This window comes from Glycine max, chromosome 11, assembly GCF_000004515.6.
Source record: "Glycine max cultivar Williams 82 chromosome 11, Glycine_max_v4.0, whole genome shotgun sequence".
Classification (NCBI taxonomy): domain Eukaryota; kingdom Viridiplantae; phylum Streptophyta; class Magnoliopsida; order Fabales; family Fabaceae; genus Glycine; species Glycine max.
This window is the reverse complement of record NC_038247.2, coordinates 20,557,547-20,629,635: the sequence shown is the minus strand read 5'-3', so window position 1 is coordinate 20,629,635 and position 72,089 is coordinate 20,557,547. Positions and strand designations below refer to the sequence as shown.

Here is a 72,089-nt window from a genome sequence, read left to right as displayed (position 1 = left end):
ACCATACCAGACAATAAGTTCTTACGAATACCAGGTACAAATAAGACATTATCCAAATACAAACTTTTTCCGGAAGTAAAAACTAAATTCACACAACCTAATCCTAGGATTGGTTCAGTTGCAACATTGCCCATCTTCACAATAGAGCCATCATCGATTGGTCTAAATTCCTTGAACCAATGACGATCTTTGCACACATGGCTTGTTGCTCCCGAATCAAACCACCAAGCAACGTCATCATCCTGCACATAGAATGCATCAGATATTAGTGATACATAATTTGAATTCGTATTCGAATTAAAATTATTCACTACAATCTGACCTTGTTGCTTTTCAGGATCATTAGACCCACTTGGACCAGCCTTGTTCTTTCCTTTGAACACCCGGCAATCCCTCTTTAAATGACTAGGTTTCCCAAACTTCCAACATGACAATTTTGTCTGTTTGTTTGGACCTTTGTTCTTATTTCCTTGAAATTTCCGTTTGTTACCTTTAGCATTGTAATTTTGATTAACTGTTCCACTTTCCTCTACCATATTAACGAAAGAGGAACCTGCTACGTTTTTATCATTGACTTTGTCAATTTCCTGAGCCCTCAGCGACTCCTCAATCATGAAATGACTACCGAGTTGAACCAGAGTCAACTCTTCCTTCTTATGTTTCGAGGTATGCTTGAAGTCTTTCCAAGAAGAAAACAGTTTATCAATTATAGATGAAACTGCAATGGATTCATCCATTTTCAAATCATGTTGAGTAAATTGACCCAAAATCCGCAGCAGTTCATTATATTGTTCCATAACAGGCCTCGAATCAATCATTTTGTAATTAAAGAAATTACTAACTAAGAATTTGTTACTTGAGGCATCTTCTGCCATATACTTGGATTCAAGAGAGTCCCATAATTCCTTAGCAGACTCAACATTTTGATAAATATCAAAGAGAGAGTCAGACATACCGTTCAGAATGTGTCCACGACAAATGTAATCGTCGTTCTCCCATTTCGAACGCTTCCTTGTTTGATCCAGAGTTTCGTCTTCCATATACACCGGCATCGGTGTACTCAGCACATACACCACATTCAATGTTGTCAAGAGAAAATGCATCTTCTTCTGCCATCTTCTGAAATCCTGCCCTTCAAACTCGTCCAACTTCGCAAACTTGCTTGTCATCTTCGAGCTATCGTTCGTCATCTCGAAAAATTTTGATTCAATCTTTTGTTGGTTAATTTGAAAATGATACTGGATAAATCTGAAGTCGTGTATAACACTTTCAGATTGAATCAAATTTTGGGGTTCAACCAAAATTGTTCAATCGGATAAAATCAAAAGATTATAATTCAAGAGTTTTGTTTTGGTCTTGTATGTTTTGTCACCCTTTATGCTTTCTGAACCAGAATGATTATTTATGATCAAAGAACAGGTGGTTTTTGGTGGTTGATGAAAGTTTTTTTTTTAAAAAACTGCCGTTGATGGAAGTTTTAGTAACTTCCATGTAACTTCCAACCGTTGATGAAAGTTTTAGTAACTTCCATGTAACTTCCAAAATTTGCCTAAACCGAACATCTCGTTATTACATTAAAACAAGCATGCACTCTTATTTTAACATAATAAAGAGATCAATTACACTAAAATGTCCAACAGTTCATACAAAATCCAATATTTAAAAAATGTCAGCCAATTGATTACTTGTTCATAACTTTTGTTTGTCTAAGTAGAAAAGTAGAAAGCATCTTATAGAAGAATAAGGCTTCACTCCTCACTAGAATATGAAGTTAGATGGCATGGATTTTTGGGTGGGTTAAGTACATCTCAGCCTCTTTGGTATAAAGGAAAGTGTGGTTGTTGGTCAATGAGAAGTTCATTAGTGGGATAAGGAGTTCATTCTTTAGCCGTAACATACTCTATGGTATTAATACTAATAATCATAAGGATTCAAATTTGACTTAAGTGAAAAGGGATAATTGAACTTTATCCCCTAATGTTTTTGCCTAAATCAATTTTAGTGCACAAACTATAAAATCCTGATTGTAAACAATAGAAAACAGCAAATTAGAAAAAGCCTTTATTTTATACCACGGGTATTTTTTGGCCAAAATGACAAAAGACCTCTTCATTGTCATCTATAATTAAAATACTGATCAAAGTGTTTGCTTATGAAAATTAAGATGTAAAGTAGTAGAAGAGTTTAAACTTGGTGTACTAAAATATATGGACATACATTATAGGTAAAATGTACCACAAGTGCCCTTTAATTCAAATTTTCATAACAGAAAAACAAAACCCTGTTTTCATTTCCTTGGTTTTCTATGGCATGACAGTTGGGGGAAAATGAAAAGTTTGCTTACCACATTCCCACATGATGAATGCATTGAAATAAGAGCTCTTTCTACTACATACAAATGGACAGGCTTGTCTTTTGGTAGAGTTGAAGTGAAGCTCAAACCAAAATCAATAAGAACCTAAACAAAATACACTTGACTTCTGTAACACAAATTGATAACATTTCGCACGATACATAACATGAATGGATAATAGGATATTACAGGTGTAACACCCTAAAGAATCACACCGAAAAAAAAGGGATCCATAAGTTGTGCAGGCATGAGATTGTACAATAAAGGATGACTTAAAAAATTTAATTGGTACTACTCATATAAACAAGATGCATCTACTTTTCGGTAGCCTAATACATAAGAACTCCACAGTTAGGCTTGCATGGCTTGAAGTAGTTATGGAATGGGTAACCTTTTGGGAAGTTTCCCAAAAAGCGTGCGAGTAAGGACAAAACACGCTGACAAGTCTCGTGTTGGTTTGTTGTGATAGTCATTGATACTGAAAGTAGAAGAAACAAATTGTTGAGCTCTCGAAAAGGGCTACCTACAGAGGATTCTGATTGGTGGAGGATTCTTACTAACAAAGATGTTGAGTGAAGTGTCATCAAGTGAAGTATTGTAGAGGGTACACTACTAGAAAAATGCAAATTAGCGATCGAAAAATTTCAGTCGCTGTTAGCGACCACAAAGTTAGTGTTGCAACTCGCGACTGAATATGTAGGTTAACACCTTATATATTATTCAAATATATAGTGTTATATATGATGTTAATTGTTAAATTTTTTAGGTTCTAAATCCAGAAAATAATATTCAAGATTCAATATTGGTTAATTTGGCATGGGGACCTAAGAGAAAAGTTGAATCATGACCTATCTACATTATAAATGGATACAAATTTCAAACAGTTAGTTGGAATGAAAACATGAATTCTTCTAATTATGGTGTTCACGTACGGGGAACTGATGGTCAACTAGAATCTGATTTTTATGGAATGTTGTCTGTTGTCTGATATTATTCAATTGGAGTATACTAGCATCCCATTGATGAAGTTAGTTCTATTCAAGTGTGATTGGTTTGATAATACTCCTTATATAGGGACACGAGTAGATAAAAAGTATCAGCTTGTTGAAGTAAGGCAATCAAAAAGATATACTAAAGCATATGACCCATTCATATTTGCACAACAAGCAGAACAAGTTTATTACACAACATATCCCGAGGGACATCGAGGATGGTTAGCCGTAATGAAGACAAAAGCTCGCAGTAGAATCACTGACAATATAGTAAGTGAAACTGAGCATGAGGCTCCATACCAAGATGATGAGCTTCTAGAGCTTCAAGTGTTGGAAGTTGACGCTGATGTCATTAATGAGTCTTTTGCAGATGTTGATGGAGGTGGAGAAGAGATAGATGCAGATTTACTCAAACAACTAGACTTGGTTGAACCAGACGAGGATGAATGCATATTAAGTGAGAATGACATTGAGAGTGATTTTGATGATACAAATACTTCTTAGGTAATTGATATATTAAAGTTGATTGCATGTTTTTTACTCTTGTAGTGAATATGAAAATGAAGATAAGTGACCTATTTTGGTGTAGAAAACATTTTTATGTGAGCTTTCATAAACAAGTTGGATTTATTTGTTTACTAAAATGTATTGCTTGTGGTACTTCACTTTTTATTTATTGTTCTTAAATATATTTCATGCCTTATGTTCAGTGTGTGTGTGTAGTTTTACATTTGTATGACTATGGTTTGTAATAATTATTACTTTTACTCTTGTAGTGAATATGAAAGAGAAGATAAGTGACCTATTTTGGTGTAGAAAACATGTTTCTGTGAGTTTTCATTAACAAGTTGGATTTATTTGTTTACTAAAGTGTATTACTTGCGGTACTTCATTTTTAATTTATTTGTTCTTAAACATTATATATATATATATATACAAAATCAAACATGCAGATGGCAGACAGAGGTAGAGGTGGTGGTCGTAGAATATTTAATCGTGGTACAAGACGTGGTTTTAGTTTGGGAGCTCCAATTACCACCAACCCTTCCCCTTCATCCATTCACATATCAAGCTCAGAGTCAATGGTTCATGTTGTTGCACAGACTCCAAACACACTTCCTACAACTCAAGACCAACCAAATCCTACCTTTGTAAGGGAGTCAATTCCCACTACCCCTGTTAGAGATGCTTCACCTTCAGCACCAGATGATTCTGTTACACCTGAGTACCCACCAGATCCAAATTGTGAACATATTGTTGATGAAAGGCCTTTCATTCGTGCATATAAAGGAGAGTAAGTGCATTTGATTTAAATAATAATTTTTCTTGAAATGTTTTTTAAATGTGGTATTGACAATGTCTTTGTACATAGGTTTCAACCAACATATGGGTGTTCTAATATCATATGGGCAAAATTTGATGAACCAGCTCCAAGTTGGTTGAAGGTGTCAGTTGACCTTTGCGATAGGTGGTTTGGAGAGTTTAAGGTAACTTGAATTATGGTGTAATTTAAAATTTATTGTTTCTTGTATCATTTCTAATTTAGTTCTTATTTCATATTTTATGCAGAAAGAGTAGGTGGCACCCACAAGAAGAGTGAGCTGTTAGAGTTGTTTTTGAGACAAAAGGTTCACGTATTTTAAAAAGTGCAATGAACAAAATCAGAAATGGTTAAGATAAAGGAAAGTGGATAACAACTAATGTTCGAGCAGGTTTGGAAGAACATTGGGGTTCTACAGATTTCCTAAACAAGAGCTCCACTGCCAAGGCGAATCGATATGTTGATAGAGGAGCCTCAGCATACTCTGTGGTGGTTCCATATCTATTGCAGCTCACTTTGAAAAGCTGGTAATATATATATATATATATATATATATATATACCTCATTGATTTTCAATTCAATGTAATTAATTAAATGTTTTACAATTTTAACTTCTTAAATTTATGTAGTCAAAGGAGTTTCAAAGACCACCAACTGCTTGGGAGGTGATGAGAAAACTAACAAATTTGAAGTTGGGAGAATGGGTCAATGACAAGTCCCGTGAATTTGCTGTAAGTTGTTTCTTCTAATCTTATCACTTTATTTGATATATAGTGGCTGATATTATAAATGAACTCTTACCTTTGATGAATATCTCTTGAACCTATATACACCTCTTGATTTTATTTTCTTTAGTTAGTGTTAAATGTTTGGGATTGGAAAGTATAAACTTTGAAGCCTACTATAGTAGATTAAAGTCAATTTTTTTCTTGTATTAGTGATGATTTTCTTGAATATTAATCCTTATATGTCTACACATTTAACAATTTATCTTCATACCTCACTTTATATTGAAGGAGAAATATCAACATCGTCGAGATGAAATCTTACAACGTTCGACAGAGGAAGACACATCTACACAGGATTCCCCTAACACTGTTACTTCTGTTAATGATAATGAAATATATTTGAATGTTGTTGGAGGTCCAAATTACAAGGGGAACGTGTACGACCTAGGTACTTTAAGCAAAAGGTTTAGTTGCTCAAAATTAGCTCCATCTACTTCTATTGCTCATGTGGAAGACCAAATAAAGGAAATGCGTGAGACAATTAATAAATTGAATGCTGAGCTTTTGGCAAAGGCAAATAAGGAGAAGACACTTGAGGAAAAGATGTTGCAGATGATGGAGAATCATGACCACCAAAGTCAGGAGATGCGACAACAGATGCAACAACAAAATGAGCAAATTCGTCAACAAAATGAGCAAATGCAGCGTATACTACAACACTTGCATATTCAGTCTATCATACCAGCTCCTAGTCTATCACCTACCATAACAGATGAAACAGAGCACCATGTTAATGATGCTCAGGTTGATCGTCCTCATGACATGGGAAATGATCATTGACTCTTGGTTATTGTTTACTTTACATTGATTAGTCCACGTTAGTTATGAATTTGAACTTTATTAAACTTTTACGTTGCATTTGATTAAACTTTGAAAACTTTGAATTTGCACTTTATCAATCTTTAAAATAGAACTTTATTATTAGATATATTTACTCATTATGAATGTCCACTTTTGTTTATAATTTTGATTATACAATTTAATTAAAATTTATGTTTACAGTCAATAATTATTAAGCAGGTCAAAATGTAACTGGAAAAACAAAACATAAATTAAAAAATTTAATAATAAATAGCGACCGAATTAGCAACCGAAATACAATGAATTCTAAAATAAATTATATACTAGCGACCGAAATATATTTAATTGCAAATTTAGCCACCAAATTCGCGACCGAAGGTTATTTTTTAAATTATATATTAAAATTGATTATTCAATAGCGACCGAAATAGCTACCGAACACCTTACGAATTTATTTTATATTTAACTTTAATTATATTGTAGCGACTGAAATAGCAATCGAATATTTTTTGATTTTATTTTAAATATAAAATTTAATTACATAATAGCGACTGAATTAGTAACGGACAGGTTCGGTTGCAGAATTGGTCCCAAGGAAAATAGCAACCAAATACTACGCTACCGAAATTAATATTTTAGTGCGTCACTATTTTGGTCGCTAAATAGCAGCCGAAAATAAATTCGGTGACAATGGACTTAGCGACTTGGGTTTTTGCGACGTGGTTTCATCGGTCGCTATTTCGGTTACTAACACTAATAGCAACCGTCTTTAACGATTTAGCGACAGAATTCTTTGGTCACTAAATCACGATTTTTTAGTAGTGGTAAACCATCAAGAAATCAACAATCGAGTATGTTATGACAGGACCTAAGAAGACATGAATGATCTCACCAATTGCTTTGTATGACTCTTCGATAACATGTTTGATGTTGTTAAATCACCATGAATAAGACCACCATCATGTAGCTTTCCAATCGCATCACCGATTTAGTATGCAATATCGTCCAACCATTCTTTATTGATATCTTTATTGATACCAAACAAAGTTGTTAAGTTATAAAACTGTCTTATTTACACTAAACACTCGGACAACACATTCACTGATTCACCAAGGTCATCCAAGAGAAGGGCTAAGAGAAAAACCATTTATAAGCCTTCTCCCACAATTGTTTGTTCACCACTCATAGAAAGTTTTAGTTGTCATTCCACAAACAATTGGATTAAGCCAAACAACCTCAGTCTCCATATATTATCTCTCCTCCTTAGAGAGTTCTTCTAAATTAGACCTACATGAATATGGTTCATCTAAGCCTGAGAATGATAAGTTCATTGTTCCTGACTTACTTAATGGGCTAGCCTCTGAACACAGTTGTACAATTAGCCCTTCCCCCAATGACACCATCATTGACATGAAAAGTTAATCATTCACTATAAATTATGAAAATCTTGATGGCTTTGATACAATTTCAACCTAGGCCTTGCTCCAATATTGAGAAAGCCAGTGAAGTTTATAAGGTAATTGAAGCCAGAGTTGATAAGATAAACTAAATATGATGAGTTAAAGGCTCATCAGACTTTGTTTGTTAAGAATGAGACTTTGAGTCAATTCATTCTCCAAAACTTGCAAGTTGCAAGCACGAAAGTTCAAGTCTATGCAAGAAGGAGTATGTCATCCAAAGCTTTGAAGAACTTGGTTGCCTGTTATCTTTCACTGAATTCATGCTTTGGATGCATTGGAATTGTATAACTTACCAGCTATACATACATACATACATACATACATACATACATATATATATATATATATATATATATATATATATATATATATATATATATATATATATATTCTGTATTAAGTGTCTTTATCCAATTCCACTTGCCATAGTTGGTATGAAGCCACAAAATTTGTATTAAGTGTCTTTAGCCAAGTCCACATTGTAAAGATACACTTATTTCCGTCCTCATGTGACTCATGACAAAAACTACACAAAGCATCATTACCATCCACAATAATATTCCTTCTAAGTAAATTTTCTTTTGTAGGGAGCCTATGATATAGAAGTCTCCAAACTAAGAAAGATAATTTAGGAGGAATTTTGATTTGCCATAGACATTTGAAGATGTCTGCATCATTCTTTCCAACTTGGAGATTAATGTAGGGCCATATATGTAGACTTACCCACTATACTTGGTTCAATGGAGAAATAAAGAGAGTAACTTTTTGGGATGTTTTTGGTGAGGTTACTTCCCTCCACTAAAAACTTGTCACTCTTAGGGATAATATTCATCATAATATCCTTCTTGCTATCAATTGCTACTAATTTTTCTCAAAAATTGAAACTCTATGTACACAAAGGGTAGAAATCAATTGCTACCAAAAAAACCTATGGATATATAGCACTTACAAGGTGGGTGCACTAATAAAACAATAAAAAGATTGAAATTTTACATAAATGGTAGGTGTTAATTGCTTCTACAAATCCTGGGTGTGATTACACTTACAAGCTCCTTGCTTGAGCAGAATTTGTCAGCTTCAATCTTCCTAATATTCAACATTTCTGGGTAGTGAAATTCCTGGTCTTTAACCCTTTTGAGCAAATTAAGTCATTTACAATTAATCCAAAAATCAATTATTTGAAGAACTAACTGCAATTATAATAAATATTATTCAGTAGTTTCCATCAATTGCAACAAGAAGCCAATTGAAACCTCCACAAGGGGAATTGAATCTTGCACTCCCTTATTCCATTTGAAATTATCATATATATTAATGTGACTCCATGTAGAGCTTGTAGGCCTTGGAGCTTCTTCATCAATGAAATCCTTTGTTTCTTGAAGATCAATAGTAGTGGAATGGAGAAGGAGAAAAGGTGATTGGAGATGCCACTTGAAGGAGAAGATGAGTCAAGAACAAGCTCACCACCATAGGAAGCCATGGATAAGAGCTTGAAGGTAGGAGAATATGAGTGGTGGGAGAGGGAGAGAGGGGAACAAAATTTTGAGAGAGAGAAGAGGGAGAACGAGGTCTAAACTTTGAAGTCTAATTTTCTCAAATGATCAAAGTTGCAAAATGCACACACAAGGTCTCTATTTATAGCCTAAGTGTCATACAAAATTGGAGAGAAATTTGAATTTCTATTCAAATTTCACTTGAATTTGAATTTGTGGAGCCAAAATTTCACTAATTATGATTAGTGAATTTTAGCTATGATTCAGCCCACTAATCTAAGATCAAATCCAGGATTCTCCAATAAGTGCGCTTAGGTATCATGAAGCATGTAAAACATGAAGGACATGCACAAAGTGTGACTATATGATGTGACAATGAGGTGTAGCAAGCAAATGTTTACCTCCCCCTTAGGCTAATATGAAATTTAATTGGATTGAGCTTCTCTCAATTCAATTAAATTTCTCTCCCAAGACACACATCAAATAGTACACTTAATGCATGTGAAATTACAAAATTACTCTTAATACAAAAACTAGTCTAGGTGCCCTAAAATACAAGGGCTGAAAAATCCTACATTACTAGGGTACCCTAAACTTGTGGGGTACCCTCCCTACACTATGGAGCCTTAAATAAAAGGCCCAAAAAATAATAAAACCTTAATCTAATATGTGCATAGATAAGTGGATTCAAACTTATCTCATGGACCCAAAATCTACCCTAAGGCTCAAGAGAACCCTAGGATCTTCTCCTGCATCCCTAGCCCAATCTTCCTGGAGTCTCCTAGACATGGCTCTAGTGATGGGTCCCCTCCTTGGGAGGATTGTATCATATATTTCCCTTAATGAATTAACATCACCTTCCCCAACTCACCCATGACGTCTCTCTTCCGCGAAGGTTTCTCCCCTTCTTCTTTGTCTCGAAGCCACACATCTTTGTTCCCTTTCTCTTTCATCATTGAAGGTAAGCTTCTTCCTTTTTGGTGTGGATTTGGGTTCTGGTGGGGTTAGAGTTGGGTTCTCATGTGGATGGGGTCGCATTCCAGAATGCTTATTCTGTAACCAAAAAATGCTTCCAGAATTGTCTTTCCAGAAGCAAAAAAAGCTTCCAAAGTGGTCCTTCCATAAGCAAAAAAACCTTTTGGAATGAGCTTTTCATAAGCAAAGAAAACTTCTAGAATGGCCTTTCAGTAAGCCAAAAAAACTTTTGGAATGGTTGTTCTGGAAGTACTTTAACTCAAGGAATGACTATTTTTAACATTGTGTTCAATTCATTAAACGGTTGATCTCCTATTTAATTATGAAGTAATGTATTATGCATAAAAATTAACCAATTGGTGGATTAATACTTTAGTAGAAGATTCAAGGAGACATTTTTTTGTCAACTTAATATTTTACATATCAAGTTGCTTAGGTGTATATAATTAATTGCTTGATCTCTTATGTTGCTATATGATGAGTGACTTGGGTGGTTATATTTAATCATAATTTAATTCAACCAAATAATCCATGAATATTGGCAAAGTTCATTGAGCAGTATCATATGTGAACTTTCTTAACCTATAAGAAATTACTCACTTGGCAAAAGTATGTGATAGCAATCAAGCTATTGATATCCAAATTCGAGACTGGTTCAAATCTCCAAGGAAGAAACAAAATAAAAATTAAAAGAAAAGTTTTATGAAATTCATTTGTGTCGTTATTCATTAGAATTCATAGTTAAATATAAAACAACCTTAAATTCCATGGTCAATGACAACTGTAGCCAGCTAATAGAAACTTCTAGGGAATGACAAGTTTCCAAGAAAAAATTATATAATTATCAATAAGGTGGAAATGAGTTGGACTGGGTCAGACCCTACCTAAGCTTGGTCTGATATTTTTTATATTTTTATAGTTCAAGCATCGGTTTGTTACCTCCTACAAGCCTATTTTTAGGCTTGTGCCCGACCTTTATAAAAGTCTGTCAGGTTCGTCAGTTCATTTAAAGACATATTTCATATTAGAACGTGTAAAAAACAATAATTTTTTAAACAAAACCAAAGATTTTCATTAAAAAATAATAAGATAATGTTAAACCACAAGATATGGGCAAAATTTTCCTACAAACATTACATGTGACATACTACCAAAGTCTTTTAAGTTTCACCAAAAGGAAAGAGTCTATATTCTTACTACCCATTTATACTACATTAACTAAAATAATTTAAATCATCAAACTACTAAAATAATTTTGTAATTTAAATAAAATAATTATAATATTATATGCCATATTAATAATAATATTTTTATTATAACATATTATTGTTAAACGGGTCAGCCCTTCAGGATTAATAGGTTTTTCTTAAGGCTTGTGACTTGACCTATTTAACTAAATAAGCTTTTTAAAAAGCTTAAGCTTGACTTATTTGCTAAATGAGTTAGGTCAGGCCCAAGCCTTAAACGGGTTGAGCCATAGGCCCTCAATGGATGACCTGACCTACTTCCACCCCTAATTATCAATAATATTTTATTAAATGCCTGTTTACGCTTATATACTTACTTAAACTTATGGGCCTTGTATAAATAAGGTTAGGTGAGTAGACTTTCATATTAAATCAAATCTTTAAATAAACAAGATTTTTTCTAATGGTAAGAACATATTTAATAGTGGATCTTGAAGTAGAATTTTGACCTCAAGATCTGATCTTGGCAAGATCTACTGCTAGAGCTAGATCAAGATCTCCTGTGTGTAGGATGGGTTCTTCCATAAGAACCATGAAGGTTTAAATCATTCTAAAAAAATCATTTTTTACATTCTCCTTAACAATTTATGGAGGGAAGTAACAGAAAAAGAGGTGAAAGAAGAAAACAAATCCACACTCACAACAATAGATCCAAAAAACAACAACAAATCCAACGAAAACAATAAATTAAAAAAATGAAATATAATTAAAAACACGAACCCAAGGGGGAAGAGCATCCCCAAAATTTGTTTTTCATATTTATTTGTGAAATAAATATATTATGTTTTGCAATTTTTTAACAATTAAATAAATATATTATTTTAAGTTATCATTGTAGAAAAATAAAATGAGTTTATGTTTTAAAAAATAAAATAAAAGAGTTTTATTAGAATTTGTTTTGAGTTAAGTTTTGGTATTTGTCTTATGACTCATAAGTTTTCTCTAATTCTTGGTTTTAATAAATTTAGTCATCACCCATAAAGAATAGTTTCATTTTGTCCCTAAGCCAAAACCTAACCTCTTTCACATTCTTCTATATTATTGGAATCCTTGCTACCTAGAGTTTTCAGAAGAAGCCCCATTGAATTGTGAGTCGGAGTCAGAATAATGTCTATTCTCCACGCTTTCTTTTTTCCAAGATAAGGGGGAGTGAAAGAGTTTCTCTTCTTTACATAAACCTGAGTAGAATTTGTATTTCCCCCCTTTATGAATCCTTTTGATTTTAAATTCACATATATTTTATTGTCGTGATAACTCAATTTCCTACACTTTATAAAGTGAATGCATGAAAATTGTGTGGCAATGATTTTTTCATACTTGATATATTGGCCTTTCAATCTTATTGAGTTTTTTTTTACTTTCTAAAATTTTCGACGCCGCACTGTATATATGCACATATATTGACACTTTTATTTCACAAGCTTTTGTTTTTCTTTCACATTTGTGATTTATCATAAAATGCACAGATGTAGTTGTTATTAGATATTTGAATTGACTAAAGCTTTAACCACATTATGTATTTAGGCATACACTGGATTGAAATTGATCAAAATAGTTGAATTGGAATTGAGCGAAGATTCTTAGTAGATTGTGTGGTATATTCTTAGATAATATGTATGAATTCATGTATACTTTTTTTTTACATTTATATATACGTATATACATGGTTGTCAAACTCTAGAGTTAACTCATAGACTCTTACGAGTTTAAGAGTTTACTTCAACCTTGCGAGTTGACTCGGAAGCAAACTCATTTTTGGGCAGACTCGATGGACTCAGAGTGGACTCATGTAAACTTGCGAGTCTGGACCGAGTCACATGAATTTAGTTGGAATTTTTTTTTTGTAAAACGGTGTCATTTTTGTGCGAGTGTGCTGTGCCTGGTTTAGGGATTTGCTTCGTGCTTGCTCATGCATTTTGTCTTTCTCCCTCAAAGCCTCAGGCCATAGGAGAGTTGGAGGAGTTGTTCAGTTCTCAAAGTCTTAGACGAGACGACACTAGAGTGCGATCTGCGACACGCGACACTAGACGACATGCGACACGGCGGTGCATGGTGCGGTGGTTACCTTGTTCAGTTGGAAGCTGCGAGTCCCACGAGGTCCACGATGAGCTAGAGAGAAGCAGAAGCCACGAGTTCGGGTGGGTAAGAATTTCTAAAATTTCATGGTGTTAGGCTGTTAGCTTAGTGCTCTAAGTCTCATTTTCTGTTGTTGACTTGTTGTGAACTAAAGGACATGTTAATCTGAACAAACATATGGTTCCAAGTGAAGTTTTTAAGTAACAAATTGCCACTAGGAATTAGGAAAAGCCAGAGAGGGAAAAAATGAAGTGACCTTGTCGAATTTGATTCCCATGGCTTTAGAATTTGATTCCTGTGACCTTGTCAAATTTGTCGAATTTTATTCATTATGCAATTATAGGTATGACACATAAAGCACTCAAGCTGGTATCATTGTATCAGTAAGAGATTTCAGATTTATATACACATAAAGCATTCAAGCTGGTATCATTGTATCAGTAAGAGATTTCATATTTATATATGTCAAGCACTTGAGACTGGTAGTGGGACAAAGATAATTGCCTCTTATTCATGTTAGTAAGAGATTTCAGATTTATATATGTATTAGTAAGAGTTGTGTTATTCATGTTAGTACTCTTAGAGAACAATATATAGTAAATTAGTAATACACAGTACACACACATAACTGCCTCTTATAGTAAATTAGTAATACACAGAAGAATATATGTATTAATGTATCAGCAAGAGTTGTGCTATTCCTATTAATTATGTAATTGCCTCTTATATTATGTTCCTGTTAATTCTCTAATCTCTATTACCACCACATAACTGCAAGTAGGATTTAGGTGCATTTACCACCACATAATTGCCTCTTATATTATGTTCTTGTTATCTCTAATTGCCTATTATATTTTGTTCCTGCTAATTCTCTAATTGCGGAATTGCCTATTATATTCTGTTGTTGTTAATTATGTTCCATTTCAGTACAATATATTATGTTCCATTTATGTACATATATTATACGCTCTGCCTAAAGCTTGGATTTCATTTGTGATTTGTTTGTACATATATATTATAGGCTTTGTGTTCCATTTCAGTATGTTTGTACATATATTATCCTTATTTTTTTACGAAGTAGACTCTTACGAGTCTACGAGTCGACTCTACGAAGCTTTTACGAGTCTGCGTAAACTCTCGATATTGATAACCTTGCAATATATATGTGTTTTAAAAATATTTGAGATTATAATACACATAATACATATGCTTTGTATTCAAATGAGATTCTAATTGTAATATACATGTTAAAAGAGTGCATCAGATGTATGATTTAAATTATAACTCATGTTAATAATATCATATTATGCATGTTAGTTTGGAAAGGTATTTTCAATGACAACTTTAGTTACTATATAAATATTTACTTACAATATTTTGTTTTATATAATTGAGTCCATTAGATTTGCTTTCTACATTTTTTTATATATTTGAATTGTTTACTCTTATGCCTTGTTTCATGTTAGTTACATGTATATATAAATGTATGGTAAATTGAAAGCTTACTTTGAAATTTATGATCCAGTATGATGTTTATAATATTGTAGTGTTGCTATAGTATGATTCTGAAAATTATTCAAGTGTTGGAGTTTGAGAATATTATGGTTAGATTTGATGTACATGTGTATGTTGTACCTTATGAACACTGTTATGAATGTTATGAAGACGTATAAATGAACATGAGGTGGATCAAATGATATCATTGTAATGTGTATGAGGCCTAAGTCTATCTGAGGCAGGGACCATCATGTTAAGTTAATGCAAAAATGTCATGATTGTCGTGTATGTCTCATGCCTCATATCATGTGTTTTTTGAGGGATGTGTTGAGCTAACCCTGGAGGGCATGAATGAGTTGAAATATTGCTTTGTCCTTGGGGGTTATTTGGTTTGGAATCTCCGTGTGGCTCATGCCAATCCCATGACTTGGAATATCCTTGCAAGACAAGATAATGTTGATGCACTACCAATAGTCTCATTTCAGTGAGAGTGTGTTGTCGGATTTCCCATGGCATGGAAATCTGGCAATTGCACGTCCTCCTGGACTTTTTCACAAGTGTTTTATTGGTACCACATGAATATAAAGTCTTAAGTGGAATATGTATTATAATGTATGTGTGCCAATGAGAATGGAAATGATTGTGTGAGTATGGTACAAATGTTTGTTAGCACGATGATACACTATTTTTAATTGTTTAAAATACTTACTCTATTATATGTGGTGAGATATATCTTACTCCCTTATCTTTTTGTGTTTTTTATGTTTGGTTGATTGCCATTTGCAAGTGAGACTCGGTACCATGCTGATAATGATTCTTGAGAGACTTAAACTTTAATTTAGAATCTATTTATTTTATGTTTTCTTATGAGATGTAATGCTATCTAATAGGCTGTGACATCAAGACTAGAAAATACAATTAAATTTATTTCCAACCACACACATCAAATATTCATTTAGTGCATGTAAAATTACAAAACTACCCCTAATACAAAAACTAGTCTTGATGCCCTAACATACAAAGGCTGAAAAATGCTATATTTCTAGGGTACCCTACCTACAATATGGAGCCCTAAATACAAGGACCAATTATAATGACATCCTAGTCTAATATGTACAAACATAAGTAGGCTCATACTTAGCCCATGGGCCTGAAATCTACCCTAAGGCTCATGAGAACCCTAGGGCCTTCTCTTGCATCTTTGGCTCAATCTTCTTGGAGTCTTCTATCCAATGCCCTTAGAGGGTAGGATTGCATCAATTCTCATCCACAATCCACAACATTCTTGGCTGCATTGCCAAAACGAGGAAGTAGAGAACATAGTGGTATTTTCCTAACATGATAGCTTTGATATCGAGGCATGCATGCAACATGGTAATTAGTCCAGCAAGTGTTGTCGGTGATATATATATATATATATATATATATTTGAATGAGAACTTTTTTTATTTGAACATGAACTTTGCCATTCCCGCCTACTCTTCAAAATCCACTAATTAATTGATTATTAATGGGATTTGCTGCATCTTCCTCTACGATTGATATGAAGTAGGTGTAGTTCTGAAGGGTACCCTTTTTCAAGCATTCAAGTTCACTTACCAATCATCATAGGCACTGTAAGCCTAGCCGGTCTTGTTTGCATATCAGCTCAAGCAGTTTTCGTTGTTGGGTGAATATATATAGCCTAGCCGATCTGGACTGAGCAGCTTCCTCCAGTTTTTTCTTTGTCTTCTCAGCCATCAGCTTCTGTTCTAAATATTCATAACCCCAACGATACAACACATGGAGGGCGTTGTTTTTCTTCTGGATGGCCTGCGCCTTCTTCCGCACATCCTACAAAAATCAAACATTAATGAAACTCATTATTACAATGTATTATAATAACTGCATTTTGGTGGAAAACAATTAAAATGACAAAGTACATACCTCCCATGAGGGGTCTCTGCGGGTCTGACAAATCTGGGCCCATTTCTCCTTGATAATGCCATATTTTTCATAGACAGTGTCATCCACACTGACCTTGTCGGCTGCAAGTGCCCATTTCCTCGTCAAATCATTTAAACTGTCTCCACCACTCACCGACAATCTGAAGTAGTTACTTCTTTGTCCTACCATCAGAAGCTTCAGGGATATCAAATTCAGCCTGACAAACAATAAATTAGGGTTTATTGTTAGTATATTATAAATTTTGGCTAATAAAGAAAATGAAAGATGAAAACTCAAATACTTAAATATCCTCCCATATCAAATCCTTCTGAGCAGTAGGGACTTCCTTCCAAGTCTCGTATGTCACGTCGACCTTATCACGAGCGACAATCCCCAAATATGTTCTTAATTTCTTCTTGTGGGGACTGTTGGCCTTCCCGGTCGCAGGATCGATGTGGACCACTAGTCTCTTTGTCTCAGGTGGTCTAGTGGCCAAGGATTGTAGTTGTGTGGCTTTGTGTGTCAGCTTCAAGGTAGACGGAGACGCTGATGCTACTGCAGGAGGAGGAAGAGGAGGCGAGGCAGGTGTAGTAGCCATGGGCCTGTAAATAAAAAAACTTGAGTTAGTTAACATTATAAAAAAACTGAATTATTTATGTAAATGAATGTACTGAAATGAAATACATAATTAGAAAATTACATTAGACAATGTTAATTAATTTTCCTTCATCATGATCATTACGATTAGCATGAACGTTGTCAGCTTATTCTTCTCCGACGATGTTAGGAGTCATTTGTGTAGACAAAGGACTAACATGAGTATCAATGTATGAATCATCATCTTCTACATTAACACCAATTGTTTACCCGTGTAGAACCACAGACCACCTTTCATCATAAGGGTCATGCACATAAAATACCTGTTTAGCTTGTTCTGCCATGATGAAAGGGTCATTGCGGTAACCTAGTTTCTTTAGGTCTAACAACGTAAATCCTACATCATCAATCCGTAAACCGGTGTTGCTGTCAACCCATTTACATTTGAAAACACAAACAGTAAATTTGACATAGTTAAGCTCCCAAATTTCATCAATGAACCCAAAGTAAGGGATGGAAGCTACACAAGGATTGTCATCATGTGCACTTGCAAAGTGTTGAGATTCAGCCCTTGGGTGACCCCGTTGTTTTGCATTGTACTTTTCTCGTCTTGTGCTTTTGTATAAAAGGAATACTTGTTTATGTCGTATCCTTGCCAAGTTATAACATTTCTTTTAGGCCCATCTACTAGCTTTCTTAATGTTTCAGAAGCATTTTCATCAGCAAAGATTGTATATTTAAACCAATCAAAGAAAGTCTTGTTATGCTTTTTCAAGACCCAGTTCTTTGACATTTTTGGATTACTTTTTTTGACTTTATCTAAATCCTTCATACATAGGGGCATGTGCTTGCTGAAAAGACTCTTGTCCAAGGTCACGAATCATATCCTCCAAGCGATCTCCCATTTCTACATCAAGCGGTTCGGATTGGGACCCACTCTGCATGTCTGTTAATTCTCCATGCCATATCCATGTGGTGTAATTCTTCTTAATTCCATCACACAATAGATACTCCCGTATGTCGTCCATTATTTTTCATCATCCGTTCAAACAATTGATGCAAGGACAATAATATTTTCCGTCCTCATCCGGTCGACTTCTTTCGGAGGCATATTGCAAGAACTGTTCGACGCCTTCCTCATATGCAGAGCTCATGCGACTTTCATTCATCCAACTTCGATCCATCTAAAAAATAACTCTTTCATACTCTGAAACTCATTCAATGCATGATATCTCACTTTTTCATTTAAGGTGTGGTCTTATCCCATTCAGGAAGACACATTTTTATGGTACATTCATGTGTTAAGGTTAATCTTATTTTGTTTAATTTGATGAAATTTCGGCAGCATTTCGCATTGGTCTCCAAGTACACAACATGAAATCGTTGACATTAATTCGCCGATAATCAAGTATGCACTCAGAGAACAACTAGAAATGCATTGTACCATAATTTCATCAAATTAAACAAAATAATGTTAACCTTAACACATGAATGTACCATAAAAATGTGAGTCTGCCCAAACTGTCCAAACGGAAAATTCAAGATTCAATACAATGATTAATGCAAACTTTCCGCAAGAATCATTGTATTCAATCTCAAACGGGAATGTAAGGTTCACTCATTATGAACAAAAGTTGAATTTAATGCAAAGCACATTAATGACATACAAATTAAATATAGTCAGATATAACACAACACAACAGATCGGGAAGCACCTTAACCAAACAAGAAAGCAATGGCTGCGGAGTTAGGGCAACAGACGGTGGAGCTATCCACTCTCTTCACACATGCCGCTAATGATAAGTCGTCCAATTTGTTAGTGTCGCTAAAATATTGGCAGACTTATCGTTAGTAGCGCATGTGACGAGGGTGGATAGATCCACCGTCTGTTGCCCTAACACGGCAGCCATTTCTTTCTTGTATGGTTAGGGTAATCTACCCAACTATTGTGTTGTCTTATATCTCAAAAGAGAAACTAGCTAAGTAATTAAAACCAGCGGTTGATAATATATATATATATATATATATATATATATATATATATATATATATATATATATATACACCCACACACACATACAAGTCCGTACGTACGTACCTGGAATTGCTATAATCAAAGACCTTCCCGAGCAACGCGAATTACCAATAGCAAATGATAACCTGGCAAAATGTGAAGTCAACAAAATTTAATGATTTATCTCAGAAATTGCCAAGTAGTTAGTTATTTACCAACTACATTACATCTAGCAGCTTCTATTTCTATTATTTGGTAAATTACTCTCCTTGCCAATTTTCCTACTATTTACTAAACTTAATATTTGTTAGTTTATTCCTTCTTAATCTACTTTTTGTTCATGGGCCAATTGACTTAGTAAGTAACCTAGTATTTGATTCATTGTCCCCTAACTAACTAACTAACTAACTAACTAACTAACAGACCTATCAAATAACATTTTAAGTTGCAGCCCCAGGGGCAATGCTGCTGTTTCATTGTCGGGGGCATCAATTCAGTGATTTGGGTGGTAGGGAGGTTGCAGCCCCAGGGACAATGCTACTGATAAAGGGTCCTATGAGCAGAGACCATCATCATTTGCCCCCAAAGCCTATGAGATGGAAGGCTCTTGCAGCTCCAAGATTAACAACACCAAAAATAACACAAACTTCATGTCCAATTCTTCCAACAAAGACATGTTCCTAGACAGCTACACCACTAGTTGGCAACTAAACCAGATTTTCTAACAATGCATTGAATGGAAGCTTGTCTGCCGCTCTCTCTAATTTTATTCAATGAATACAGACAACAAGTACACAAAAATTATGAGACCCCATGTAAATTTTAGGTAGATGGCAACAATTAAACTCATTGTAGCCATAGGCACCAACAATTGAAGTCGTTTGTTGTAACTGCAAGTTTCCCTCTTCACCAAAGCATACATATATATACAAGATGTGATGGAAGCTTGCTTGTGAAGCTTCTATGGAGGTTGGATCTTTGAGCTTCAATGAGGTCCTTCAATGGTAATTTTCCACCATGGAGATGCAGCGGAAGATAAAGGAGAAGAGGTGAGAGGAGGCGTCATCCACTAGGGAATAAGCCATGGAAGAAGGAATAGGTTTTAGCATACCTAGGTTTTAGCACCCTATATTACTAAACTTATTAAAACCTAGGTTTTTTAGGCTAAAACCTAGGTTTGTATTAAAACCAAAAATAAGAACAAACCTACCAAATGAGTCCTTATGTACATGAATCATGAAGATGTTGGGTGCATAAGTGATTTTACAAAAGAGGGTTGCAACACTCAACACATTCATCATATCACTTATTTTAGGGATTTGGTGCCTAATAATACCCATTTTGGGCACAACCAAAGCACAAGGATTTAAGCTCTTATGAACCAAACCCTCATCCAACAAATTCTTTACTTGAGGAATAACCTCAAGACCAAGAGTCGTGGCAATGCTAACAAGTGTCTTTTTACAAAAGAGAAAATGTGGAGGTTGTCTAAGAGGGAAAGTTTCTTTAATGTTTGTCTTTATTGTAAAAGGACTTTCCTTCTTAGCTAACCTCTTGGAGGAGACACTTACCTCCTTACACTCCTCCTTAACCATTAATGGTCATCCTTCGTCTTGGGGGTAGATTTCTTCACTAGATTCTTCCCCTTTTGCTTCTTCACTTTCACTTGAGGAAGGTGAAGTAGTAACCTCATCTTGGCTACTATAAATGTCTTGGCCTCTTATAATCATGGGTTTCTTGGTGGGGAATTGAGAAGTAATGTGTCCTCTTCCAAGACATTTAAAGCACTTTATGGAGCTAGTCTTCTCTTGCATACTAGCCTTAAGGGGTTGTTTTTCTATTGTCTTCCCCTTATCATCTTTGGGCGTAGAAGGTGTCACCCCTAAGATTCCTTGCCCTTGGTCTTTCTTTGGATAAGAGTGAGAGCCATAAGATTTTAAAGTATACTTCCTTTTGAGTTGTTGCTCTACCCTTATTTCCCAATCTAAGTTACCACTACATTGTCCTTCCCATAGAAGTATGGGAGATTAATGTTAGCCTCTTAAGGCTTTCTTTCCTTTTCTCTCCTATGGGAGTGAGGTCTAAGATGTGACCTATGCCTTCCTTCATAATAGTCACAAAGTTCTTCACTTAGGCTCTTGCAAGAGTTATGACTACTATAGGAGACATGTTTTTCTTTTCTTAACTCTTTTAGTATTTTCCTTCTTTCTTCTTCCCTTATTTTCTCTTTTTCATCTTGACTTATTTCTTCCACTCTTTTTTTTCCTTTTTCTTTTCTCTCTTGTTTTTCTTTCCACAACTTAAGGGATCTCAACTCATATAATATCTTATACAAGGGTTCCTTAGGAGTAGAACCCTCACCATTAATACTAGATGAAGAATGAAGACTCATGTTAGTTTCTAAGTTGTGGTTCTTTCTTGTTGGGGGTTTGAAAACAAAAGGTAAAAGAAACTATGGTTGAAACTAGCCAAAATAAACACTTAAAGAGGTGTGAAAGATAAGGTAAAATCTAATTGGTAAAAGGTAAACTATCTAGGTGGTTTGACAATGGAAGGTAAAGGAAATAAGCTATGAAAGTAAGCAAGAAATGTAAACTAGGCGAATCCTAAGAGTGTTTGGATGACCACATTTAAGGTTCCCAACAAAACACTCACAATCCTAAGGGAAAATTGCCTAAAATTATTACACACAAAGGGAAGTAGGGTGACCTATTGAAGGCTCCCAACTTACTTCCAATGAAAGGTCTTTTTTGTTACAAAATTTGAAAGCAATGAAAGTAAGTAAATTGCCAATTACAAAATTGAAAAAAGGTCCTCAATTTTGGTGTTTTTTCTCTCTTTGGTGATTCACTCAATTTGGAGTGTTTCTTAGTCCAATAACTCTTTAGGTGGTTGGCCCCTTGCTTCTTGACCCAAATTCTTCAAGGGATGACACTAATCCTCCTTTCCAATTCCCCTATATGGCAACTCACAAACAAGGAAACAAAGAGACAAGAAATAATCAAAGACAAAAAAAAAATTAAATGAAAGCTAAACCAATGGAGTTTTAACAAGACAATTTTCAAGGATTATTCAACAATTAAAGCAATGAAATGGAAATAGAAGCAAGCTAGGACTCAAAGAGAAACTTAGAATGGCTCTAGAGTAGAGTAAAAAAACTGGAGAAAAAAAAGACTCAACAAACCTCTAGCTTTGGCACTTGTTTTCACACTAATTTTCAATTGAAATTTAGGAACTAAGATTGGTATAAAATAGGCACCAGCTATAGAATAAATTTTGAGCCAAAACAATAAGCACACTTCCCTTTCACTTTTTTTTTCCTGGATACTGATTTTTCTGCCAACTTGTCTGATTTTTAGTATTTTTTTCCTTTTATCCAAATCACTTGGTTCTTTTTTTATAACTTTTTTCCAGATGTCTAGAAAATTCCGTAAAAATTTCAGCTAAAAATTCGAAGTAACCAATTCTCAATAATTTTTACAAGTTTGTATGTCCAAGCTGCCAGTACCAGTGATTTCAAACTTCAATTTTTTTTAGCATGGAATATTGATTGCCTTGGGCTTACTTTCAACCTTCCTATGTATGTTGAACTCACTAGGCTTGTTTACCACAGTTTTAGGAGTTCAATATTCACTTAGAATAAAAATTTCAACTAGCAATTCATTCACCAAAACTCAAATTCACAATAGACACAATCATAAGGAAACCTAAAGGTTCAAGAAAAGGATCACAATCAAAGACTCTCTAAGAATTTTGCATGAACATGTTAAGGACTAATTAACATGCAAAGATTTGACTCAAATCAAATAATAGGCTAAAAGAATTTCATACACTCATGAGCAAATGAGTTAGACAAAGAAACAAGAAAAATAAAATTCAGCACAACATAAGAAATCTTATGTGACAAGTTTCATGACTAAACATGACTTCTATGACAAAACTACAATAGGTAAACAAGTCACTCTAGATTTTTGAGGTTTTGTTCTACTTAATGTTTTTGTAAGAATTTTATGGTTTAGTTTTCAGCCACAAAAAATAACAAGACAAAACTCAAAGGAACCTAAACTCAACAAAATTCATGGTTCAAGAACAAGAACAAGAAATTTGAACCATAGAAAATCAAATCTAGCTTCTATAGCAAGTTTAATCGGTGGAAACTCTAAAGAATCATGTTAAAAACATTTAGCCCAAGACATGTGAGGAGATACATGGAGAAAAATGAAGAAACAACAATGGAAGAGAAGGTAAAGCAAAAAATTAATGGAGGTTTAAGGAGCACCTACTTAAAGCTCTTGTGCTCTGATTACCACTTGATGGAAGCTTGCTTGTGATGCTTCTATGGAGGATATATCTTTGAGCTTCAATGAGGTCCTTCAATGGTGATTTTCCACCATGGAGATGCAGCGGAAGATAAAGGAGATGAGGTGAGAGGAGGCGCCATCCACTAGGGAATAAGTCATGGAAGAAGGAGCTTTGCCACCAAGAATGTGCCTTGGATAAGAAGCTTGGAAAGGATGCTTCAATGGAGGAAAAGAAACAGAGATAGAAAGAGAGAGGGGGGAACACAAAATTGGAGGAGGAAAAGGGGGAGAGAAGTTGAACTTTGAGTTATGTCTCACAATACTCTCATTTATCAAAGTTACAAAAAGTGTTACACATGCTTCTATTTATAGCCTAGGTAGCTTCCTTGAGAAACTTCCTTGAGAAGCTTTCTTGAGAAACTTCCTTGAGAAGCTTTCTTGAGAAACTTCCTTGAGAAGCTTCTTTGAGAAGCTTCCTTGAGAAACTAGAGCTTAACTACACACACTTCTCTAATAACTAAGCTCACCTCCTTAAGAAGCTTCCTTGAGAAGATTCCTAGAGAAGCTAGAGCTTAGCTACGCACACCTCTCAAATAGCTAAGCTCACCTCCTTGACATGAGAAGTTAGAGCTTATCTACACACCCCTATAATAGCTAAGCTAACCCCCATGCCAAAATACATGAAAATACAAAAAAAGTCCCTACTACAAAGACTACTCAAAATACCCTGAAATACAAGGCTAAAACCCTATATTACTATAATGGACAAAATACAAGCCCAAAAAGAAGGAAAAACCTATTCTAATATTTACAAAGAAGAGTAGACCTAACCTTGGCCCATGGGCTCAAAAAATCTACCCTTAGGTTCATGAGAACCCCAGGGCCTTCTTTAGCAGCTCTAGCCCAATCCTCTTGGAGTCTTCTATCCAAAACCCTTGGGGGGTAGGATTGCATCAAGATATCAACACTTCACCACAACATTTTGAAAAAAGTGTGCTCTAATATAATTTAAATCAGTTCCTGATTTGGGATCATGGACTAAACAAGAAAAAACAACAACTTGTTGCTATTGCAGGGAATGGTTGTGATGATTTCTATGATGGACTTGGAAATAAAAATTGAACAAAGAAGACAACAATGACTTGGAAATAAAAATTGAACATGTCATACCATAGGAACTTAAATGGAACAATGGCAAAGCTTATCTAAATAGTTCATAGTTGGGACAAATTAATATTAAGTGTGTTTTCAGTAGTGTATAAAATATGCTTAAATTGATAATTTCATTTAGTCAAAACTATATTGTTGCTAGTTTTTTGTCTTCAATTATAGTTCACAAAACTTAGATGCAGTTTTAGTGTTATTTTTAAATTTAGAACTAGAGTTTTATTAATCTGTAATAATAATAAAGGGTTGAAGGGTTAACTGAATTTGGAGATGGAAGAAATCAGTAGAGTACTAGGGAAGCTGTTAATGCATATTATGCTGTTGGCTTGATGGGTCTGCCTTATGGTCACACACATCTTCTTACCAGGCTCATGGAATCAATCAACTTTCAGCAGATATGGTGCTTGTTTATGATATGGGCAAACATGGAATAAGCTTTACTGGGTGCTGGAGTTGTGTTTTTTTATACTAGCAAGGATGGGGTTGAGTTTGAATTTGTTTTACACTAGCCAACAATTTCTAGGCCACACCAGCTTGCTACAAAGCACTTAGGAGGCACACAAAAGGCTAAGAATGTTGTTTTCTGAACCTTTATCAATTGACAGCCATTTGCCATAGCCTTTGTTAATGACCCAGATAAGGCTACGGCTGGAAACACTGAGTTAAGGTGGAGAGAACTTTCAAAATAGAATGGTGAGCCTCTGAGGCAGAAGTTACATGGAATGTTACCTGTCAGAGCATTATCAGACTATTAAGCTCAGAAGGAATTTCTCCATGTAGTTTGTTTCCAACCAAATTCAGGTATGTCAAGTTAGAAAGATGACTCAAAGCTGTAGGGATTGATCCAGACAACATGTTATTGGCCAAATTCACAATTTTCAAAGATTTAAGAGATCCCATAGAGGAAGGTAAGTCTCGTTCAAGCATGTTATTTGATGCTGCAAAGTTTTGGAGCTCTTCACAACCTTCAATCTCTTCAGGTATGTGGCCATTAATGTTGTTCATTTGTACATCAAGAGATATTACATGCTTCAATTTACCAATTCCAAAGGGTATGCTTCCATTTAAGTGGCAGTAGCCTAGAGCCAACACTTTCAATTCACTTATATTGGCAACACTAAGTGGAATTTCACCTGTCAGCATGTTGTCTCCTATTCTAAGAACTTGCAACATCCTCAAGTTACCTATCTCTGAATGAATGTTCTCACTGAGATCATTTGAGTATAGTTGCAATATTCTTAGATTTTGAAGCTGACCCAGCTCTGAAGGGATGGAGACAGAAAGAGAATTTGAAGACAAATCAAGTGTTTGAAGAGAAGTGAAGTTACCCAACTCAGCTGAAATAGAACCTGATATTCCTGAAAGCCAATTGCTACTCTCTACCTTAGACAGATTCATTGCAAATACCTAAAGTACTCAACCCTTAAGATACTGACTTTTAATAATATCACATGAGACAAGGAAATGGACTGTGACTGATTATGGGGTGAAGAACTGCACATTTTTATTACTGTTAACTTATTTATTGAAAAATAGGGGGAGATTTGAAAGTTGAAACAAAAGTTTGAGAGTTAACAAGGTTTGTATGAGTTGTAATCAACTTAATTTGTGACCTGCTGAATAGAAAATGAATGATCAAGGATTTTGCATTTCAAATCAAAGTAGCAAAAGGACATTGTATAACTAGTCACCACGACACTGGCAATAGAAACCAAAAAAACCTCCTTGGGTTAACCACGGGTTCCCAAAACAAACCCAGGTATTCAATAAAACAACACAGGTAGACAAAACGCACCTAGGACCAGACACTATGGCGTCATTAGCCCAACAATGACTATCTGCTTACTCGAAACTATACGTCATTGCCTCTCACAAATCACATTCAATCAAAACAGCATGAATGACTCGTTAGTTCCATTTGTCAAAGAAAAAAACTAATAGGAAGCAAAAGCAGAAAAATCCAGTGACTAAGTAAGAGTTTCAAGTGAACAAATAAAGACATCCAGTGACTAATTAAGAGAAAAATATAGTGACTAATTATACAATGAAGACATGAAGCTTACCTCGAACCCAACAACGATAATGGCAGCGACATTGGCAGTGAAACGTACCTCAGGTCACCACGACACTGGTAGCAGAAACCAAAAAACCTCCTTGGGTTAACCACGGGCTCCCGAAACAAACCTAGGTATTCAATAGAACAACACTCGTAGATGAAATGTACCTAGGTAACTTGCTGATGGACAACCAAAAAGCGAGTTGTCACGGTCTTCAGCGTAATGGAGAACAACAAGCTTCGATGGAGAACAACCTTAGATGCAGAGGGTACAAGGAGAAGAAGAAAGCCTTAGATGCAGAGGGTACACGGAGAAGAATAAAGCGCGAGCAAAATAGGTCGCGTCTATAATTTAAATTGTAAGATCAACATCGATTTTCAATAAATAAAAAAATTGATGTTAACAAATTCATGTTAACGTTAACATCAATTTTATTCAACAAACCGATGCTAACTGATCATACCTTAACATCGGTTTTCTGCAAACCCGATGTTAACGAACTTACGTTAACATCGGTTCTACAAAAACCGATGTTAACTAATTAATGTTAACATCGGTTTTTCCAGAACCGATGTTAAAGTCACTTCGTTAACATTGGTTTTGTAGAAAACCAATGTTAACGTATACACATTATTTACAATTATGCCACCATGTTTATCTTAACATCGATTTTGTCAAAAATTGATGTTAATATGGCGATGTTAAATCTGTTTTTTGTAGTAGTGTAATAATTTAAAATAATATTGTCTTAACCTTGAACATTCATTAAAACATAATAATCATTTGGGTATTGATAGATTAAATTTATTTATAGAACTAAAAATTGTAAAAGAAATTATACAAATAGAAAATGATACACAGATTGATATACTTAATTATATAAAAAGAATGATTTTTTTCCAAATGCTTTTATAGCTTATAGAATAATGTCAACAATTCCGATAAGTGTTGCTTCACAATTTTTTTTAAAAACTAAAATTAATTAAATCTTATTTAAGATCAACAATATCTCAAGAAAAATTGAATGGATTAACTTTATATCGATTGAAAAAAAATATTAAAGGAAATTAATTATAATAAATTAATAAATAACTTTACATCCTTAAAAGTTTGAAAAATAAATTTTCAATAAAATTTTTTTTATTAATTTTTTTAAAAAAATTATTAAACTAGAAAAAAAAACTCATTTTAAAATTCCTTTTAGAACTCTAAATACATTGACCCACTCGTTGGACTCGGACTCTAGACAAATAGAAAAGCATATTGTTATGTGTTAGTAAACTAATAACAACCTGATTAGGGATGGCTAAGCGGGTCAGCCCGCCCCGCGTAAGGCCCGCCCGCATAAGCCCACACTGGCAACGGACCGGGCCAATCCGCCCCACTTCTTACACGGATCAAATAAATTGGTCTACCCCCGCCCCGCGGATCAAACGGGCCGGTCCGCGGGCCTAATTTTAAAAGAATTTCAATTTTAATAAAAATACAATACAATGAAATTAAGTTCAATACAAATGTAAATAAAATCTCAATAATTAATCAATTACATCAATAAAATAAATAATGTCTTAACAAAAGAAAATCCAAGCAATAAATCTAAAATATGAAATTTAAGCATCTCCAACAACATTACATATTTGAAGTAGTTTGAGTCTTCTCCATCTCTAATGTGAGCTATTTTTTATAATAAAAATATATTGAAATATCTTTAAAAATATTTATTTAACAATTATTTTTGGCTTAAATGATAAGAATTGATATTTTTATTATTTATGGCTTGAAGATATGAAAAGGATAAATTAAAAGAGAAAAAGATCGAGAAAATATCAAAAGGAAGATTTTTAACATGTTATCACTTATCTTTTTTTATCTTAATCTTTTATTTCTATTATCTTTTATTTATCTTATCTTTATCATCTTTTAATTTAAATCTTTTATTTTTATCTTTAAATTTTTATCTTATCCAATATGAGTTTAAAGTGAAAAAGAGAAAATCAAACCTAATATAATTGAGTCAAAGTCACATAAATCAAACTTAATGCGGGCTGCGGGCCAAACCCTCATAGTCCGCGGGTTAAGTGGGACGGACCCAAAAATATGACATAACCATGGACCGTTTAAAAAAATTGATCTGTAACCCGCACAGACCGCGGGCCTCGCAGACTAGTCCATGGACCTGAGCCCATTTAGCCACCAGTAAACCTGATTCATTCGCCCATCACCCTCCTTTACAAATTTTTAAAAGCAATTGTGTATGATTGTAAAAGCATGTTTAGTAAAGGAGAAGATGTTCCAAAATATTCAAGATGCCTCAGGTGGATGGTACATACACAGTACTCATATATTACTTTCTATAATATTATTTTTACATTTCAACATAATTTTCATAGAATCGCTCGTGTTTCTAAATATTTTTTTTCTTTTTTCTCACATTACTCTTATATTACTTTCTATAATATTATTTTTATATTCTTATCACTCATTATTTATTGAATATCTCTTTTCTCCTTTTTTTTATTTGTCAATTTTCTTATGTTCTCTTCTCGCATAACTTGTGTTTTCTATTTATTTTCTTTTCCAAGGGTTAAGATATGTTTTTTTAATTTCAATTTTTACATTTATTTAACTAAAGATAACTAAATACACCAAATTAATTCTTTTACTCTTTCACATAAAACCTGTATATAATTATAGTTTACTTTCTAACCAATTAAAGGTTGAATATTTTAGTAACAAAAATGCAATCAAATCATTTTGTCATAGTAGAACATGAAAGTTGTGTCATATTGTCATGTGTAACAAAAAAGGTAAGGTTTATCTCGATTGATTTAATCGAGTCCGAGTATTAGAAATTTTCTAATATCATATTCAATTAGCAGTTATATATACATATTAATGATTATTAATTTGTAATTATTAAGAGATTAAATTTAATTAAAATATCAGTTATAGAAAGAAAAAAACAACATGTAAGGTATATTTTTTTTACCAAATGTTGAAAATCTAGCATTATATTTTCTTTATCGGTAATCTAGCATTATATGCTTGTGAATAAGGTGTTGCATATATTTGAAAATAAAAGAACTTATAAATGTGAGGTAATATAAAATTATCCATTTATTTATTTTTAATATATCAATTTTGAGTTACTAATTGTAGCGTTCTCATTTTTAGATTTCTAGAAATCACAAAATCTTTCACACAAGCATTTTTGCTTACGTGGCTCAGTTAACAATTTGCTATACCATCTTTAAGATATAGGTTATTAATGATGATAATATTTAGGAACATTAACAAAAACTTATATCAATTTTCGTAAATGCTCTTAATCTTAAACTTACTATTTATTCTGTGATTTTTTTTGTAATTTATTGATTCTTTTGTTTAACTTTTTATTAATTTTTTTACTATTATTATGCATTTATTTATAAAACCGCACCACGGTATAATGCCTAGTCAAATGAAATAGACACCCGATATGTGCTTACCTAACTAAGGGTAATTGTGGATTGGTTTTGTTCAAATTCAGGATCCAACCTAATTAAATTTGATTTGTTTTGTTCATTTCAATTTTCACGATTCTTTGAGATTCAGCTCATTCATAAACAGTTTGATTCGATTTGAGCCAACGAGCTATCCATTTAAATTTGATTTTTTTTTCTTTTTAAAATACTATTTTATATCATGATTCATCCAAATAATTAATACAATTAATATAATATTATCAAATATTTAAAAGTAGTAAAATTGATTCATTTAATATCATCAACATAATATTCTAAAATAGACTAATACAAATTAAAATAAAATATTATTCAACGAAATTTATTATAATTGTCTGAATCAAAACTATTTCTTACAAACTAATTTTTTGCAATAAATTTTACTACAACCAAATTTGCTAACAAGCTATCATCCATTAATATTATAAACATGACAACAAAAATAAATATGATAAAAAAACAAATAACAATGTGCCTAAAAGTAATATCTTCAAGAATTTCAACAAAGTCCCGGTATTGAGTCCCAATTTATTTAAAGTCAAAACAAATAACTCTAAAAATTTAGATAGGTTCAATTTAATTTGATCGGATCTATAATTAAATTTAAATTGGTAAATAAATGATTTTGATCGATTTTATTTTTACTTCAATACAAAAATGATTCAATTCGTAGCCCCTGATCATGTAAAGTTATTGACTCCTATAGCTAACTCTCCATTCTTTCTATCTCCATAGCATGATGTCACTAACATGTAAATATGTATGCATCCAAACAAAGAGTAGTCACATAATACATATTCTCAAACCCTTTCTTCTCTCGAACTCTCAACCTTCAATACTTCATTTTCTCCCGCCACGACCTTCCCTGCGCCAAATCAAGCAAACCCATGCACACGTCGTCGTTTCAGGCCACCACCACGCCCGCGTCACCGCCCACTTTCTCTCTCCTCCCCCGTTCCGTTCCCTTTCCGATACTCTCTCTCCCTCTTCAACTCAATCCCGTTCCCCATCGTCTTCGCCTTCAACTCCCTCATCCGCTGCCACGCCAAAGCGAACTCTTCACCCTCTCTTTCTCTTTCTCTCTACTCCTCAATGCGTCGCCGTTTTCTAAACCCCAGCCAGCACACCTTCACTTCCTGGGTGTTCACATTCACGCGCACGTGGTTAAGTTCGGTTATGCATGCCACGTGTTTGTTCGGAACGCTCTGATTCAATTTTATTGTGATTGTTCCCGTGTTGGTTCTGCCAAAAGGGTGTTTGAAGAAGACACCCTTTGCAGCGACGTGGTGACATGGAACTCCATGTTGGCGGGTTACGTGAGAAACGGAGAAGTTCGTTTTGCGGAGAAGATGTTTGATGAAATGCCTGAGAGGGATGTTGTGTCGTGGAGCACCATGATAACGGGGTACGTTCTGAACGGTCTCTTGGAGGATGGGTTGGAGTGTTTTAGAGACATGAGGGAGACAAAGGTGAGGCCTAATGAGGCTATATTGACTTTGCTTTCGGTTTCGGCGCAGTTGGGTTTGCTTGGGTATGGGAGGTTTGTTCATTCCACCATTGAGGGGTTGAGGTTTCCAATGACTGTTCCTATGGGGACTGCTTTGGTTGACATGTATTTAAAGTGTGGTTGCGTTGAAAAAGCTAGGATCTTGTTTGATGGGATGGCAAAGAAGGATGTGTGGATATGGAATGTCATGATTTGTGGGCTGGCTTCACATGATCATGCCAAGGAGGCACTCGCGCTGTTTCAGAGGTTCGTTGGTGAAGGTTTTCAGCCCGTGAATGTGACGTTTGTGGGTGTGCTTAATGCTTGTAGTAGGGCTGGTTTGGTTGGTGATCCGAGGCATTACTTTAAGTTAATGGTGGATGGTTATGGCATTCAGCCAGAGATGGAGCATTATGGGTGCATGGTTGATCTCCTGGCTCGGGCTGGTTTACAGATCATGTGATGTGGGCGACGCTGCTTGATGCATGTAAGCTTCATGGTTATGTGGAGATGGGGGAGAAGATTGGGAATAAGTTGATAGAGTTGGATCCAACCCATGATGGGCATTATGTGCAGTTGGCAGGAATATATGCAAAAGCGAGAAAATGGGAAGATGTAGTTAGGATTCGGGGATAAATGAGTGAGAAAATTGCCTGCCAAGTTGCTGGGTGGAGCTTGATTGAAGTGCAGGGTAGAGTTCATCGCTTTATTGCAGGGGACAGAGAGCATGAATGTTCTTTAGATATTTACAAAATGCTTGAAACAATAGGATTGACGATATCTGAAGCTGGTTGAAGAAAAGTTAGAAACTTGTAATTTAAGAGCACAGTGGAAAGTTAGGAATTACTTCTGGCGTTTTGGTAGCCGTTTTTGTGATTGCGTCAGATGATCAGAGTTGTGGAGAATTTGAGAGTATAGTAGGACTGTTACCAGTGATCAAGATTATGTGTCCAAACTCCAAAGTATTTGACAGAGATACAAATAGTTTAGAGATGGAAGCAAATTTCACCATTTAAAGAAAGTACTCATGTTTCTGCCTTAGGGTGTGTTTAGAAGTCTGTTAGATTGGCATTCAACGGAAGTTCTATACTTTCCAATACATAAACGGATAAACAATGTGAGTTTGGATTGAGTTGCCTTTGGGTTTAGTTGGACAAAGCTGATATCCAAAAACCCTCTTAATTATTGTAGAACGTGTATCAAGTCAATCCTTCACTTTACCAGACTCTTTTTCTGTGATAACATTGTTTTTCCAAGTTTGGTTTTCCATAAATAATTTTACAAAATTTCCTCGTTGCCGGAGTTTAAAAGAGAAAGAAAATACCAACAAATGAATCCATGGAAATAAGGGAGAAGAAAATGGAAAATGAATGAATGGCCATATTCTTAGAAACTCTCTTTCCTTCTTGGCTTCCTCTAATCTACTGCACATCACTCGCACGCTCACTCTCTCAGTTGTCTACATTAGCACCAATTAACAACCCCAGCACTATAACATAGCTTCCCTTCCCTCACCATTTTACTCAACACCATTATCAACTCTACTTTGTACACACTTAACACATACTCCACTCTCTGCACATACTCAATGCACCCCTTTTCTCTCTGCACAAACCTTCGGTTTCACTGCATACATTCACCTCATACCTTCACATTGCACACATACAATGCATTCATCCACTTCCCTTGTACACATTCACTTCATTGGACTTCTATAAATTTCTCAAGCAGGGGAGTGATAGGGAGAGGGTTATTCACCAAAACTTTTTCAGTCAAGACACTTGATATATCACTCAGCTAGTTGTATTTAACACTAATGCCGGTATGGTTTTCACTGTCATGTAATGTCTAAGGTATTGAACTAGCTAGCCTCTCAATTCTCTCTAGTTCAATACAATCTAGTTCAATACAAGGTGCTCCTAGATTGTGTACTTTCTTTTATATATTTACTTAGCATATGTTGATCAATTATGAAATAATCAATTGTATGGGATTGAATCTCACTTCCTGAACTACTTTTTGGAGTGGTGTTGTACATATTTATTAGTTATGTTGTTTGTTCAATCCTCGAAGCAACGAACTGTTTAAAAAGGTTTGGGAAGCCAAAGTTTAGTGTTGGTGAACGAAATATTAGGGCCATAGAGGGGATACGTTGACTCCTTAAGGAACTATTTACTCAATACACTGAACTGAAAGTATCATGTAGTCAATTTTATAATTAAATTTGCCACTTAAAAAGGATTTAAGGAATGAATTTGGTTAGATGCGATTGTTGTAGCAAAATAATCTATTTATATGTAATTCATCTACTCAATCTATATAAAATTCAATATCATCCATTCAATTGTTTTTTTTTTTATCTGAATAGTACTAATATCATCTCATTATGAATCAAATGCTTAATAAAATGAATCACATTATCAATAGAGTATGAGCTAGGGAACAATAGAGTCACCTTTGTTAACTCAACAATTCTTTTAGTTTGCCTCTTAACAAATCTTATTCCATAGAATGAATGAGTAACTAAAATCTTTCTACACTCAACAACAATGTTTCTCAATTCATCTACTCAATCTATATAATATTCAATGTGACCCATTCAGTTGGTAAAAAATATATAAAAAAAATAGATTGAATTATATGAATCATATAATTAATGAATAGATAACAATTCATCCTTTTGATTTTTAAGTTGAAGACACTCTAATATGGCCAAGCAAAAAAGGTTTTGATGAAGGCTAATACAAAATTACTTTAGACGAGGTTGATGCATAAAATATGTACTCATCAAGGGCAGGTGTATCCTATGCAGTAGCAACAATGGACTCAAAAGTTCAGATATCACAACATAGACTTTTTCTTCTTCAGTTTTGCCATAGACTTTCCACTCCATATGCTCACAACATTCACCTCCTCATTCTTAGGATTAGCTTCACTTTGGGAAGGAAGTGCCAGGAGTTCTTTGAGACAAAAGAGTGAGAAGGTTTGACATGATGGATTTCAAGGATTTGAACCTCTCATCACTCTTATCTATGTGCTCCATCGCCATGTCTTGCAAGGTTGGTCTCCTCTCCTCCTACTTAGGCCTCTAATCATGATACTGAGGGCCTTTGTACATGTTCTAATTTGATTTTGCATGTAAGGGGGACTGTGCATATTCTAGTTCTAACTTTGACCTTGCCTCTTATCTCTCTGCTCTTTCCAAGAGAAGTTTGAGTGATATCTCCACCCTTGGTTGTAGGTATTAGAGTAGGGGTCATAACCAATACTCTTTCCACAGGCATAGTTCACTTCCTCCAAGGCTTGAGTGTATAGACAGTCTCCAACCACATGTCATCCCTACACTCCTCATAGACAAGAGGTGGGGGCATGAGTGTCATCATCTGCACCTAAGCCTTCATCATAATCTATATTTACTCGGCCAACATATCCATCTTTTGTTCAAAAGAAGAACTAGATGAATTAGCTTCCACCTGATGAACCCCAGAGAATCTCCTGAGAATTCTTTTGACACTGCAGGATTGTAAGCATTAGAGTCCATAGCCTCAATAATATCCACTATTGCATCAGTCAATTTGTGCATGAGGTTTTCCCCTACTGTAGCATCCAAACATAATCAATTGTGTTGTGATAATCCTCCATAAAAGAAGTGGACTAGCCTCTGTGGTGGGTAGCCATGATGTGGTCAACTTCTTTGCAGCCTGTTGAACCATTCTCAGGCTTCAAAAAGTGACTCCTGCTCAAATTGGGCAAAGTTTCCAATCTCTCGGATTAGCTGCTCAAACATTACTACAAGGAAGAATTTTTTCAAGAATGCTAGTGAGCACTGATCCCAAATAGTAATGCTCCTTCTCGATGAGTCACTAAGTCAATCTTAAGCCTTTCCCTTTAATGAGAATGGGAAGACAGTCAATTTGATGTAGTCAAGAGCATTGACAAGGCTCGTCACTGTGTTTGTGTTTATCAAGAACTTCCTTAGATGGACCACAAGGTCTTCTGATGGTAGGTCGTGAAACTGTATCTTCTCATGCCTTAGCTCACAGTTTTGATCTCCCAAATTAGGGAGTTGTATAGCTATAGTGATTCCCACACAAGGGGTAAAGTAATCCTGCAAGGTGTGTTCTTATTCTCCATTGGCGGCCACTTTTTTTCTCTTTGTTTCAACTTTCTTCATGCAATAGGAACTTTTGATCTTAGGGTCACTCTCAACAATTTAACCCCTCTAGGATTGAGTTAGCATAAACTATCTAACAAAGAAATAGGATTAAAACGCAACTGGCAGAAAAAAGGAAAAAAAATAAAAGTTGCAATAAAAATTCAGAATATAAACAAAGATAAAATAGAACGAAATAGAAAGAGAAAAAAAACAGTGAGAAAAAAGAAACAAATATGAACGAAAATTATTTAATTGATGCAAATTAAAATTATCTGGGAACTCTGCAACCAGTCCCTGACAACGACACCAGAAACTTGATTAGTAAAATATGTACTCACTAAGGGAAAATGTACCTTACGTAGTAGCAGTAGTAGACTCAAAAGTTCGGATATTGTACCCTAGAGATTAATTGTGTTCCCAAATAATCTGAATCGCATGAACTAAATAATTTTGGGTTTTTATCTTGAGTTAGAGATTGTTTGTGTTTGCATTCAAAAAATAAAACTAAAGACAAACAATAGTTTTAGAGAAGAGAAATGTATGAATAAAGGTGACTCGAATTATGATTTCACATGTATTGTTTTCCCCTAATTCCTATTTTAATTAAGAACACTCAGTTACCAATTAATTTCCTAATACCTCTTATTTTAATTATCAGCCTATGGTCAAAGTCTGGGAATACTCTTCCCCTTAAATTAATCATGCATTGGTCATTTGGAATTTAATTTAGCATTAAAAATGAATAACAAAGAAATTTGTAAAAAGGGGATTTATGCCGTCAATTTGATCATGTAAGTTTTATGAATCCTATTATTCTATAGGTCAATTAATTATGTAAAAATAGCCACAAACACACAATTAACCTACGTGATTGAGGTCGAGGTGAACATGTTTTGACTGGTGTTAAGGTTAAATTATTTTAATTAAAATCAAGTTTAAAATATTTTAGTTAAGATTGACTTAAAGATACTCTGGTTAAAAATAAGTTATGAAGATAGTCAAAGTAACCTTGAGTTAAAGATATTCTAACCCAAACTAAGTTGAAACTATTCAACATGTCCCATTTTTCCTAATGGTTCTTCCGTCATGTGGGACTTTTACCACACCTCCCCTCACGCTCAATGCTACCTATACCATGTCAGAAAATAGGTTTTTCATGAGCTTAACTCATCCCTACAAAACCGGTTTGTAAGGTGAGGATTACTCCCCACTTATATAGTTTATCTCGACACTATCTTCATTCGATGTGGGACTTCAATATGTCCCATTTTTCCTAATGGCTCTTCCGCCATGTGGGACTTTTACCAAAGCATGAACAAAATAAAGCAATAAACAAAAGACAACAATGACAATCTATACGATCCTCATCGGCAGCCAAGGTACCCACTAGCAAGGTAAAACAAACTGACAGATTTCACAAAAAGAAAAGGAGAAACAAAAGAAAAGAAGGGGGAAAGGAGAAGCAAGGGAAAGGGAGGGAATGAGGGCATACATGAGAGATCCCTCTTCTTTATCTGACAGCAATGCCAAATGACAACCTCATTGGTCCATCTTCTCCCACAGGATCAATGCCACTCCTTAAAAAAGCACAGACTCCCCCTTCTTTTGTCCTCTTTGATCTAATGAGCCCTCAAAGAGGATTCATTAGGTCCCTTTTGGGCTTATTATTATTATTATTATTATTATTATTATTATTATTATTATTATTATTATTATTATTATTATTTAAAAAAATCACCCGGGAGAAATTAGGATTTGACACCGTAAAAAGTCAATAATATATTACATAATGTAACAGCTTAATTTGTCTGGTAAAAGATCATACTTACACTACACAAATTTACTAGAGTTGTTTCAGTGACCAGAAATTTGAATAATTTAAAGGCAATTTTAAGTTCAAACTCTATTGTTATTATTGTCATATAAAAAAAATACCTTCACTACTTATTCACCATAGGATAAAAAAGTAACGAAAACCTCACATAAAAAAGCAGAAGAACATGAAAGGGAAAGACGTTGATATCCTTATCATGTTCTTCTATCAATAATCTCTGGTCACATAAATCAAATAATTGAACATTCAATTTGTGAAAGTAAAATGTTTCATTTCTTCATGGATATATCCCTCATCTATTATAAGTCATGACTATTGTCGATATATTGATGGAATATATCAGTTGTCCACTGAGTCTTGTATTGATACTCCCTTATTCCTTGAATTTTAAAAAGGTCAAAAAAGAGAAAACACACACATACATATAGATGCCAGTTTGAGTTAGTTTGGAGTTTAATTGATCATGTCTTGATATGTACATTAGTCTAAATCAATAAAATAAAAAAATTGCTTTACTTGGTGGAATATAGCCAAACAGTTTCTACTTTCAAGGCATAACATCTTAGTCATTTAAAGGGAAACTGTGAAATATGGTTCAGATAATTTATTTCTCAAGGGGGCCATTGTTTATATACAAGAATGTGCACCTGCTATTCCTCCTAAAATTGTGCCTGTAATATGTCAATCTACCAATTACACATGTGTCTAATTATTATACAACTGTAAATAGCTATTAATGAAATCAACTCTGATTTGCACAGATTTGCACATTAAAAGATTGCCAAATATAACTAATTTCCAAATATAGCTTAATACCCCTCCCTCAAGTTGGAGCATGGAGATTTTGAATGCCCAACTTGCCAAGGAAAATTTCAAACTATAGATTCCCCAATGATTTTGTGAATATATCCGCAAGTTGAGCGATAGTAGGAACATAGCTAGGGTGAATATTGTCTTTGAGAATCTCATCCCGAACAAAGTGGCAGTCTACCTTGATGTGTTTGGTGCGTTCATGAAACACTGGATTTTTGGCAATGTGTAAAGCGGCCTGACTATCACAGCGAATGGTCATGGGTTTGTCATGGACAACCCCTAGGTCGGAAAGGATCCCTTTCAACCATTTTAACTCGCATTTAGTGGTTGCCATAGACCTATACTCAGCCTCAGCAGAAGATCGAGAAATTGTATGTTGTTTCTTTGTTTTCCAGGAAATAGGAGAGTCACTAAGCTGCACTAGTCATCCAGTGACTAATCGTCTGGTCAAAGGGCAACTGGCCCAGTCTGAGTCGCACCAACCATAAAGTTGTAAGTCACATTCACGAGCAAAAAATATTCCTTGTCCTGAATTACCCTTTAAGAATCGAACAACTCGGAGTGCAGCTTCCCAATGTTCTATTCGGGGTTGTTGCATGAATTGAGACAGAAGGTGGACACTGTATGACAACTCAGGCCGAGTGAAACATAAATAAATCAAACACCCAACTAAATGCCGATATTGATCAGGATCTAAAAGAAGTTGGCCAGCAGTGAGTGACAAGTGATGGTTCTGCTCTAATGGAGTAGCAGCGGGTTTAGCACCAAGGAGACCAGCTTCAGATATAATATCAAGCGCATATTTATGCTAACAAAGAAAAATTCCGGTAGGATTTCTGGCAACCTCAATACCTAGAAAATACTTCAAAACACCAAGATATTTCATATGAAAACATGTACTGAGGTAGAGCTTAAAATGCTTGATGGCAGAAGGAGTATTGCCAGCAATGATCAAATCGTCAACATACACAAGAACCACAAGTTCAGTGTCTTTTCAATGCAAAGTGAACAGAGAGTAATCAAGATAAGATTGCTGAAATCCATAGAATTTGAGAGCAGTAGAGAGCTTGGCAAACCAACAACGTGGAGCTTGTTTTAACCCGTAAAGTGATTTTCGCAGCTTACAAACCATGTCTGATTGTGAAGCTGCCTGGAGGCATTTTCATGAACACTTCTTCATGAAAATATCCATCCAAAAAGGCATTATGAACATCCATTTGGTGAAGTTCCCAAGATTTTGCTATTGCTACTGCTAAAATAGTACACACTGCGACCATTTTAGCAACCGGTGCGAATGTCTCAGTGTAATTGATCCCTTCTACTTGACAATTACCGAGTATAACTAATCAGGCTTTTAAATGTTCAATGGTCTCATCCGAGTGATACTTTACGTGGTACACCCATTTGCACCCGAGAGCTTTCTTTTCGGGCGGTAGTCCCTGCATGGTCCACGTACGATTTTGCTCAAGAGCTTGAATCTCAAATTGCATTGCTTCTTTTCAGCGAGCATCTTTCACTGCCTCATGGAAATTGAGTGGTTCTTTTTCTGTAGTAATAGCTGCAAGGAAATGTCTATGTGGCAAAGAAATTTTTTCATAGTTTACATAATGCGTGATAGGATAAGGTGCACATGAAAAATGAGATTGAGTTGATGAACGAGTGGAAGGACTCAACTTTTGAATCGTGTGTATGACGTAGTCTTGCAACCAAGTGGATGGATATTTGACACGACAACCACGCCTCAGTGGTTCATTCTCATCGTGAGCGTTTGGGATTTGTATATCTGGAGGTTCTGGAAACATAGTAGTATCTGTTACAACATCTTCCATAGTGTCAGTACCCCCCTTATCGTCAAGAATCTATTCTACGAGTGACTCATTTTGTCAATTTGATTCTCCAAATCAGCTTTGTCTGTGATGGAGATTGAGGAAGTTGATGCAATTTTGGTGTGATGAAATGGAAACTAGTTTTCAAAGAAAGTAACATCTCGTGACACAAAGAATTCATGGTTCTCAAGGTCGTAGACTTTCCATCCTTTTTGCCTAAAAGGGTACCCCATGAAGACACATCGACGATTGTGACTTGCAAATTTGTCTCTGTGTGTATTTTGGTTACATGAAAAACACAAGGACCCAAAGATATGTAAGTGAGTATAAGAGGGCGTTTGGCCATGCAATACTTCATATGGAGTTTTTCCTTTTAAGACTAAGCTTGGAGTACGATTAATCAAGTATCCTACTCTTAACACACATTCGCCCCAAAATTCAATGGGTAGACTTCCTTGAAATCGCAAAGCTCGCGGCACATTGAGGATATGTCGATGCTTTCTTTAGACCCACCCATTTTGCTGAGGTGTTCCTATACAAGAAGTTTGGAAAACTATCCCATGCTCAAGAAAATATTTTTTTCATGCAAATGAATTATGTTCCATTATCACTTTTCACAGTTTTAACCTTTTTGTCATATTGTCTTTTCGCCATAGCAAAAAAATTTGTCAATGCCCGTGATACTTCTTTCTTATCAACTAACAAAAAAACCCAAATTACACGTGAGCAATCATCAACAATGGTAAGAAAATATGAAGCACCACAAGAAGAAGGAGTTCTATAAGGTCCCCATAAATCACAGTGTATCAAATCAAATGTATTAGAAGCTTGATTATTACTTAATGGAAATGTTTCTCTAGTTTGCTTAGCTCTTTGGCATGTATCACAAACTTTATTTTGTGACTCACTAACTCTATTTCTACTACCATTAGAGATTAACTGAGTATTTTGCCAAGATGGATGTCCTAAACGCTTTTGCCATACTTCAAGTTGAGTTATCCCTTCAACTCTACAAGCCTTCACTTTTGGAATTTCTTGAAAAAAGTAGAGTTCATCCCTTCGTTCACTCACTCCAATCAACATCTTCGAAGTGTGGCCATGTATCGCACATAGATTAGTAGTAAACTGGAAATTACAATTGGATTCATATGAAAATAGTGATATAGAAATTAAGTTGCAATTCAATTGAGGCACATAAACCACATTTCCAAGTGTTAAACCACCAGCAAGCCTTATGGTTCCTTCTTTAGTAGATGTGAAAGTATGTCCATAAGAAGTCCAACAGGGCACTCAGACACTTTCCTCACATCACATAGGTGTTGCAAGGTTCCTGTCATGTGATTAGATACCCCACTATTAAGAATCCATGAATTGAGTTTAGTCTTACCAGTCATGCTTTCATTTGGAGTGACCTTCGAATTGTTAAGTAATGCTACCAGAGTTTCCCACTATTCCTTGCTCAATCCTATCAAGCTAGAATTCTCCACATCTCCACTAATGTTGGATCTCAAGTTCTGTATAGCATGAGCACGTACTGGACCCTTCTGTGCATGTCCACTATTCGATCCAGTACCTCCAGTGTGATTTTGACCTCTTCCTCGTCCACCTGCCTTGTCATCATTTCTGGGACAATCACCCCACCATTCTGGGTATCCAATCAACAAGAAACAACCTGCTTCATCATGACCAGATTTGTTGCAATTCGTGCAAATAAATTTGTTCTTGTTCTCACGCCCTTTCACCCTTGTGCCTGTTTAAGCAACCAAGGCCATGACTTTTGTTCTTTCTTCTTTGCTTCATGTGATAGTACATAATCTTTCTTACTGTACTAGAATATAGTACATCTTGTTTAAAGATGGCATAGGATCTGTGGCCAGCAAGTTGGAACGGATTGTTCCATAGAGCCCATCATCTAGGCCCATTAAAAATATGTGACATCGTTCTTCTTCTCTGTGTTTTTCAAGTTTTGCTAATAGACCATAAGTGCAACCTTTGCAAGTACAGATCGACAGTTGTTCATAGTTGGCCAAGTCATCCCATAGAGCCCTTAGCTTTTCGTAATAAGCCATCATGGACAAACCTCCTTGTTTGCATTGGGCCAAGTATGATTTCAGCTGCTGAATGCATGGACCATTCACAACTAAAAATCTCTCCTTTATGTCATCCCAAAGCTCTTTGGCGGTTTCCAAATAAAACGGTTATTCGCAGAGAAGGTTCTATTGTATTCAAGATCCACGACACCAACATGGCTTGGACAGTCCACCAATCCTCCATCATAGAGGATCCTTCTTCAGGTTTTGTTATGGTTCCGTCAATGAAACCCCATTTTCTTCTTGCTCTTAAGGAAGTCTTCATAGCTCGAGCCCATTCATCATAGTTTTCACCCCGTAGCTGGACTTGCGCGATCACACTTCTAAGGTTGTCGTTGGGATTAAGATCGTATGATGATGACCTTTTCTTCTGAGATTGGTCATCTCCTCCTATAGAAGACTTTGGTCGATTTTCTTTTTCTTCCATGGCTTTGATACCATGTGAAAAATGGTTCAGATGATTTATTTCTCAAGGGGGCCATTGTTTATATACAAGAAGGTGCACCTGCTATTCCTCCTAAAATTGTGCCTCTAATATGTCCATCTACCAATTACACCTATGCCTAATTATTATACAACTGTAAATAGATATTAACCAAATCAACTCTGATTTGCACAGATTTGCACATTAAAAGATTACCAAATATAACTAATTTCCAAATATAGCTTAATATGCGTGTTGTGCTTGTGTTGTTATTTTTTTGTTGTTAGTTTCACTTTTGACCAGCTTCGGCGAGGCAAACGCGATGCGTGTTGCCTCGCCTGTGACTTCAGCGTAGTACGATGAGTCTCTCTCGCCCCATCGCCTCAACCTTCAACCGTGTCATGGCGACTCCATGTCACACAAGGGGCTTCTTCTCACACCTCTTATGCTATTTGGTTAGGGTTTTCACAACCCTACTTTGCATTCTTTGTCACACCATCGCGTCGTGCCTCGTCACTGATGTGTTGCGTCTCATTGTCGTCGGTCCTGCGGCGGCCTCATGCCACCAAGCCCTTGCCTCCCTTGTGCCAATGCTACACTCCCAGTGTTGTTTAGGGTGTTGCTGGACCTAGGGTTTTCCAACCCTTTCTCTTGCTTGTGACTTGGGTCGGGTTACTCTAACCCAGTTCCAACCTTAGCCCAATCATAATAATAATAATAATAATAATAAATAAATAAATAAGTTGGAATGGGCATGAATGGTTGGGCCCAACACATTTTTTTGGTAAGTGTAAAATAAAAATAAATACTACTAGTTATAGCCCCCTCCTTTACACATACACCGCCTTCCATTTTGGGCCAGCATGTTTTGATAAGTCTAAAATAAAATAAATACTACTAACTATACACCCCTTCCTTTACACATACACTTCCTTTTCATTTTTGGCCTAGCACACTTTTGATAAGTTTGTAATAAAATAAATACTGCTAGCTACACCAACTCGTTCATGTATGTACCCCTACCACCTAGGTAGATGATCAGGCTCCCATGTCAGTGTTCCATCAATGTTGACAAAGTCAAAGTCAATCCGTTGACTTTGACCCAAAAAAATCTTTTTAAAAAATAATGAATAAATAAATAATAACAATAAATAAGTATATTAGTATATAGTTCTTTATTTTATTTCTTTTTTGTCTTTATTATTTATTTTATTCTTCTATTTAATTATCTTTTTATTATCATTACTTAATTAGTTAGTTTAATTAATAATGTGTTGTAAATATTCCGCTACTTATTTATTTTATTTCCTCACATTTCAATTTGCATCCTTAATTACTAAGTGTACTCCTGGCTTTTATTCTATCATTTTCCATTCTCATTCAATTTAATTAATTACATAGCACTATGTCAATTATTTATTTATTTATTTATTTTGTAATTTTGCATTAGTATTCATTAGTACGTGCTTATGTTCTGTGCACTTCATGTTAGGTCTCCAATTTGTTTGACTTCACAAAATTTATCGCAAAACCAAAATCTTTTCTAGAAATGTAAAAATACTCAAATCAATGATTACTCAATTCTCTTTTTTTCTCAACGAAGATTACACATTATTCGAGATCACTTCAAGGTTCAATTCCTTAAGCGATTCTCTTCGTTGTTTTCTTAAAATTCAATGTTGTTTCAAGGTCCAACAATTTAATGACTCTTTTTCATCCAATTAAAACAAATCTTTCGAAAAAGGACAAAATCAACCCAACACACAAGTTGTTTTCTACCCTAAAGAACTAGATAAGTCTAATTTCCTCGTTCTACTAGGACATGCTTAGGAGCACTGACAAATCCCTTATCGATTAAAAAAAACTTGAAAAACATAAAACCCTCTCTTTTTTAAAAATAAAAATTTGCTTTCTTTTTTCTAAATAAAACAATATAACAAATATAACTCATGTTCTCAAGGATGATAAATAATTAAAAAATTATTTTATTTTTAGCACACTCGATTTTTTTCCTGCATAAATAACTCTTAAACTATTTTTCTCAAAACATACATATTTTTTTTTGTTTTTCTGATTTTTTCCTTAAATAAATACTGATGTCTACTCCCAATTTTCTGTTGAAAAAATCTCTATCTTTTTGTCGTTGTCCCATCCTGACCTAAGTTACCACATACGGATAAAGTTTTACTTTTTCGTGACGTGAGCCATATACCCGTTGTCATGTTTCATGCTTTAGTGCTTTTGTCTTGGTGGAAAATTTAACCTCCATTACAATAGGAACCATGATTAGTTTCGCACATTTTTCGACTCAAGTGGAAAGCTTTCCCTTGAAGTGATTTCGTTATATATAGCATTAGGCCGGATAAGTTTGAAACAACTCCAGCACACGTCCCTATGCGTTCACACACGTATGGAAAATATTACCAAAAGAGTTTATTGCGTAGGGTATTCAAGTGTTAAAAACTCTATAAATATCTTCTATTCATACTAATAAAAAACACTGATAAAGAAACACATACGAAACCTATTATGAAAAGATGAGAGAAACTAGGGAGCCATTTAGTTTGAAATTAAAAAATATAATTTGTTCTTGTTTTTTCTTTTCATTTTCTTTAAACAGTTTTCATTATTTTTTATGCAAATTTTTGAAAATAGAAAATTAAGTGAAAAGGAAAAACACAAAAAAAAATATATTTTCTTAAATTAAACCGTCCCTAATTAATTTTGATTATAAAATCATACATAATTTGATAATCTAAATATGGTTAATTATATATGGTTAAGATATTAACTCTTCTGATACGATCTCTGTCAATATAGTCCACGCACACACATTTCACACATACGTATGAATTTGATCAATAAACATTTAAAAATCCTTAATTTGACTTGGATCTTACGCAAGCCAACTTAGGCCAAACCACTAATTTTTAACAGAGACTAGTAGCATATTCTCAGTTTACTATTGACAGAATAAATAAGTACATGGATATATATTAAGTGCTTGAAACATCTTTGTACACATATGAACTTGCCCTGGCCCCATATGGATATCATGTGTACATCTCACTTTGTGTGCCATGTTCTTAACGTAATTAAGAACTTAATCTATTTAATTACATAAATCTTTTGCAAAACCTTAATCTGATTTATATCTAACCAAGTCAGACCAAATGGACTATTCCTCCCTTGGCTGAAACAAGCACATAGAGAATTGGGACAGGGAACATTTGTAGCGGGAACGTGCTCATAACGTGAGTCTTGCATGCTCGTTGGAACTATATATTATTTTAGATAATATTGGACCTCAATCTAACTGGAATATATGTTAGGTTTAATTATGACTTTAGTCGTTAAATTTTTATTATTTTTATTATTTTATAAATTTTATCATTAAATTTTTTTTTTTAAAAATTATCATTTAACTATCATATAGTTCCGTGGATTTTGTCATTGAAATTTTTTTTCACAAATTTTACCATTAAACTTCTAATATTTTTAAAATTTTATCATCTAAATTTTTTATTTTCATGTATTTATCATTATGTTGGTAATAAAAGATATAAAAAGTCACTTTTCTATAATATTGTACATCGGTTATAATCGATATAAATAAATAACTTTCTATCTCAATTGTGATCATATTAATATAGAAAATCAGTTTTTTATATTGATTATAATTACAATTGATGTTAAAAGTGAAAATTACTTAATTTGTTAAAAGTGAAAATTATCTAGTTTTTTATATTGATTATAATTATAATTGATGTTAAAAGTCAAAATTACATCAGTTATAATCGATGTAAATAAATAACTTTCTATTTTTGATAAAGAATTTTTAAAATCACTTAGTTTGATATATAATTTTACAAAATCAACTAGTTTTCTAAACATAAGTACGTCAACAATGATAAAAAAACACAAAAAATTGAAAATTAGGTGATAAAATTTACTATTAAACCTAAAAGCTATCATAGTCATTTTTGTTTAGTTATCTTTCTCTTAAAAGAAAAATTCATTTGTTAGGAAATTTTTTTTTAGGATAACTTTATTTTGTTGCAAGTCATCTAATTTTGTTGTTGCAATCACTAAACATATATGATTCGTCTCTTCTTTCAGTAAGATACTTCTGCTAATAATTTTGAACGCTAGTACTAATTATTGTATCTCCAGGTTTCAAATGACCATTAATTGTAAATCAGACGAGGAAATGCTTTATCATTCTTCTGGTCAGTGCTTATGGAAAACTACACGCAATAAATCAGTACTGTGAAAAAAGCAAAATTACAAATTAAAGTTCATTTGTCGTTTTTTGTTATGTTAAATTAAATTTATTAGGAAATTGTAGATTGGAGAGTACAATTAGGTCTGATATTTGAGTTTTTTTTTTTTTTTACTTATGTTGATAGCATGGACAGTATAAGATAAATTCAATCCATACAACATACGATATTCAAGTTACTTCAAATAGATATGTGATTAACAATTAATGAAAGGGAGATGTTTTAAGCACCCAAATTTTTATTGGGACACCTAACAACCAAGGTGAAAGGGATAAAATGTCCTTTACCTTTTGTTTATAAAATAAAAAAGTGACTCGTTTGTACAAGTCACTTCGCATTTGCGCCGCTTTTGCTACTTTTTCTTCCTTTTTCTCATTATTCTTCTCCCTTCCTTTGCATTCATTGTTGCTTCTTTTTTGTGGTTCTTCTTCCTTTGTTCCTGCTCCTTTGTTGCTATTTCTTCTTCTTTGCTTCTTCTTCGTTCATGTTCTTCACTGCTCCCATTCACACTCCATTCATTGATGCTTGTGTTCTCCTCTGAGGTAAGTATTCTCTTTATCGTTGTTTGTGCATTGTTTTGTTTGAACAATGTCATTGTTTTGTTTGAATGATTGTTGGTTGTCGACGATATAACCTGGTGCTTTTTGTGAAAAAAATGCCATACGAATTGCTGATTTGTATGGTGCATACGAATTGGTTCATACATTGTCAATCCGTATGGTTTTTTTTAATTGTAAATTTATTTTCTGGTCTATTTTTTATTTTTTTAATTCTAAAATTATTTTCTGATTTATTTTTTATTTGTTATGTTTTAGTAATTTTTTTGTATATTAGCAATAGTTTTATAAGGATTGATTGGTGATATTATTTTATAGTGATATAAAAACAATAAAAAAAATTAGTTTAGTAATTAGATTGGTAAAAAAAAATTATAATAAATATAAATGAATTTGTTAGTTAGTTTAAAAAATTGATTGAAACCAAAATTTAAAATATTTTAAAACTGTTAGTTAGTTTTAAAAAATGATTGAAACCAAATTTTAAAATATATTAAAATTGTTAGTTAGTTTTAAAAATGATTGAAACAAAAATTTGAAATATTTTAAAATTGTTAGTTAATTTTAAAAAATGATTGAAACCAAATTTTAAAATATTTTAAAATTGTTAGTTAGTTTTAAAAAATGATTGAAACCAAAATTTAAAATTATTAGTTAGTTTTAAAAAATATTGTGCAGATAATGGTTATAACTAGAGCTCTCGATCGGGCTTTAGGTCGAGCAATAAGAAAAGTCCTAGGGACTAGAGATGATGATAATGATGCCCCTAACAGTGAAGGCCTACATCTGTCCACAAGCAGTGACAACATGTGCGTGTTGTTGAGGATCCTCCGACGGCCGCATTGCAATTAAACGAATTGTAGCAACAACCACCCATTGAAGAAGGTGTTATTGATGTTGAGGGTTTTCCAGGCGGATCCCATAACACATAAGTTTTTAGAGATTTTGAAAATCACATTGTTTTGAGAGTTTGGAATGGAGAGGTATGTAAATCTTAAAAAACATAAAGCACGTAGCTTAGAACTTATTATTTTTTTGTTACATGATTGATATTATTGTTTGCAAGAACGTCCTGAGCTGAAGCTCAGAACAAGCAATAGGAAAAGCCCTAAGGAGGAGGGAGGCTAGTGACGATGATAATGATGCCCCCAGTAGTGAAGGCCTATCGCATCTGCCTGTAGGCAGTGACAACATGTGCATGTTGTTGAGGATCCTCCGACAGTCGTGAAGGAATTTAACGAAGAGCAACAACAACCACCTGTTGAAGAAGGTGTTATTGATGTTGAGGGTTTTCTAGGCGGACCCCATAACACATCAGTTTTGAGAGATTTTGAAAATCACATTGCTTTGAGAGTTTGGAATGAAGAGGTATGTAAATGTTAAAAAACATAAAACATGTAGCTTAGAACTTTTTTTTTTTTGTTACACGATCGATATTATTGTTTGCAATAACATCTGGAGCTGAAAGTTATCTTCCCATGGAATGATGATGGCTAAGTTCGTGAGGCCTGCTCTAGAGATTGAATGTCTTGTAGCTACCAACGGACTAAGTCCTTTGATCGCATGTTCCTTAGATACGGGTGATTGAGGACTAATGTCTGCTTTTGTGGAACGCTGGCATAAGGAAACTAGTAGTTTCCATTTGCCTGTAGGAGGGGTGACTATCACCTTGGATGATGTGGCATTGTTGTTACATTTGCCTAACGTAGGGGCATTCTGTAGAAGCAAGCTTCATGATGATGAACCAAACAATTTTGATGATGCCAAAAGCCCAAGTAATTGATTCAAGACTTCAAGATCAAGCATCAAGAATCCAATCCAAGAATCAAGATTCAAGAGAAGAAATCAAGAAGCAACAAGTCAAGACTTCATATAGGATAAGTATTAAAATATTTTTTCAAAAACCAAATAGCCCAATTTTGTTTTACAAAAGAATTTTCTCAAATTTTCTAAGTTACCAGAATGATTACTCTCTAATAATCGATTATCAGTTGGCAGTAATCGATTACCAGTGACCAGTTTGGCTTTCAAAATGTTTTCAAATGGTTTACAACGTTCCAAAATGATTTTCAAATAGTGTAATCGATTACACTATATTAGTAATTGATTACAAGTGAATCTGAACGTTGGAATTCAAATCCAATTGTGAAGAGTCACAACTTTTCATAAAATGCATTGTGTAATCGATTACACCTTTGTGGTAATTGATTACCAGTGAACAATTTTGAAGAAAAAGTTAAGAGTTATAACTCTTAACATGGTTTTCTCAAAAGTCATTACTTTTCCAATGGTTTCTTTGACCAGACATGAAGAGTCTATAAAAGCATAACTTTGGCACACATTCAATATATATGATATTCTTCCAAACAATTCTTTTTCACAATCTTTCTCTAACCATTGCTCATTGCTTTTTCTTTGCCAAAAAGCTTTCTAAACTTTGTTTCAAAACTTTGTTTTTCTGCAAGTGGAAATTCTGCAGAAAACAAAAGTGTGCTATCTTTTCATCCCTTCTCCCTCTTGCCAAAAGATTCAAAGCACTAACCGCTTGAGAATTCTTTTGATTCTCCCTTCCCCCTCTTGACAAAAGATTCAAATGACTAACCTCCTAAGAATTCTTTTGATTCTTCCCTTTCCCTTAAACAAAAGATTTCAAAGGACTAACTGTCTAAGAATTCTTTGTCTTAACATATTGGAGCGTACATCATTTATAGTACAAGTAGAGCGTACATCTACTTGGGTTGTGATACTAAGAATAAGAGAGGGTACATCTCTTGTGGATCAATTCAAGTAGAGTGTACATCCACTTGGTTTTTCAAAGAGAACAAGGGAGGGTACATCCCTTGTGGATCTTTTCTTGTAAAGGATTTTACAAGGTTATTGGAAATCTCAAGAACCGGTGGTTGCTTGGGGACTGGATGTAGGCACGGGTTGTGGCCGAACCAGTATAAATCTTGTGTTTGTCTTCTTCTTTCCTACACTCTTTACTTTTCCGCTATGTTCTTTTATTTCCGCTTTACTTTTGTCTATGTTATTGTTTTTGTTCTTTACTTCCTCATAACTTAGTAGTAAAGTCTAATTGAATCTAGTAACATTAAGAAGGAAAATTTTTTAATTAGTCAAGACACATTCATAATTAATTCAACCCCCCTTCTTAATTATTCCGAGGCCACTTGATCCAACACATTCCATAGCTTCGAGCAACTTCATGTCGACGATGCTGTCGATATGTTGGTGGAATTACTCGAGGTCAGCGTTGCAGAGGCAAGAGCTGAGACGATTCAATGTCATGGATCTTATGTTCGACTATTATGGTTGCGAGATGTGTATCAGACGAAAATTGAGGCATGTCACTGGATCGTAGTAGTGCGAGCATATTTGTTGCATCTTCTTGGACGCACACTATTTGCTAATAAGAGTGCCACATACATGCACGTGGTATTCTTATATGCACTGCGTGACTTGACGCAGAGTGGAACTTATGCTTAGGGCATTGCTGCTCTTGTGCATATGTATGATAATTTAAATGAAGCGCCAAAGAGCACAGAGAGGAAACTTGTAGGATATATCACTCTGTTACAAGTTAGTTCACATGTTAATAAAACATTTTTTCATTGGCATTGGTTATTATATGTTGTCTCTTATTTTAATGAATATGTTTGCAAAATATCTTTAGCGTTGGATCTATGAGCATTTCCCGTTTGTTGGTTCCGCCCTAGCTGTCGAGGATTATGTCGAGCGGAGACCACGTGCATGCTGAGGGACCTCTGGTAAGGCACTACCCGTGTTGACGTATCATAGGCGTCTTGATAGACTGACCCCTGATGTTGTGTGTTGGATTCCATATGGTGACCACCGTTCATTTAGAGAATTTGAGGTCATCTCCTTATTTTTCGGCTATCTCAGATGGGGTCCCTTGACGGTCATTCATTGACTGCACAGGGTTATACGACAGTTTGGGTACATTCAGACCATTCTACCACATCCAGTTGTGCTTTCGGCTTTTGTTGAAAAAATAGATGCTAGATGGATGCAGTTTGGTGACTATATTGCACCTATAGAGCAAATTTGTGTAGTGCCTGGCTAGTGTTCGTTAGATTACATGGAGTGGTTCTACATTATTTCACATCTGTTTATGACTCCCGCACAGCCAAGGGATCCTCCTAGAGTTCCGCTGATTCAACAATATGACATATTTGTTGAACCAGATGTGTCTCAGCAATCGGTGGCGGCAGCGGCACCTGATGAAGCAGAAGTTGATGTGCATAGTCCTCGACATGCAGTGGTAATATATATTTTTCATATTTTTTGATTTTTGTTTTGTTTTTTATTTTATTACTAACAATTTTTATGTTTGTTTTTTTTTTTTTCACTTACTAGGATGGTTATGTAGCAATTGCTGATAAATTGGAGAGGCTACTGAACATGAGGATCCTGACCGAAGGAACAAAAGTCTATATTGTTGTTGAAAAATGTCTGAGCATCGCAAGAAGCTACATTGGCCAACCAATTGTAGGTCACAGTTCGAGGCGTAGGCGACATATGGACGATCATTGAAGTTTTTTTTTTTTGCCTTATATATGTTAGTTTTAATTTTTTGGATAATTTATTTATTTGGTACATTTATTCATTGACACTGGCATTTGATTAATTTATAATTTTGGTGTGTTACTTATGAACACGTTTTTAATTATTTTATACAAATTTTTGTTATCCATATATCGTGAATTAGCCATTAATGTTGATTTGAGGAATAAATTAATTTGTCCTTAACAAATTGTGAATGTATGTTTTTTGCAACATTTAAGCATCATGAATCATTTTCAAACTTGACAACACACTGTGAATTGCATGCGTTTGTTTAAGAAAAATGAATACTACACCTACATACTGACATAGAAATGATTACTCAATTATTTTAGTTCTGATGCAACATTCAAGCATGAAACAACATTGTTGTACTTGACAACACATAGGGAGTGACAGACATTTATTTTAAAAAAAAAATTAACACAAGCAGTCTAATTGAACATCTATAAATACCACAAAAATAGTCTCAACAATCACACATTCTCACTCAATCTACCTTTAGAAACCAATTTGTAGTCTCGAAACTATGACATTTTTGGGAGAAACAAGTAGTCGGACCATTGTCAACTCGAGATTAGCTTTTATTTTTCCAAATGGATCGATTATTCACAACGAATATGGTGTTTATTTCCAAAAGTTTCACTTCGATACCCATTTGAGTACCTAATGATTATGGTTTTGAAACACTAAAAAGCAAAATGCACAATACCCTTCAACTAACCAGCGATCAATATTTGGATGAAATTTACTACCGACAATCATTCGCAAATGCAGGTAACCAATTTGTCTTTCAATCTATGCAATTGAAAAATGATGATGATGTTAACACAATGTTAATGTGTTAAGATCAATACCCGTGTGTTGGTCCGATTGAGTTATTATGTACCATTGGTAGAACACCAGATGATATATTAAACTTACTTCAAGTCACTATGACTCCTACTCATGATGTCCTACTATATTACAACGGGAGGTGGAACATGCCACACTAAGACGACTTTGTGGGTTACTCGTTCACAGGAAAAAAAATTCAAAAAGATTTGACATTCATTCGGACTGTAGCATCGATGGACTCAAGGATGTGATCAAGCAAGTTGCACCTTAAGGGATTTCCCCTTAAGGTATTCATGAATCACAAACGGTAAGGCGATTGTTTTTCAACAACCAACTGATTCTGAGTATTCAGAAAAAGTTATCGAATTTGAAATAATTGAGTTGAAAACTGACGATGACATGTTGAAGGTCTTAGTACAATCTAACTACTGGAAACACATGTGGATGCCCAACAATCTTCTCATCTTTAGTCAGTCGACCCACATATGGATGCTCAACAAATGACTTTGTCATTTCATGATTGTGAGTCCCACAAATTTACTTCACCATCTATCATTCTCCTCCCAAAACTGGCTTCGCACACAACTTAAATAAACATCCACATTTTCTACTATCAGTGTATGTTCTAACCAAATCCTTCTTCTTAGGCCTATACTCACCACTCATTTCGCAAGCTATTAACATAAATGAGACCATTCCTCTAACACTAATATTTGTGTCTAACATCATTATCATGACAACAAATCCAATTTCATGAGCCACCAATCAATCTCAATGTAAAACTTCATCACGGGTAGCAAATAACTATAACACAATTCAAAGAAGGTCTCAGATCAATGAATATTTATGTAATATAATTATTGTACCAACAATAAATTAGACAAATACCTGGGAAGTATTTAAGACATCAGAATAATTAACGTGTTCTACTTTCACGCCAGCATCTTCGTCATTTTCAACATTCATATCAACTTCTTCAGACATGATAATATCATACCTCTACTGTTCTTCATCCATCTTAATAAAACATTTAACAAATTCAATGATAAACAAAAAATGACTTAAAAAGTGATAGAATCACCTCATTTGTTATCGACACAAATATAGCTCTATATAAAATTTTTAAAAAATGTATTTTACATCATATAGCCACATAATACATTTTCACTACATATCTTCATTAATATATTCAACTATAACAAATAAAAAATAATATTATAATTAAACAAATGACTAATAAATATCATATGAATTGTTGTAATAAACATCTAAATATATTATTTAATTAAATATCAAATTTGTTTAACTATTAAGTACTATAATAAACATCTGAATACAACATTCAGTTAAATATCAAATTTGTTTGATTATCAAATTTTGTAAATATTTTAAATGTATAAAAAAAATTCTAAATAAATTACAATTTTTAAACAAATTCTAAATAAATTACAATTTTTAAAAAATTTCAAAACCTGGCAATCCGCAATCTAATTACTAAATTAATTTTTTAGCAATCTAATGTTAGTTTTAGCAATTTTTAAAAGTTTATGTATATTATAATTTTTTTACCAATCTAATTACTAAATTATTTTTTATTTTTTTTATAACACTATAAAATAATATCACCAAATCAATATTTATAAAATTGCTAAAACTATTACAACAAAAAATTACACTACAAAACAAATTTAAAAATAAATCAGTAAAATATATTTAGAATTAAAAAACACCATAGGGATTAGCAATCTGTGTGAACCATACAGATTGACAATCTATATGTTTTGAAAAAGAAATTACGCACCTCTTCTTCTTCGGTGATGAAAAATCACCAAATTTCACCATATATTTGTAAACGACGCATGTACACCATACAAGACAACAAATGCTCGGAAAAGGAAACTAACGGAAGCAAGTTACACTAAGAGAGTGCGGTTTTACAAAAAAAAAAAAATAGGCGCTGCAGAAATAAAAAACATAACTTGTTATTTATAACCAAAAATATTTATAAGAACATTTTTGGTATTTTAAAAAACTGCTGGTACGCCAAGCAGGTGCCTTAATGAAGCGATTCTACATTTCAAAGTAGGTACATGCTGTGGATGGCTCAACATCGATCTTTTGTGACCCAATTCTGTGTCGCGTATCACGTCATAATGACGAAACACACACAACCGTACCTTGGTGCATAAATTCTCTCGGCGTTAAAATTTTATGTGGATGTTTCAACATAGTGTGAAAGTGAAAAATGCTATAATTTCTTGAGAAATTTAAGAGTTTTAATATTGTTATTCAGAAATATTTTTTCCTTTTTTTCAGTATATCCAAACTCATTCAACTATTGATCTTAGTTGTACCAGAATCTTTAAGATTTTTCATAATATCATAGCAGCTAAACTAATAAAGATTGATCTAATCAGTAAAAGATAAATATAATTTAATTTATCTTTTAATAATGTATTATTTGTTTCAAAACTTTAGAATATTATTTAGATTAAAAATATTATGAATTTTATTTATTTAAATAAAGATAAGGATTTGATCTTATTTTTCTTACGAAAAAATCTTATATATTAGATTTAGGAGATTAGGAATTTGATTTTACATAAGATATAAGATTAAGATAATATTTAAATTTTGTTATATTTTTGCTCTCTATATAAAGCCCATAAATAAAATATTGATGCATCTCTTTCGCACAGTACATCTCCTCGATAAAAACCCATCACGAATAAAGAAGCTAGGGACTCACCTGAGATAAATTGGTGGGAGTGTTCAAAGTGATGCGCACTTCATCGACAGCCAGAAGTTTGAGTCATCGTGCGTGTTTCACAGCTTCACAGAATTAAGTTTCCCGTTTATGTCCTCAAGTCCAAGTGAGTAGTCTATGTTGTGTTCAGATTTAGCTTCAAAATCTTAACTACCCATAACTTCATTCATTATAACATAAAGAATCTGTTCCTCTTCCCCACACAGTATTTTTTTAATGTGTAGAAATCAAAGACAGTATTAAAGTACACGTGTAAGTTGAGTAAATCTGAAGGTTAAGATTTTGAGTTGAATTTCACTTAGGTGGTTTGCTCTGGATAGTCCATTGATACCATATTTTCACACGAGTGTCATTCCATGATACATACCCCATTGTACAACTACACCAAGGTTATTCCACTCAGTGTGACATTATATTCTTGCCTTTAGTTTTCACACCTTAGGTCTCTATAGCTTTTACTCCACTTTTTCTCAACATATAAACCCTCACACATCCCACACCATCTTATTAATTTAGAAGGGTAGTTCAAGTTTTTTTTTCTTTCTAAAACTTCTTTACCATGCCTTCTACTACTCTTCAATGGCTAAGCCTAGTTGGCATCATTTGGCTCCAAGCCATAATTGGCACAAACACCAATTTCCCTGCTTACTCTTCTCAGCTGAAGCAACTTCTATCTATTTCCCAAGTTCAACTCAATAACCTTGCTTTTGCATCTGATGCAGGCAAGCTTTTTGGCTGGTTTTCTGGCCTTGCTTCTATATACCTCCCCCTTTGGTTGGTCCTTTTTATTGGTTCAACTCTTGGATTAGTAGGTTATGGTGTGCAATATCTCTTCATAACCAACCAAATTTGTTCTTTGTCCTATTGGCATGTGTTCTTGCTAACTTTTCTTGCCGGCAATAGCATTTGTTGGATCAACACAGTGTGCTATGTTGTCACCATAAGGAACTTCTTTTCTGATCGCCTAGTTGCTGTGGGAATAACAACTAGCTACCAAGGACTAAGTGCAAAGATTTATGCCAACATTGTTGATGCTGTTTCTCCTCACAAGAAGGCTAGAACGTTTCTCTTCCTCAACTCTCTCTTACCTGTGATAGTTGGTTTAATAGCAGCTCCTCTAGTCAGAGAAATTGATGAAGTAACAAGTCCTAATAGGTACACACGTGTTGGTTTTGCTGTGATGTTTGTTATTACAATTTCAACTGGAACATATGCTGTGTTGAGCAGCTTGCAATTTGTCACAAGCAAAGCATCCTCACTAGGTATCTTGATTGGTATTCTACTGTCCTTTCTATTGCCTCTGCTTGTCCCTCTCTCAATGAAGATCAAGAAGTTTCAGGAAAATAGAGAAAAATTGAGAATCTACCACTATACTATGGAGGAGAATGCTACTAGTGAAGAGAGGGTGGAGAGCGAGGTGAAAGAGGGTGAAGTAGTTCAAGAAGAGTTTGGTATTATAGAAGAAGTTGGAGTGAAGTTAATGCTGAGAAGAATAAATTTCTGGTTATATTTCTCTGTCTATTTTTTTGGTGCAACAGTTGGTTTAGTATATCTTAATAACTTGGGACAAATAGCTGAATCCAGAGGTTGCTCTAATACTTCATCTTTGGTGTCTTTGGCATCGTCATTTGGGTTCTTTGGCCGTCTCATGCCATCTCTTATGCACTACTTCTACAGGTAAATGTGCCCTTCCTAACTTCATATCTAACACCAACCTGAACAAGTGCATTTACACCTCTAATTTAATGCATATAATGACTATAGGATTGTTAGTTGATCTACAATGATAAATATGAAGATGAACAATAAAATTAAAAGCACCTCTCATGGTTAGTTTTTTTTTTTTTTTTTTTTTACAATAGTAACAATGAAATTAAAATATACAATCTCACAAATTACTCAGATCTCTCACTACTAGGCCGACTATAGTAAATTAAAGGAGTGCATGTCACTACTCTTATTGACATAATGTCTAATAATAACTTTTTAATGTTTTCAGGGGAAAATGTAGAATTTCAAGACCTGCTTCTCTGATGGCAGCGATGATTCCAACAACAGGTGCATTTCTGTTACTCCTCAACAAATCTGACATTGCTCTTTACATCAGCACTGCAGTGATTGGAGTGTGTACTGGAGCAATCACTTCTATTGCTGTTTCCACAACCACTGAGTTATTTGGTACTAAGAATTTCTCAGTGAACCATAATGTGGTGGTAGCCAACATTCCAATTGGCTCCTTTATATTTGGCTACTCTGCTGCACTTATTTACCATAAGGAAGGGAATGAACATGGGAAATGCATGGGCATGGAATGCTACAGAAACACTTTCATCATGTGGGGTTTCTTTTGTTTCCTTGGAACTCTTTTGGCCTTGATTCTACATGCTAGGACTCGCAAGTTTTTCTCACTAAAACAATAGCGTACACATTTTACTTTAATTTAGCAGGAGTATTATTTCTTTTTTACTATACACTGGGGAGATTGTGGCTTGTAAAACCTCCTCTAACTAGATAAATATAAATATACATCCATTTTGTTTTTTTATCGCATTTGTTTTTCTTTCTTTCTTTATCACCACATTTATTAATTTTTCTCTTTTTCTTTTCTATTTGTTTCCCTCCACCCGCCACCTTTAGACGTACATTTTTAAAAAATCCGTAAATACTAGTTTGTTAGTTGTATTAAAGAAGGGTTAATTAAGTTTTGAATCCTCAAATTATGAGGATTTTAAATTTTTGGTTCATAATTTTTTTTTCTTCAAAATTTGATTCCTAAAAAATTTTTCATTATTATAAATAGTATTTACTGTTAATAATCTTTGTTAAGCGTTGAATTATTTATTTAAGTGATCACGAATATTACGATAGATTATAGATGAGAATGATGAATTATTGTTAATTATTTAATTTAATATAATAAAATTTACTTATGTAATATACATGTAACATTTATTTTATTCTGTTTCATGATATTTTTTCAATTAACAAATAATATTAATATCAAAGACTATTTTTAATAATAAAAAATTATTTAGGAATCAAATTTTAAAAAAATAATAATTTAGGAACCAAAAATTTAAAACCTCATAATTGAGGAATAAAAACTAATTAAGCCTTTATTAAAAGATTTTGATGAAAAGGATTAAACCTACGATATTTACCTTCCTACTTCTTCCTTAAATTCCCTTTCCAATCACTAAATCGATTCATTCTACACTTTTTTGAATTTGAATATTAAACTAAAAATTGATTATATTTTAAAAGATAAGATAATCAAACGGAACAAAATGAAATAAGATAAAAGAACAAATAAAATAGGTTATTCGGTCATCATTTAATTTCGGAAGAGACGAACGTAAACAATTCATTTTTGAAAGGAAAAAAAGAAAGAAAAAAAGGTAATATGTACGATAAATAATATGATAAAATAATAATAGGAAAAATAGATAAAGATGAAATGGTAAGAAAAGGACAAATAATAATAATAATAATAATAATAATAATAATAATAATAATAATAATAATAACTGTTTAATTTTCAGTAAAAAAAAACAGTTTAAATTTAATGCATGCAAGAGATTTTTTTTTTCATTAGAAAGATTTCGAAATATTTTTGTAAGTTTTTGTCTCCATTGCGTGACCAAGATTCATTCGAGACTTACAAACTTAACTAACATTACCAATTGAACCGTACTCATTACTTTAGAGTGATCTTTAAGAGTGATACATATTGTACGACTGCTATTGATTCTCTTTTGACATAGTCAATCAATTTATTACTACTCTTGCATAAATTATGGGTTAGAAAGTGCAGTCATAGATCAATTGTAGGGCCAAATTAAAGACCACAAGTCCACAATGTCCAACCGCTTGCTGCCCTTTAAATAAATGAGCCAGCTGTTTTCAGTCTATTAATCGGTCACTCTTTTGTTCAAAAAATATGAATATTAAACTCACAGTTAATTAAAATAAAAGTTATAAAACTCTAATTTTGATTAAAAATAATACTAAGGTATATTTTTTTATTAAATTAAATTAAAACATAATTATTTTCTAAACACTTCAAAAAGTAATAACAATTCCACTTGAAGATATATATAAAACTTCTTTATTCATAGGTTGTGAGAGAGGAAAATATCAAATCAACTAGAATATCAATGTTTATAATCAATATACCTGTAAATAATAAATATAATATCTAACAATACTTGAAGATATATATATGTTTGTGTGTGGAAAACAAGATAGGATTCAAACCTTGTTAATTAGATGCTTTTGTTTTATATGAAAAAGACACGTGGATCTGCAGAGTTAGTAAGTCATGTTTTCTAAAAGAAATATTTATTCCCTCTTTAAATTTTTTATTATATAAATACCCTTCACATTCTTATTATTAGGGGTGGAAATGAGCTAAATCAAACCAATCTTTATTAGGCTTGAGTTCGACTTGAGTTGAATGCGTAAGGTTTGAGTTTGACTCATTACCTGTCATAGGCTTTTTTTAAAGGCTCGGCTCGGCTTACATAAAAGTCTGATTTGATCCACGAGCCTATTTAAAAACTTGCTTAAAGACGTTTTTGATTAATTAATTATTTTAAAACCTAGTGAAATACTAACTAAAAAAAGAAACTTATAAAATTTCGTATAAGTAATGTACAAATCCAAAAATAATTGATAAACAAAATCATATTGAATTCAAGTTAACAAGCACAAAGTATATCAAAAGAAAATAAAAAGAGCACAATATTAAAAAATGTATGGATTAGGTCCTCAGCCCCAAAGTTTACAAATTTATTTTAAGTCTAAGCCCATAAACGAAATAAAATAAAATATGGACAAGATAAGATAAGATTAGATGAAATAAAATTTGGACGAAATAAAATCTAGATGGAATAAAATCTGGATAAGATAAGATTTGATAAAATAAAGTTATTATTATTATTGTTAGTTAAACAGACCGGTTTGTCAAGCTTAACAAGCTTTTTTTATAGTTTGGGCTTGACCTTTTTATTTAAAAAGACTTTTTAAAAAGCTTGAACTTGGTCTTTATAGTAAACAAGTCGAGCCGAGCCTAGCCTTACATAGGTCAAGGCAAAGGCCCTTGACTCATTTCCACCCCTACTTAGTATATTAAAGTCTATACACATCAACCTCATCAACTTGAAGTAAATTTAGTGGCCTTTGAGCCATATATATTACTTCCGTCTTTATATTAATTATAAGATCCTTTTACAAAAAATATTTGTTTTTTATTAATTTTTTTTAATTTCTTGATGCGTTAATTTTTTTTTTTACATATTCTTAGTTAATTATTTTTTTTTCAAATGTTAATAAAAAATAATTAAATAAAAAGATAATAAAAGAGTAATTTTAGAATGATAATACAAATAATTGATAAATTTGATGTGATAAACTAAATTAATTACTTTTCTTATTAGATGTGAATTAATACCTAATAATTAAGGATGAATGGATTAAGGTTATGTTTGGCAAAATTAACTGAAAAGTTAGTTAAAAGTTGAAAAATTAACTCGTAAGTGAAAGTTCAAAGTTTGTATTGAAAGCTGAAAAATTAATTTATTAAATTGTAAGAACGGTAAAATTAGTTGTTGAATTAGCTGAAAAGTATAAAATGACATAAAATTAATAAAATCATGATTTATTTAAAAAAGATAATAATCAAATTTGATAAATATATTAAGAATGAAAATGAAAGAAATATAAAAAGATAGGAACCAATGTTTAAAAAAAAAACGTTATTATTTCTTTACCAAGTTGCAGGCACCTACTTATCAACTAGCAATGAAAGAAGATCCTAGGCCTACAAGCTCCAATGGAGCTTACATCACTTAGTGAAGAACTCAACATGTTTGACGGCCTTGTAAAATCCCTTTTTGTGTTGCTCCATGGCCTCCTTCTTGTAAAACCCGACATGCCTGGAGGTCAGACACAATAAGCTATGATTCCCTTAGCCGGGCCTGAAGGTCAGCAATCACCTTAGCGAATTCGGCCATTATCGCTGTAAGATCTTCTTTCTCTTCAGCAGTACACTCCACCTTATTTGCCAATTCATTCCTCTCTTTCAACATGTCTCTACAACGTCTAAACACCTCGTCTTGGGTAACAGAAACATGCTCTTCATCTAAAGGAGTAGTAGAAGGCCTTACCCTCCTATGAGGATGAGAGGTACCCCCGCTAACATAGCCCAGGTCCACCAACCTCTCGGAGGAAGAGGACTTGTCGTCAGAAGCTTCGTGGTGTGTCTCCTCCTAGGAAAGGTCACTAATCAGAACAACTTCACAATCCACATAGGGTTGCTGAATAGAACCCCTGAAATCACTTCTGCCCATACCCATAATAGAATCAAAAACAAAAAGACATGATGGAAGAAGGATGTACCTTGAAGTGAGGAAGACGATCGAAGGAGAGAAGGAAATCGCACGAGCCACATACAAGATGCAAAGAGATTACAGAAGATGAACCAAAACTCAAGAATGGCGGTGACCGAAACCTAACGTACGCCCCATTTAAGTGAGGATGTGACCCTCCAATAACTAGTGGGAGTTGGAATGACACCCTAAGAATCTGTGACATGATGCGATCCAACCAACCCATGTAATGCGTCTCTAAGACATATCGACTCACAGAGTAACACATGTGCAAAAGCAATGCGCGTGTACAACACACACCCACTATGAAGAAAAACGAAATGCCCCCTTTAATGCTCACTTTAATGGTTAGAAAGGACAGAATTTTCAAAAACAAAGACCTCTTATATGACACACCTGACTTTGTGTGCAGAACAACAAGCATGAGCACCCTAGACAAAGCAACTTGGACAACACTTGTTCACGCTGGGGGGCTTGACAAACTTGTAACCCTCAAACTTGTCAGGGCTGCCACCCTCGACACTGAGCAACTTCTTTCGCCAACAAGTTGGACTCAGAGCATGGGGGCTTATGTACTGTCCTGGGTCCACAAAATTGACGTGGTGCTAGAATGTGCACGTCTATCTAGACACCTGAGCGCAAATATATATATCTATATATATATATATATATATATATATATATATATATATATATATATATATATATATATATATATATATATATATATATATATATATATATATATATATATATATATATATATATTTGAATCCTAATGATAATGCTATTATTTCATTATCAAGTTGCAGGTACCTACTTATCTACTAGCAATGAATTATCTATAAGTGATGGATTATCTATAATCCATTGGATAATTTATAAGTGATGAATTATGTACAAGATATGAATTATCTATTAGCTATTTATCTAGAAGCTATAAATTATCTACTAGCTATTATCTACAAGCTACGATTTATCTACTAGCTATTCTCTACAAGCTAGGAATTATCTAAAAGAGTTATTACACCACTGTAACAACTCCTATAATCAAGGACCCGAAGTTCTTATCTCACGCTATAAATATTAAGTTTTATCTCACCCTTTTATTCCATTCTTAACTCACTCACGTATTTATTTAAGCATGGAAGTTTTTAAGCCCCCCTCATGTTCTCCTAACATAGAGTACCTATCGTCTCACGTATGAAATCGTGGAGTCCGCTAAATCTCCTCTAACGTTAGTCGAGTGCTTCCATTATATATCAATTTAATGTTGAGTTTATAACATAAATTAACTAGTCTTTCATAGAATAAGTGGCCACAGTTTAAACTTTAATAGAAAAAAGATGCTTAATTTAACAAAATGTTTATTAAAGTTAGACTTACTAGACAAAAAATATTTTTGAAAATTTCTATTACTTGCTTGTTTATTATTTATATAGTGTTTTATTTATATATATATATATATATATATATATATATATATATATATATATATATATATATATATATATATATATATAAAAGATAAATATTTATTTTATATAACTAATTTTTAAAGAATAAATATTTTTAAACATATAAATTACATTTTAAATTTATAACAAACTATTTATTTTATAATACAAGATTATTTTTAATAATTGATAATTTATTTATAAAATATTGAAATTCAATTACTCCGAGATAAGGAGTTAACATAATTTATAAAAACATTATCGTTAAAGATTTAAAGAAAAACACTTTTATTAAATGATAACCCATCAAAATATTTTTATCCGAGATTATCAACTCATTATAATATTTATTTGTCCAGCCAGGATTTAACACTTACATATAATAATCCAACATTATCGTTAAGGCATTTTGTGCAACACAAACCCACTTATTTATTAATATTTTCTTTTTTCCTTCACTGGTATACTCTTTTTTCTCTGCTCAATATCTCTGGTGCCCGCTGGATGGTTGAAATAGGAGGAAATAAGATAAGATAATTATCTTATCACATTATAATTTATTATTTGTTGCGCTAATAGGATTTAATAGTATTATTCGGATGTGTATTTATCTTATCATATTAGATATTACTCTAGTAAATTTCTTTCTTAATTACGCTGACAGAGAGCTAGGTTATGAGTGACTGAATGGGATAAAAACTATCGCATTCTCTCTCTTTATATATATCATATATAATTATAATAATAGTCAGTCAAAAAATAATAATTATCATAATATTCAACGAATTCAATAAAATATAAATGATAATACATAATAAAAAAATATTAATTTATAAATATAGATATTATATTTTTTAATCAGCATATTATCTTTATATAATAATCATAATAATATTAATAATAAATCTAAATTAAATTATTATTATTCGAATATTTTTAAAGAAAATATTTGACTAATTTAAAAATCTTATATAATTAATTTATAATTATAAAAAAATAAATTCATAAATAAAATATAATTTAGTCAAAATTATTTTTTATATTATTCATTATTTTAAAATCATAAATTAAAAGTTAATTTTTTTAAAAAAATATAGGTAATTTTAATGAAAATTAAAGGTAATATATATATAATACTTTTATGCAAAAAAATATATATCAGATTTATATATAGTAATATATAATTTATATAACATATATACGTATATATAATAATAAAATAAATACATTAAATATAATACGCTGTAATATATTAAATTATACAATATATATATATATATATATATATATATATATATATATATATATATATATAATTTTCTTAATCAAGTTATTATCTTTCATATCAACATAATTGCATACATAAAATATAATTTTATTTTTTTATAATTTAGTTAAAATTATTATTTTTATAATACTCATAATTTTAGAAAATAAATTAAAAAATATTGTACCCCAGGTGTAGGCATTTTGTGCAACACAAACCAACTTATTAATATTTAGGTTAATAAAATTTTTTACTCCTTAAACTTTTTCAAATACAAATTTTTAGTGTCTTAATTATTTTTTACAACTTTTAGTCCTTCAAATATTTTTTTTTCATTTTTAGTTTCTTATTTATTTTTATTGCTCGAAATTAGTTTTTTATATAAAATAAATAAAGGACTAAAAATGAATAAAAAAAAGACTGATTTTGAGCAATAAAACTAAAAATGGGTAAAAAAAATTAAAGGAACTAAAAATATTGACAAAAATTAATAAAAAAACTGAAAATTGTCAAAATTGATTGATTAAAAAGTGAAATCTATAAATATTGATTAAATGTGAGTATCTTATTAGTAGATAATTTTTAAATATTTTTAAAAGTGTTTTTTTTAGCTTTATTTGACCATAAAGAAATCTAAAGGGGGATTGACAAGGACGTAATCGAGTCCTCTCCTTTTAGAACTTTTTATGTCTATACATATATATTTTTAAATTAATTAGTATAAAATTACATAAAATTAATTTATCTATTATTATTATGGTAATGCTTAAGATTCATTAGTACAAAATTAATTGTATTAATTTATTACCATGTTTAAAGTGTTAACTAGTTTAAATTTGTGTAATATTTATGTGTTTGTTGTTATTATTATTTAATATTAAAATTAGTTTTAATTTTATGAGTAAAAATAGTAAATTCTTTTAAAAATTATTATTTATTAAAAATTAGATATTTAAATGATTATAAAAGAAAAAAAAAGTTCACCTTTATAAGATTTCTGATTCCCTCAGTGATCTCGATCTTGACGAATCTCTGAATCTAGTTCACTAAAACTTTTTCGTAATAAAAAAATATATTTATAATGTAAAAACATCTATACCACAGATGAGTAACTTGGAAGAAAACGAAGATGGTTGGCACGCACCGCCAATCCGCCATGTATGGTGGGTTTAAAAGACGCATTGCCGTTCAATTAATTTGGATTGCATGATTAAGTCTAAGTCTTACGTAGGTATCAATTCACTAAGCAATCCCATAATACCAGTGGACGATGAAGCTTGCCTTGTATATTCATTAACAAACAAACGCAATCTTCACAATTGTTTTATATATTTTATTTTAAATTTTAACTAATGAATAAGATCAATTTTGCTTGTGACCAAAGCACATATATGCATTTTGTTTTCTTTCTTTTTCAAGTAAATAAGTGTCCCAATTAGTTTGAAAAGAATTGAATCACCACCGGCCTGTATATAATGACAAATAATTGCTTAACTATACAAATCTCAAATACAAATTTTATCTATTTTATTATTAAATATGAAGAATTTAATTAGAATGAATATGGTGATAGTCTTAATTTTTTAAAAAATAATTAATCCAATCATAATTTATTATATGTAATAATATTGTCAGCTTTTACAACAATTATATCAAGAACAACTTAAAAACTTGAGAGACCTAAAATAAATTTAAACATAAAACTTTTTATTTATTTATAAAATAATTTATTAAAATTGTCATTGTTTTATTAAAAATTAATTTTTCAGATTTTTTATACAATATTATCGATTAAATTGTCGTAATTATTTTTAAATAATTTTTTTAGGTATATTAATACTAAAAATAATAATTTTGTGACTTTTTTTGTTGGGACCTAAAGTCCTTCCTTGGTCTGCTTGAGTCTTAAGTCTGCTCTGAATTATATAAAACTAGAGTAGCTTCTAAATAATTATATAAATCGTAAAAATATGCAAAACATGGAAGTAGGGAATGTAGGGCTAGATTCAATGCAATTACTTTGTCATGTATAATTGATCCGTTTCTAGTAAAACAATGAAATAAAATAATATGCGCGCGCGCGTATTTGTTAAGTATTGAACTTGTTTCAATTAATAAAAAAGAATAATTACTAATTTAAATATTATAAGTTTATGTAATATATATTTTTAATAATATAAAAAATTAGGTAATATGTATTATTATACATTATGTTATTAATATAATGTAAGACAATTACAATATTTATATTAATAATATGTTTTATTAACAAAAGTAATATTAATAATGACAATTTTAATACTTAATAATTTTCCGTTATAGTATACAATATTTTTTTTCTTGTAAACTTCATTTCATTTCATTTCAATGTTTATACAATGAGAAATCATTCTTTTTATTTGAATTCTTAATAAAAGTACTTAAAATGAAGTTTATCATACATAATACTTTCTTTTAAAAAATACATAATACTACCTTATTTTCTTTTTTTATACTACCATATATCAACGTTATTAATGCGCATCCACATTTTGTGACATTAATTACATTAGTTCGTTCATGAGAAACATAATGCTTTGAGACGACTGGTCCTACAAAAGTTCTTATCAATTTAATACTTCAATCTTTGTGGAAGAAAAAAAAATAACTTCTAAAATAATTGAAATTTTAATTTTTAATGTAATATTAATTATTTTTTTACTTATATTTTTTATAATATTAATAATGAATAATAAAAATTAAAAATAAATTAATAATAATAAGATTCATTTTATAAAAAAATTATTATCTTTTATCTATTTCTTATTTTTCTTTATAAGTATAAAATTACCCAGGACAATAATTATAATAGAATAGAGAGGAAGTAATTAATTTTCCAACAAAAAGGGAGAAACCCACCAATTAATATATATGGGACATTGCCATTGATCCCAGGTTTTCCAATTTTATTAAAATATATTCTCTTTCCAAATATATGTATTCTATCTATTATTGAAGTATGAAAAGCAATTGTAAAAAATAAGATGAAAATTACTCTAGAGATAAATTAAAAGTAAAAAAATGGATAATATTTTCTTTCACCAATCAATTTCTGTTTGTTTCATAAATAAACATAAGAAAAAGCTTAAATCTTGGTTTGATTTGCTAAATAAAACATTTAATATTTGTCAATGAATTTAATTTTGGAATATAAAAATGTAACACTTTTATCTAATTGTGAGTGAGCAAAATACACTTCTTTCTCTTGAAAGGTATGAATTTTTTATGGCTTCTTATATTAAAATATATACTTATCTCATACGATGAATTCAAGCATATGAGACTTGTCTCAAAATTTTTACATATAGTTTTGGTGTATTGGGTTTTCCTTTCAGTACTTTCCCATACCCTGAAAGATATGTAAAACACAGACAAAATTTTCTTAAAAAGATAATCACACAAAGATAAATTTAAATTACTTCATTAACAAATCACAAGGATAATAATGCCTAATTAATCCTAGCAGAAAAGAAGACCAGTCATGAAAGCAAAACAAACAAACAATGAGAGTGATCAAGAGCCCAATTCGTTCTCGTCCAAGTCATCTCAAAACGAACTTTGGAACCTTCGATCAATGTCTAAAACCCCAAAAAGGGTTCAAAACCGAATGACCCGTAATGCATCAAATCACTCTTGAGCACCTTCAACCTTGAGAAAATTCTCTCCCTAAGCACAGAAACACCAAAAGCGTAACATGTGTGACAAAAAGGTGAAAAAAGACATATAAACATTGAAGACTAAGTCCTAAGTGACAAATAAAGCTGAAGGTCCTAAATAAAATGAGACCTAATAATAACCTAAAATGCAGTGCGTAAAAAAAAAAAAATGTAACATCTAGCAACAATAAATATGCAGAAAACCAACTATGTTAGGCATAGAGTGAATGGATAATAACTTGAAAAAATATTTTAATTAAATAATATATTTTAAAATCTTTTAAAGAATATTCTCTAACGATATTAAGGTAAACAAATTAAACTGTATATTTCAATTTCAATATATAATAAAAGAATACAATGCGATACTTGCATGCTTTAAAAGAGAGAAGTATATTTTTAATATGTTTAGAACTATTGGAGGGATATACCCGATTAATTAAAAAATAAATTTTGAATCAGAAAATTTAAGAATGACATGTGTTGTTCATTTAAAAATATTATACCAAAAGATTTAGTCATTCTTAAAAATACATATTATAGTATATAAAGACGAATTTTAATTGATTAATTAATTTTAAAATATAATGATTTTAGACGTGTAGAGAAATATATTTAATTAACATTAAAATAATTGTAAAACATGTGATAATTCTTAATGGCACAAATTCTATTAATTTCCTCCGGTGAATTAAATGTTGATCTAAAAACCCGACCTAACATGCACGCTAGGTTAGTGAGTACTGAGTAGCTTGACCATGAGTCTCTTTTGTTGTTGGCCATGAATATGTGATTAATACTATATGACTGTGAAATGTTATTGCCGTCTTCCCTTAAAATTCCACAGGATGTGGCATACATACACGAGGAACTTTAATTAGCTTAGGGAGGCTATTTTCAAAAAAATTAAATTAGCATATTTCACTCATCACCTCCACCAAATGTATTTATTATCATACCATGGTTTTGCTGGATGGATGCATGTAACACACAATCAATAATAAGCAGAAAGGTACATACCTATACTGTAGTTTTCTTTCTCCCCTCCTAAAACAAATAGCCTTTTATTGTACGAAAAACAATATTAATTGTGAATACAGTCTTAAATGCTTTATTTAGAAGCCGAAAAATAAAGGTTTCCCTTAGCCGTTAACATCAGTTATTTATCATGATAAGAAAACATTAGGACGGAATGATCATATTACATTATTAATTATAAATGGGGTGGTTTTTTTTCCTAATGGGCCAAGCCCAGATAATCAGAAAAAGGATACTAGAATGGGAAATGGTAGTGGACCCAGCAACATTGCTGGTGCACCCAGCAATTAGATGAATGGATTCTTCCGTAAAAACTTCCGGAAGAACTTCTTCCGTAAGTTTTTTTTATTTAAAAGTATTTTTGAAAAAATTAATGGCCCATGCAAGACTCAAACCTATGACTTTTGGGTTATTATCACAACGCTCTAATCAACTGAGCTAATGAGTCAATTATATTTAAAAATAAATAATATTACTATACATAATTATCACTATACATAACTATCACTAACATTTCTAATGCATATTTAATGCGCATGTAAATTTAAATAATAAATTTTGTGGCAATTAATTTTAATTTAAATCATACAAATTATTTAATCCGTATATTTTTAAAAAATAAAAAATATTTACTATGACAACATTTTATTTGTATTACAAAATTTAATATATATTAAATAAATATTTTTATTTTATAAAAGTAATGTGAATTAGATATGCATAAAATTTTGTAATAGTAACCCGAATTAAATAAAAAATATTTAATGCATATTTAATGACTATTTTGCCCCTATCTTGTTTTTCTTTAAATTTACTGCGCTTGCCTAATGTTTTTCGATTTTATGCTTCATTTCTTTCAGTTTCGTCCCATTTGTGCTGGGTGATTTTTGCAAGTTTGGGTGGTTTTTGCAAGTTTGTTTGAAGTAGCCGTTCGGTGAAGTTAAATATTGATGGTTTTTGTTGTCGTTGTTGTTGTTTTTATTTCGTCAGAGGTACGCATTTTATCCTTTTTTTGGTTTTTTTGGTGTAGATCTGTTACAGAAGAAGTTGCTATTCAGTAAAATTTTGACGGAAGAAGTCATTCCGTAATTGGTAAAAAAATTGTAATATTATAAATTATTTAATATTATACCTAAATCATTTAATATTATACCTAAATTAGTATACCTAATCAAACCAATTATCCACAATTTCAAAAATATGAAATACAAATATTATAAATTCTAATATTCATATATATTAATTTTTTCACAAATTTAAAAACACAATTCTATAAAAATATAAACAATACAGATTACGATGTATAATAATTTAGGTATAATATTAAATGATTTAGGTGAAATAATTGTATTTTGTTGTAGTAGAAAATGTTTAATTAGTTGTTAGTTATGTAAATAATTTAGTTTTACATTTTGAATGTAGTTGTATTAGTTGTTAATATGTATGTTAGTTATTATTTAGTCAATTTTTAGTTGTGGTAATATGGTAATTTGTATGTACTTGTGTATGATGCATAATTTATTAATATGTCGTTAAGATGGACGAAGATCAATGGACGTATCACTATACGATGTCACAAGAAGTTCATATGGATTATGATAATGAATAAGAATGTGGTGTGAATCAATCACATGTTGATTGTTCGAATGCTTTTAATACCTGTCAGGTAATGATGTTAATTAGTTTGAGTCATTTGGTTGAACATATGTTTCATATAAAAATTAATATGTCGGGGTTGCGTTGTAGGTCTTTGGCACTCGAGATGATGTTTTGCAGTTGGCTCGAACAGTTGCCCATGAAAAAAAATTTGTTGCAGTGATGATGAGGTTTGACACAGATACTGGTAGCAGAGGAAGAAGTTCATTTGTGTTAATTGGGTGTGAAAGGAGTGGTCTGTACAAGTGTAGGAATAAAGAATTTGTTAGAAGAGACATTGAGAGTAGGAAATGTGGTTGTCCCTTCAGGCTTCATGGGAAACCAGTGCATGGAGGGGGAGGTTGGATGGTGAAGTTGATTT

At 32.7% G+C, this 72,089-nt stretch overlaps 2 protein-coding genes across 2 annotated transcripts; both read left to right on the top strand.

Annotated features, from left to right (window-relative positions):
• The first annotated feature begins 31,456 nt into the window (after nt 1–31,456).
• LOC100792318 (pentatricopeptide repeat-containing protein At3g62890) lies at nt 31,457–32,518 on the top strand. Its single transcript, XM_006591657.1, has one exon. It carries the CDS (start codon nt 31,457–31,459, stop codon nt 32,516–32,518), a length of 1,062 nt encoding a protein of 353 aa, XP_006591720.1.
• Nucleotides 32,519–56,645: 24,127 nt separating this feature from the next.
• LOC100793370 (protein NUCLEAR FUSION DEFECTIVE 4) lies at nt 56,646–58,998 on the top strand. The gene is made up of 2 exons (XM_003537279.5): nt 56,646–57,903; nt 58,226–58,998. Exons 1-2 carry the CDS (start codon nt 56,786–56,788, stop codon nt 58,644–58,646), a joined length of 1,539 nt encoding a protein of 512 aa, XP_003537327.1. The 5' UTR covers nt 56,646–56,785; the 3' UTR covers nt 58,647–58,998.
• The last annotated feature ends 13,091 nt before the right edge of the window (nt 58,999–72,089 follow it).

Bases quoted from the DNA above. Each gene is read 5' to 3' on its own strand.
- LOC100792318 (XM_006591657.1), top strand. From the start codon at position 31,457: ATGCACACGTCGTCGTTTCAGGCCACCACCACGCCCGCGTCACCGCCC.
- LOC100793370 (XM_003537279.5), top strand. From the start codon at position 56,786: ATGCCTTCTACTACTCTTCAATGGCTAAGCCTAGTTGGCATCATTTGG. The intron at 57,904-58,225 runs GTAAATGTGCCC...TAATGTTTTCAG, and splicing joins CTTATGCACTACTTCTACAG to GGGAAAATGTAGAATTTCAA.